The 72,089-nt window shown below is 37.3% G+C and overlaps 1 protein-coding gene across 1 annotated transcript; it reads left to right on the top strand.

Moving 5' to 3' along the window:
* The first annotated feature begins 20,933 nt into the window (after nucleotides 1-20,933).
* On the top strand, nucleotides 20,934-55,083 carry RAB11FIP2 (RAB11 family interacting protein 2). The gene is made up of 5 exons (XM_074907819.1): nucleotides 20,934-21,502; nucleotides 32,774-33,216; nucleotides 33,919-34,381; nucleotides 46,788-46,833; nucleotides 50,383-55,083. The coding sequence occupies exons 1-5, from the start codon at nucleotides 21,150-21,152 to the stop codon at nucleotides 50,608-50,610; spliced, it is 1,533 nt and encodes a 510-aa protein (XP_074763920.1). The 5' UTR covers nucleotides 20,934-21,149; the 3' UTR covers nucleotides 50,611-55,083.
* Nucleotides 55,084-72,089: the final 17,006 nt, after the last annotated feature.

The following is a 72,089-nucleotide window of genomic DNA, read 5'->3' as shown; positions in this document are numbered from 1 at the left end:
ATATGAAGCAGGGGGAGAGTGGAAGGATATTGGGGGAAAGGGTTGGCAAAAAGGATAAGGAAAACAGACAAAGCAGAAAACGAGGAGAAAATAAGGAAGGGGAAGAGAGATGTTTTGAAAAGCAGAAATGAGCAAATAAGATTGAGAGATAGAGATGTGGCCAAAGCATCGGTGGACAACCAACCCTCTTCCCTGAGTGTTGAGTGGATATACCAGTTTATAGTATGAATCCTCCCTGTCCTGTCCTGACAAACAAGCCCTAATTAACAAACGAGTGATGAAGTCAGTAGAAAACTGGTGAATAACTTGTGTATGCTTTGAAAGAATCAGTTGCTTTGCTTTCATTTGAATGCTAAGGACATGGTGATTGCGTGAGGGTAAGTTGTTTTTTTGGTTTTCTCAAGTACAAAAAATTCTGTGCAATCTTAATTATTTTACTGTGAATGAGCTCACTTAAAACAGCAGGATTTAATGTACATTTGTAGAAGATTTCCACCTCTTTTTCTGACTTTAATATACCAATGTGCTTACTGTACTGTTCTGGCCTTTCACCATGACTTCGGTCATATAATTTAACAATGTATAAGAAAATCCTGTATATGAAACACATATCAAGCTGAACTGATGGAGACAGCACTAAGATGGAAATTTGTTTCAAAATTAAAATGACCTTCCATGTGCAATCAAACTGATTTGCAGAAAAAGAAATAAAACAGAGTTTTTTAATGAGACAACCAAACAATTTTTTTTACAAACCAACTTCTTTCTAAAGAAGCTGGCTGGGTGTATGCACATGCATTACTGCTAAAACCAATTAGTTTGCTACATATGCTAATAATACATATGTATTATTAGCAAATACTTATGCTAATAACTCAGCCAGGCAAAAATATTAAAGGAAAAAAAAGAATTCTGTAGAAGGCTGGTTTGATATATCCCAGCAGGTTTTGAATTTATACACTGCAAGAGAGAAAAAGAACATTTTTTCTCATGTGAAACAACAGCAGGTAATTTAAAAGCAACAAATATAAACAGTATCAAACCCCAAACAATTATTTTGAGACAAAGTAAATGAAATGCCCAAATTATTTCTGTTCATATATCTGACCCAGCACCATTGGGATTTTAAAATTGACTTCATGAGAGCAAGATCAAGCTCTGTAGTAGCAATGATATTACAGACTCTATTTTGATCTGGCATTACAAAGTCTGAAAACTTTTGTTTTCACTCTGCTGAGCTCTCCTGTATGACGAACACTTACAATCCTTTCAGTGGCTCCAGGTTACAAATGACAAACCCAATCTGAAGAGAAACATTTATATGTTTGATGTTAACTGTAATAACAGCTTTATTCAGTTAGAACTCTTACACCTTTGAATAAAGAAGATACTTGGCACATAGTTTTAATTTTGTTTTTATAATAGATGTATCCTCCAAAATTTTTAAGTGATAAATTTGAAAATTAGAGTAACATTTCTCAGTATTTGCCATACAGTTTGTACGTATTAGTATTGCATAATAGATAGATGTTTAAAATATTTGTTCATAGAGGTCTTTCCTTGAACTTAAGCATAAGTTATCTAAACAGTTGAAAAAAGATTTATAGTTATGAAGAGGCCTATATGTCAAGCAAAGTTTTATGATATGTTCCATAATAAATTAGCAATAAATGGATACAGGTGACTGTGGAATTTATGGCCTTTAATGTTCTAATGCTTCACTAAAGAAAAACCTATTATTAAGGTCCTAGAGGGTAATACAGGAATACCATCTACAAATTGTCAAATTAAATAGTTGTTGCCAGGTATTTGAATGGTGGAACATTTTGTCTTGACCAGCATCAGGGGTAGGCAGCAAATAAGGCAATAGAAAACTAGATCATTTCAGAAGTACAAATGAAGATTTCACCCTGCAAACCCTACTCGAAGCGTGTCATCTCTGCTCCAATCATACTGAAAATGACAGGCCTGATCCTTAACCATCTCACATTTGAAAAATCTGTAATTATCCAGGTAATCTAAGTCTACTCATAGGGCTCTGAATTACCTATACAGGTAAAAGCTGCGGGATTCATCCCAGTTTAATTGATGACTAAAAGCTGGTGAGTGAAGCACTTGGCTGAGACCTTTTCAAATGTTTCAATCCACATGAAAACTGTTGCTTGAATCCAGGAAATAACACACAGTGGGAAAGAGGTGGATTTCACTGTCCTAACCCTGTGACCTCAGGTAGCACTGGAAATTGCTCTGAACCAGGTTTAGACAAATGCTGAAACAAGACAATGCTTGCAAACCCCTTCTGCTAACATCTCCTCAGTGGTTAAACCCCATTAAAAGACAAAAATAGGGATAAAACTGATGAGAATCTGGCCAGAAGAGAAACCAAACCTTTTGGATCGAAACAGGTGTGGTATTTGGTGGGGTAGAGAGATTTATCTTTGAATGGAAAACAGACCTGGCAGGAAGGAGTTAAGATCCCAAAGCCACTGGGCAGCACCTGCCTGCTCGTGGGAAGCACCTCCCCGGAGATGTAACACAGACCCAGCCCAGCACTCAAGAAAAGACTGGATCAGAATTACTTTTTAAGATCAGGCATATCCAAGCCATTAGCACAATGTCTGCACATTAACACATCAGCACAATGATAGGGCAAGAGGGAGGGGGAAAGAGTTATGCAAAAGTGCTCCGGGACTGCCACTGGGGCAGTTCATCTCTAAAAGGAAACACATGTTATCCAACCCTACGCCTAATAGGGTTGGACAGTAATTAAAAAATATCTTTTATTTGGAGAGCTGGGTCTTGAAACTACCAACTCGCACCATTAATCTTTTTGATCTACTGCAAAGATCTGCAGCAAGGGTCAGTGAGCAGGATCTCTGCCATTTGTAGAGGGACGAGCACACTGACAGGACAGTGAACTGTAAAACAGATATAGTCACTACATACAGATACAGATTAACAGTGTTTGGGACAGGGACTGTACAGTAACCATCACCCGATCACCATCTGCCCTCATATCACTCGGCTGACATTGGTAAAACACCTTGAAAGCAACACACAGCTCCTCAGAAATAAAAGATAGGTGAGGCAATTGTATGGAGAAACTATCTGGATTGAAAGGGAAGCAGGAAGAGGGGTCAGGGAAAGGTATCATTGCCCTCAGGCTGCCTTGTTCTGCTCGTCAGAGATGGCAGAGCAAAACCTACTGTTAGGCTGGAAATTTTGGTATTTGCTCATTTACACTCCCACATGTGCGTGTGTAAAAAGGGTTGTCTGAAACGTCAAGCTATTTCATGTTTTATCTGTGCCATAACAAAATAGTGAACCCAACTCATCTGCCCCGTGCTACACACTTTCCTCCCAGCATTAACACAGCTCTGTTTTACCAAATAGTTACACCAGTCCAGATTGCTCCAGCTGGGAAACTCTTCTGGACTAAAACACCTTGACATCCTCTATCAGTAAAACTAAATCTACAAGGTGCTACTATTGGTATAACCAGGCAGAGTTTGTGATCAGCGGAAAATCTATCCATAACCACAACAGTCACCAAACAACAGTTTCCTAGCAGAGCCTGGAGGGCAGTGTTTTAGCCAGCCTCTAATGCTATCTATCTCGGAAGATGTGTCAGTTTAAACCCTGTTGTCATTCAATTAATCTCCAGCATGGCTTCAGTAAAGAGAGAAGCTTTCCACTCCAGATAGCCGGGATAATCGTTAATTAACCCATTAGTCTTGCTCACTTCACAGTTCCTTTCCTTTCTGTGCTCTACTGTCATGAGCCACTAGATGTTTTTCCTTATTTTGACATAGCTAAGAAACTCTCTGTGTTTCTATTTTTTTATTTTATTTTTTTTTTTTAGATTTTGGGGTGCTTTCAGAAAGAATTTGATGAACACCTGTGATTTCATCTGGAAGTTGTTTTTATCCTCATGCCGCGAAGAGCTAACTTCCAGATCCCCCTCCCGTCCATATGTCTATCAGGTGTGTGTGTGTTGTGCTGGGCTGGGCAGGGTGGGGTTTTTGTCACTATGAACTATGAGCTTATCTGACCCTTAGCAGTGCCTGCTGCAGGTGAGTTGTAAAGCTATCTGCTGTTCAGGTAAAACTCGGATGCTGTGCTACAGGTACGACCTCTGTTCCCAAGAGCCTTCTGCTGTGCTCTGTCCAGGGGGTCACGACTTACTGCTCCCCAGAGAAGGCTCCTTTGCTCCGAGGGAGCCTTACTGGCTACAACAGAGTCAAATATTATGGAAATTCTAAATAATTGCTATGTTTCCTTGTGCTTTTATTTGTTATTCATCACTTGCCCTATGAATTCTGTATCACGGTAAAAGATAGATTATTGAATAAAGATCCCATGATTATTTCTTTAAATTCTATCTCCCTCAGGACAGAACAAACTGAGATGATTGTGTGAGCAAAGGATTAGTTTAGCTTGTGCAAGTGTCCCCAGATCTGGCTCTAGGGTGTAATATCACCTTACTGTTGTCTCTGAAGTACTTCCACTCAGGAAATATGGGGGGAAAGACATCCTCAGATACTTTTTTTTTTTTTTTCCTCCTTAGACAACAGAAGTTAGCAGATTTAGATCTAATCATGATCCCTCTTACGTTAATAGTGGTTTTATAACTGGCTTTAGTAGCCATGATGAAGAGCCGCCATACAGAAATACTCCGGAAGGTCAGTTCATAAGAACACTCAATTTCTGGGACAGAGCAAGTAAAACAACCCTTGTGCAAAGACAGTTGAAATCTTCTAAACAAAAAGTTACAAAAAATTAGGACAGATGTGCTGGTACAGCGAATATTTATTTAATTTACATATTTAGCTAGCATACTTATGCAAACGAGATAAAAAAACGCACTACTGCTTTATTGCAGGTAAGGTTCTTCATTATCACTACAAGCTTCTAAAATATGGTTTTAGGGCTATTTTGCCTCTATCTACTATTACACTATGATAAAACTTTAAACATCTTATATAGCTATGTTTCTTGAGATTATCAATGTAGGGATATTTTAATGGCATCTACAGAAGTGTTTAAATGAGTGTAAAGAAATAAAATATGAATTTCAGATGCTGCTGAGTTTAAAAGCAGACTGAAAAATATGGAAGTGAGGAAGTGATGAGGTATAATGAACTCCAATTGCTTTGCATTTGGGATTTTCAAAGATGTTTAAACCATTGGAATCTCTTCTTGCATTCAGACATATTTCAAGGAGCTTTAAGGATTCTTTCTTCATATAAACGCTGTGATTTGGGAATGGGTGTGAATCAAAGCCCTCCTCTGGAAGCTCCTGTGCCAGTCTGTGGCTCTGCATCACAACCTGAATTTTGCAGCTGAGGTCCTTCCCTGTGAAGTCCAGGACTGCCAATTCTTGTAACAGTTTGTGTAAGACATCTTTTCGAGTATTAAAGTTTTATCAGTGACCTCCGAGGGCTGCAGCTGGGAAGAAGGGATGCTGAACTTCAGCTGCAGCCACCAGACTGTTGCTTAGAGGCTGCAGAGGATAGATGGTGTTTCCAGTGTCTACCTGTGGAAACTGCAGTATGGCTTGTTATGTCGTGCACAGTGCGATTGCCTGAGCAGTGTGTGCTGAGCTCAAAACCAGTACACGCTGAGGTGCGTAAAGTTACAGGAGGCGTGTGGCTTTCACACCCAGGCTGATGGAACAACTATCAGAGAGTAACTGGGACAGGAGGGAAAGGGGAACAAAGTCTGCTTCTAGACACAAAGTGAGCTGGATGCAAGCAGGAGGTCTTCTCCTGTCAGGAGAAGGAATGGAGCAAGTGATTGAAGGAATACAAAATAGAACCATGTACAAGTAAAGATGAAGACATAAAGATGGGGATTTTTCTTTCAGGAACAAGACAGGACTACACACAATCAGAAATAGTGAGAAGAGGTTAAGACTACCAGAAGGAAGGAGTTGCTGTTTGCAACGTGAGAAGGAAGATGCTGAGATACAGCAGTATTTGAAAGAGTTGCTGTACACTTACCATACTGATGAAATAGAAACAAAATAAAAAACAGGTATGTCAGTTCATAGGATTTTAAACATTTCAGGAGTTACTGTAGAGTCTGCACAGAAAAAAAAAAAAAAAAAAAAGGCCAATGATGTTGAAAAAAGGAAAAATAAAACAGGACAGAGAAGTGAATGAGTCAGCCTCGAGATCTGTGATGCTGATGATACTTTCCACATGCTCAGTAGGATCTTCCTAAAAAGCAGTGTCTTCTGATGCTGAAAGAGAAACAGGTAAGAAAAGCACCAGCAGCTATGACTGTATCTCCATAAAACTTCACGGTACACTTCCACATACAGCTTCCCTGGGAAGCAACGGTCTAAAAGGTGTGGGTTACTGTCTGAGTTCCTGGGTTAATTTATTTATAGACTATTTTTTGAAGCTAAATATTGTTGGTGATAATGGAGTATGATATTTTTTTCTTCTTCGTTTCTCCTGAAGGTATGCAGCAAGCTGAGTTTTGTATCCAAATATATGTCTCATTTGATATTGGCTTAATGGCTACTTTCCCAAATACAATAATGCTTAGCCTCAACAGCATTTCTGCTGTGATTTATATAACAGCCAAGTTCAGGGACATTTCTTTTTTTGCTTTGCTGACAATATCTCCTTCCCTTTTTTTTTTTTTTTTTTCGTTGTTTATTTCAACTCAAGAGGGACTAGGGGGAAAAAAAAGTTGAAGTTATGCTAATTAAATTCTGTGTTTCCCTTTTAAAGATACAAGCATAATCTTTTGCTAACATGCTCACTGCAAATTCAAGCATGCAGGATCAGAATTATTCTCACTCTCAAACAGATCTGTAAAAATCTTGAGAACACAAATTTAAATCACAGCAGAGAATACCACACCTTGAAATCAATAGTCAAGTTCAAATACAAAACTGAAATTCCACCACTAAAGATGCTGCGTGGTGAATCTAGCCCAAGATTTTTTCTGTACACGCACTTTAACAAACATCCCCACCTGGGACTGAGAGAATACAGCAAGAGGCAGAGAGTCACCTCACCAGGAACTAAACCGACTGCAACTTGTCTGGAGTTGGATGTCTGTTCTGGTTTTATTTCTACAAGGCTGAAGTTAAACTATATATTCTTGCCCTCTGTCATTTGACAGAAGAATGTACTCAGCCCCCTAACATTTGCACTGCCTGTCTTGCTGCCATCGTTAAGAGAACCTACTGCCTTGTAAAAATGTAACTACATGTGTTTCATAAAAATCGATATAAAAATAACAACACTAGGGTACTTACATCTTTCTGGAACAATTGAATACTGAAACAAGCATCTCTGGTTCTTCCTTCTGCAAATGGATCAAATTACATTTCACTAGGTAATAAAGTGTGGTACAATGGCTTGCCCAATCTGTTTTCATCTTGTCTTGTACAAAGTCTCAGATATACTTACTCATTACTCAACCTAATGGGCCTGCACTTGGCATATATTGAATGTTAGCGCTCTCCTTGGAAGTTGCAGAGGTTAACTGCTCCTAACAGTCTCTTTCCTTCCTCTCTGGGCATGTTTTCACCATGAATAATAGAAACAACAGAACTGAATGTCATAATACCCTAGAATGAAGGTGCTGGTACAAACCACAACGATGAAGTAATGGTAGCAATTTTTTTATCCTAATCCCTGATCATCCCAATGGAACCTAGTCCATACCTGGAAGTAGTTTGAAATGTATCAGGGAAGGAATCTGCTCCTGCCAAAAAGCTTGCAGAATTGAAGGTCCACATTATTAAGCATTATTATCATTCTTTATTCACTTTATTGGTAGTGTTTGCATGATTGTGGCTATGCATGAGGGAAAAAAAAAAATGCGGTCAGAAGCTGAACTGGAGATGTTACACCCTTCATTCGATAATCATTTCAGAGAAGGAGAAAATATTTCTAAATACAAATGACCTAATTTAATGTTAACTATGAGCAAAATCATGGTCATTGTACTCTTGTAAATGGCCTTGCTGCAGCAGGTTAAAAACAGAATTACTTTTAAAAAATAAAGCTTGAAAAATATTTGTGTATAATTCCTAGGCTCTATAGCAAGGATTTACAAAAATTGCTAATCACGCACAAAAATGAACAAGCTGTTGATACAGTTGAAATGTTTTCTTTGCTCTCATTTTGTCCTATAATATTTTTCTAGTCCCTGCACTCAAAGTAGATACATCGCATTTTGATGTAGTTAGGCTCTTTTCAAGGTGTGAAATTGGTAAGTACCAACACCAAAGGAAAAAATTCTTTTAATACTGCACTGTGCCACTTGAAGCAGTATTACCCGTTGGCTTCAAGCCAGCAAACTCCAGTGAGAACTATTTTATAGCAGATGACTATAATAAAAGATATTTAAACATGGCCTAACAATGGATTAAACTAGTAAGACATAGTTTGTGTTAGATCCCAAGGATGAATATCAAAAATAGAGGCAATAGTTTTGAAACAACAGCCAGCAGTGAAAAGTTTACTTCTAATTTAAACCAGACAGTCCCCAAAATAATTTGTGGTTTATTTAATTCTTACCGTTCATCTTGTGTTCTTTTGAGTAAGCTAAAGTAAGACACCCGCCTAAAAACACCAGCTGGTTTAGATTTTGATTCTGGATCTCTAGTGAGCTGAAAAACTGTAATCTGCATCTGCAAGGGTGGGGAGTCATTTCTGTAAACAGGAAAAATAAGGATTTCCCCGGGGGGAAAAAGAGCAGCTTATGAGAAGGTGCATCTTGGGAGAAGGCAGAAAAAACAACCTTGCTAATATATTATAATAAATTACTGTTTTGTCATTATCTGGTTATATTTGCACAAACATCAATTGCATGTGAGCTCTGAAAAAGAATGTCTCATTGCCTTTAATATGCACTGCAGTGTGCACCCATACAAAATCATTACTGTAACAAAACCAGCTGCGTGTAATAGAAAGCAAATGATTTACAGTGTTACTATAAGAAACTACTTTATTTCATATTATCATAAAAAGAACAGCACTGAAAATTTGCATGACAAACACAAGAATCCAGGAAATTCCAAATCTAATTCATTTTTAGGTTTTAATAGGTATTAACTTATGGAGGTGAATTGTTAAGAACATTTCTTGAAGAATATTTCCGGACAGTTTAGCTGCAATATTGGAACTCATATTTAGTGAAATCTGAACTAGACCAGTAGATGAAGAAAATGCATAAGCCTTCAATAGTCGATTCACTGCTGGACCTGAAAAATAATATTTATTATCATCATACTATGGTTGAAGGTTTGGGTCTATCAAGGATCTCTCTTAAATCACTGGGACTTCACTCGTCTGAAGAAAGACTGCTGGATTGATGCTGTTCTTAAAATTTCAGTTCTGTTATCAGCCTACACAGTTACAGTTTTCAACTATTGTGAAATTATAACAAATAAACATGAGGAGTTTCAAACCCATGTTCTGCCCGCTCATATGGAGTAGTTGGGTTACTCAGCCGATTTAGCAGATTACGAAGGATCAACTACCAACTCTATCATCTCACACAAGTCATGAAACAAGTTTCTGTTGCATCATGCAAGGTAAGCCTATTTTATGTAACTATCAAAAGAGATAACAGCTGTTACCAAAAAAGGTGGCAGGCATGTGAAACAAAAACTAAAGTCTTGAACAAATGAAGCTTTATAAGACCCAGGCAGGACTCAAACAAATGTTCAATGAAAGTCACTTTTATGGCTTTACTTTGGTTTATCGCAAGGCAGTAATAAATGTGTCTCATTAAAAGCCAGTAAAAGAACACCACCTACACCACCAATTGCTGTAACTGCAGATATAGCAGATCTGGAATAGTTACCTAAAGACCCTCATTTCCTAGCATTTAATGCGTCCCTGTCCATATAAACTAGCCTTCTATGGATTTAAAGACTGTTGGATGCTAAAAGCAGCAGCTGTTGCTGGGAAAACAACACTTTCAAAGTCCTGTTTCTTTCTCAAGGTGAAGTCAGAGGGAGGTTGAATGAACATGGAGCTCTCCTTGGCTAAAAAAAATTGCCAGAGGAGAACATGCCAACAGAAAGACAAGCAATTCCCCCGTTCTGGCTAAAGCATAAGTGTTTTGCCTCAGCTTTATTGCTCAGCGGGTCAAATTCATTCCTGGTGAAATGGCAGTTCCCATGGTGAAGCCGCAAGAAAATTCTGAAACCTTCTGGCACCTGTCAAGAAATGGGGATGTGAAAGTGGGGGGAGGAACTGGCATGTAGAAGCTGGGATTAAGGGTGGGAGCCACCACATAAAAGGTTATTCTTGTTCTAGTTGTTAGAACTTTTTTATTGCATAGAATTTACATACATGCTTATTAAGTGGTTTAAAAAAGAAGCCTGACAGATATTAAACAGCATGCCACACTCTTTATGCTGCTGCCATACAGATGTGTCCAAAGCATAAACAGACTTACAGTTACCACTCGGTTACTCTATGGGAGAGTATCTCTGTAGTAAATTTCTCCAAACTTTTCAGGACTTGAGAATTGGAAACTTTTCTTCTCCCCAGATTTGATCCCTTGCTTGATCTCTCACTGCTTTCCAATTATGCAAGGAAAATATATAGCAAGTGTTTTAATACCCTGGATTGAATTTCCTAAACCTAAGCTAGCAGCAGAATTACTGGGCCAGGGATTCTGGCACAAGAAGTACAGCTGCGTGTGAGCTGGTGGGAAAACTACTGGAATATCATGACTACTCTTGGTGTTCACACTTCAAAGAAGCCATGGAAAACTGAAAATAGATCAGAAAGGAATGATTTCAAGATCTGGAATATCTGCCTTGTAGAGATAGATGTATGCAGCCTAATCTGTTTACTTTATCAAAAGAAAGGTTAAGAGACTTCATCATGATGTATTAATACCTACACGTGGTGAAGGTTTGTAATGGCTCTCTAATTTAGCATCATAATGAATCACGACCTAGAAACTGAAAATGGTCAAATTCTGATTATGGATAAAGCACACAGGGTTAACAGTGAGGTTAAGTAGTCATCAGGAAATATTCTACTAAAGGATTGTGGGTTCTTCACCACAGAAGCTTTTCAGTCAAGACTGGATGGCTCTTTGACGTAAGAAGACCTGTGAACTGGTCTGGGTGCAGAGTTCCCTGGCCAGGGAAAATCCCTATGACCAAAGATGTGCTGGGGCAGGTCAGTGGTATTCAGTTGACAAAATCAACATCAACATATGAACCACAGTAAAACCTGAACATCCCAAATGAACCTCTCTTCACAGCAATGCTGATGCTCTCGGAAGCCCTGTCACATGTGTTTGACTTGGTGCACAGCTCCCTCTTTCCTTCCCAATATCCTCCATGTCTGGATTTTTCTGTAGAAAATATATAAATGGAGCCAGGTAATCTGCTTTGTCCAATCCCACTGGTGCCATGCACAACCCAACTGCTCCAATCTTTCTTTTACCTCTCAACCTCTTTTCTCCCACAGACTCCTAAATTTCAGGCTTGATATAAAATCTGGAAAAATTTCTTTGGAAACATATGCTGGATACTTAAATGTTGAAGTGAATTTCTGTTTCTGTGATTTAAGTAATTTCATGGATAAGCCTTAAAATTGGTATCTTGGCTGGGATGTTATTTAAGTTAGTACTTACAACTGCCTGTGAGTTTTGCTGAGTAAAGGTTATTTGCACAGTAGTCGGCACTCTCTAGGCATAATCATGTTGCTCAAACCCATCAATGGTGCACTTATTAATGCCTTACCTAAAAATTTCCATCACCTCTTCATAGGGTCACAGGGGATGGAAGGATCCACATATTGGCAGAACACTGTACAAAAGATCCTGAGACTAATCACCATGAACACCTGATTGTCAAAGTGAAGCACTTAATTATGTAGCCTTTTCTATCACTGTAAATGAAGGTGGACATGCTGTTGCAGTAGTATGGGGAAGAGAAAAAAATGAGATTGAGCAGCAGCAAAGAAACAAAGGAGAAGCTGAGGGAAAACAAAATATGGAGATGATTTAAAATCACTTATGAGACCTGTGCCTGCTAATGCATTTTTTCAAATGATTATGACTTACATAAAATACATTCAGACATCTTCTTCTCATTAGAAATACTGAGTTGAAAAAGATATAACCAGTATCCCAGTGTGTTCCTCTTACATGAGCTTTTGAACCACAGCTACGAACTTGCATCCAACATTGGTATGCCTTAAAATCATATGTTGCTGGATGATGAGACATCTGTGTTCTTATATGGACAATCACATCTACTCCAGCATCAGTGAGAGTGTTTCTAGAGAACAATTGCTGATGTGTTAGCATGGTTTCTATTTTTCTATTGAGACTGGTATACTCCATCTTTGATTTCATATTTTTCTAGCAGATGGGAGTTTCAAAAGAGCTGCTATAGAGAGCTTTCACTGTTATTCACTGCTTTTTCACAGTTAGATAGACAATGCTGTCAAACATCAATGGAAAGAGAGGGAGCGCCACTGGCTTTAGCCATGAAGATGCAGTGAAAATGAAAACCCAGAAGTAATGACCAAAGTAAGAAAACAAAGCAGTTTTTCTAATGCAAGGTCCATTCAAAGTGCTGGGTGAAGAAGCTCAGAGGATGAAGTCTATGTCCTGACACTGCTAATGTTGACTTTTTTAGTGAGGCTCAACCAGAGATAGCTCTGGTGGCAAACTTCCACAGCAATTCCTCTTTTAGAAGCAAAAACAAAGGAGCATGAAGAGCAAAGTTATATATCCAACAAAAGATCGTGACACCAGGTAACTGTTTTAATTTTTATTTACTCATACTCTAAAAAACTAAATCTGACTGCATCGTTTTGCTTTCATGAGCAGGTACATTTTCTGAGCACAATTCTGAAGTGATAGTGGACAAAGTGACAGAGAGCCTCAGTAGATTTCTAGTGTAGGGGAAAGGGCTTCAGGGCTGCAAATAATAATCAGAGGCTAAATTCTGCTCTCCATCACACTGGAGAAAATTCAAAGTAATTACCCCACTGACTTCAGTGGAGTGATCCTAGATTTATATTACTGTAAGTGACAGCAAAAATTGGACCCAATATAGAAATAATTTATCTAAGGCCCTAAGTATAGTTGCACAATTCAATCTGTAAATAATGCCACTAATGCACATATGGCTAATTTACATCCAGACTATGAGAACATATCCAGTGCTGATTTCCAGGATGCGTGAAGCACTAGGCAGTGCCAAAATAAATTTGCAGTATTCCCATAGCCCTCAAAATCCTTCCAACTTTTGGTGTTGGGAAGAAGATGCACTACAGATATTTTGGAAAAGTGAAATTTTATCTGTTATATGACTAGGTATTGGATAATTCTTAGAAAAAAAGCATAGAAAGCTGTCAAGCAGCACTCCACATCCACTTGCATGAGGTCTGTAAGCTCTCTCCTCGCAGTAAGTTGTTTTTATCTAATTTGTCTCTTACTGGGAGCAGAATTTTAGAAGCAGCTTGAGTTTTCTAAGAATAAACCATGCTTCAAAGAAAGGAGGGTTGTAAGTAACGCTGGAGAAGAGTGCTTGGAGTACATACATTTAATGCACATAAAACTTAACTACAGCAATTTAATTTAGATTCCTTCTCTAATCACATATTTATATTAAGACCTTGCTGAAGCCAAATTGAAATTTATATTGCTAGGAGGCAAAGATGATATAAAATCTGAATTATTCATCAACACAGCAAGAGCAAAAAATTCTTCCAAAATACCAAATATTGTCCTGGGCTTTATATCAGCTCTGCAATGTGGGGTGAAGAGCTAGAAAATCCATGTCTTGGTTTACCAGGGCTTGAAAGGAGACATGTTAAGTCTAAGCGTAACAAATACATGAATACTTGTTCCTTCCTTCCTTAAGTATTTTATGTTATTTTATTTTGCTCTTTTGTTTTGGGGTTATTTTTTATCATCAGGGAAGAAGGGTTCTCCTGTTACCAACACGCAGGAGGTGTTGAGACCCTGCAGTTAACTGCAGATTAATCACGGCTGACTCAGTGCTGCAGGTGGATTCCATTAGACCCTTCAACAACAGAAGAGACATGGGGTAGGGCTTTGGTAGAAGAAAATCTCTGGGAAGAAATTTTGGGGGCAGCTAAGCCTGGGAAAAAGTCTTGGGAATGAGCAGGAAGTTATTAAATGTGTTGTTTTAGTTAAGACCAAACTTCAAGAAGGACTTTTCACTCTTTTCAAGGAGCACATTATGTTTTAAGGTGGGTAGGTATTTCATCTGCTTGCTGCAACTGCTAACTTAGTACACAAAGGAGTGATATAACAATTTAATATTCTTACAAATAATTCCCTTTTGTCTGCCCTTATACAGCAGCCTACTGATGTTGAATGTGTAGATCCTGTAAAGCACTTTTGAGGTCCTAGAGAGGGAAAAGTAGAGAAGTTCAAAACTTCCATTACTAACTGCTTTTTTTTAGGACATAATTTTCTGGTATTTGCTGAGAATCTCCTTAAGAGAGTTGATAACTTTGTATAATTTCTGAGGTAATGGTCTCTGAGATCCTTGGAGACCTATAAAGAGAGAATAAATGCATAAGTTATTTAAGCCCAGGAAAAATACCTCCGAAGAAGCCTCATACTAAGACAGTGATAAAAATTTCTTTCTTTTTTTTTCCTCCTGGTTCATTAGGAAACCAGAAAAGAAGGTCATAATTTTGAAGTTGTTTGCTTCTACTGCTAACGTTTCTTAGGTTCTGTCAAACACAAAAAAATTATTCTCTGCAGAGATGGCAAAATTATCTTTGACTCTCCTTACATTATGTCAGTTTCCAATGCATAAAAGTTGTTTGTGATCTTCAAGCATCAAACATATCTTAAAAAAAAAATGTGCACGTTTAAGTCTGAAAATGCATGTCACATAGCCAATTTCTATTTCTCATGTAACTCTTCAATTTGAGCCCCGGTTTGTATTTCTATGATTTTTGAATGGGTACTTCTCTAAGGGTCAACTTGGAGGTTTCCATGAAGTTTTAGGAGATCCAACAGCAAATCTGAATGTAGCCCTTAGCAGTTAGTTTTAGAAGAGCTGTATGTAACGAGCCCTGTTCCTCATGGAGGTACTGCTGAAGACAGTTTGAATGCTACCAGGTCTAGGGCAGGGCAATGGCCTTTCAGTGTGCCTGAGGAATCCCATGGTATTTCAGGTTAGAAGCGCTCAAGGAGTTTGCATAACGGGGATACTTTGATAGAAGAGCCTGCTTATGATTTGTGCAAAAGCTGCTGAGAACTAGATGTTTTCATGTTTTTCAAAGACTGAATTGAAATCTAACCTAGACAGCTGACTAACATCTTGAGACACAGGCAGTTTGAGTCAAATCTGGATGACTGGCAAGTTTAATTATAGCATTTGATGACTGTTTTGGAGCATTTAAGCCTCTTTGAACTTCACAATGGATGACCATGTTGAAAGGCTGTGCAACAAGTTCAACTAAAAATGAACAAAAAAGATGATGCTTCCAACACTCCTAGAGGTACTTGCCATTTATTTGAAGTCTGATATTGCACACAGTTCTACTGTGTCTGTGACTCCAGGTTTCTGGTTGAAAACTACTGGATTTCTATCAGAACAATGGACAATTCTATGGACATTTGCCTGACTTCAGGCCCCCACTCCTCTCTTCAAAGACACATTTCCTTTGCCGTTTTTTGTTTGACCCTGTTCATTGCAGTAATGCAAGAAAGACAGTGAAGAATGAGGCAGGGGAGACACAAATTGCATAGGACAAACCCATAGTTGGCTAGAGAGAACAATGGCACAGAAGTAATGACAGCGACAGTACCTGAGAGGTCAGTACCAACGAGGTGTGTGTAGGGCTGTCAAGAGCTATCAGAGAAGATTCAGCTCTAGTGTTGAGGCCAAATGCTGCCTCCTTCTGAGGAGATGTTCTGTAAGAGTGAACCTGAACGGTAAAAGAGAGCATGCAGGAGAGTGCCTAACACACCCAGCCTCAGAAAACCTTGAACATTTTGGGATGCAGACTTTGGGTTCAGGACAGAAATGTGATGAATATTCATCTAGCATTTAATATTTACATCAAAATACTGCCAGCTTAATGAATTCTTCTCAAACTAAGAGAGCAGGCAAAACCAGTAGCTTGAGAAAAACCTTCCAATTCACAGCAGTGGGTTTGAGCCCAACTATTTGATTTCTGCAATCAATTAATTCTAGTGAATTCCTGAAGAAGTCACTAATTGAAAAAATAACAACAACTAAGATAAAGTTAACAGACAACAATGTTCAGTCTCAAAATCTGCATAGTCTCCCCAGAAAATGTGCAATCTGGACAGTTACAACAGCTACTGAAAGTTAGAGTCAGCTAAACAGAAAGCAGAAGCTTGTTAACATCTCTAGACAAAACCAGCCTGTGCCTCACAACTACATAATGTTCAAAACGCATCACCCGAGATATGACAACAAAGAATTATTCAGCAAATAATTTCAAAGAAGGGATAGAATTTTCATAAAAAATAACAAAATGCTTCCTACTTCATAAAGAGAATCAGGGAGAAATTAAATCACCAAATTATCTGCTACAGTTTACAACTGGAAGCACAACTGCTCCGATCCTCTTTAGTGAATACACAACTGGAAATGAAAAGCAGAGGATGGAACTGTCTCAGCAGCACAGGCAAAAAGATTTTCTTGCATTTTCTTTTGCAAGGGCAGCCAGAATATCAAGCCTGATGTTTAACCAGACATACTGTTGGCTCAGGAGGGAGAATTGAGAGGGTATTTCAAATTAATGAAATTGGAAAAAAATCCACCATAATTCTTGGAATTCCCTCTTTAAAAAACAATGTAGATCTCCTGGGCCAGAAACGCCTGGAAGAATGTGTATTAGATATAGATGGCACACATGAGGATTAAGGTTCCATATTAAATACACCATAGATATCCACTGCTGTTCTGTGATAAACAATCATTTTTAAAACTCACTCTCATCACGATGTCACGTTTTCTCTCCAAGTCCGCTCATTCTAAGGGTGTTCTATCACAAACTTTCCAGTCCTTGGGTTTTTTTTGTTTTAAAGGGTTTTGAGCTCAAAATGTTGTTTGGAGTTTGCTGTCAAAAGCAGCTCCCTTGTGTGCTATATTGTGGTAAAAAGGATTTCTCTCCGAGGATGGTTGGTAGCTCCTGTATCGTTCTTTGCCTTGTTCCTTTTCCCTGTTCTCCCACCACCTGTGTAGGACGGGAGAAAGAGTTGAGAAAAGCAAGCCCAGGAGTCTTGCTGCTGAAGAAAAAGCCCTCAAAGCTGGAACATCTGGCCTCAAAAAACTGTTTCTATATTTCTGGTTTGCACTGTCTGTTCTGTGTTCCTGGTGGCTGCTCCAATGCCCCCTCTCGTTGTAGATAATGTCCCCCTCTTCTCTGACGTTGTTAGTCCACTTAGCTATCCCTTCCTAAATAAACAACTGTAAATAAACTTGTGGGATTAAGGAGCATTTTGATGATGTGAGCTAACTAGAAGGACTATGGTGACCTTGATACATAAAAAGCCGTAACTCCTTTTCACAGAGAAAGCATGAATTACAGATCTTGCCAAAACCCAATCTAAGCAAAATTCCTCCCTTTACCCAAGAGACATACGAGTTTTAATTATCTCTTTCAGAGTCCCTAGACTTTTCTTCTCTTGTATCTATTTTTGCATGCATATTCTAATCAGTGAAGAGACAGTGAAAACACAATTTGTCCATTGCTTCTGTCAGCTTCACAGTATCCTTCCCCACGTGAACTGTTGTTTGGTTAGTGCCCACTTCAAATTCAGGCAGAAAAAATGGTTTCTCAAAGATTAGTCATTCTCATTAGCATTCCCACCGTACTGCTAAGGCAAAGTATTTAATATTAATGACCACTGATATTCCTGCACTGTTTGTCCTGCATCCACAATGCTTGATCTCAACATGGGGAGGAAAAGCAAAAGGGAAGGAATGGTATGGTCTCATAACCAAAATGGTCCTTAGAAAACAAAAAGGATTTTCTAATGTAATATTCACTAAATCATGGACAGTGATGAGCAAAACCTACAGTGCATGCAGCCACTGAGACGTGGTGGCGGTTTAGTAAACGGGAATCTGAGTCGTTTCTGGATTAATGCTCCCAACATAGTGCCAGGGGACACTGTGTGGCTGGAGATATCATTATTTCTCTGAAATGTTTTGTCATTTATATCGCACATTACATTCAAGAAGACGACAATGTCCCTGTTCCAAAGAGGATGAAATCAAAAGGCCTGATTGCAACTTGACCCTAGAGGGGTTATAAAAGGGAATAAAATATATCTGGTGGACCTTCGAGCAGAATTCACTTCAAACACAGGGGTGGGGGAGTTGAGAGGGCATCTCCCCAACACCTGCTCCACCAGCTGAGGAGAGACATGAGAAAGGGAGAAAGGCTTCACTCTCCTCACATGCCAGAATGTGCATAAGGAGTAAGGGACTAATAATCTGATTATTTTAGAAAACAGGAAAGGCAGAGCAGGTATTGTATTGATATATTGTATTCAGAGGTATAAAAGTTCTTCTATCTTCCCCTGTTTAACTGTGTATTCCAGTCAGCCCCTGTTTAGAAAGAGACAATAATAAGAAATTATAGAATAATACCAATAAAAGACAAGGAAAAAGCACAAATCCTGCCTGTTATAAGAGCTCATAAAACTTTTCTTAAGACACAGCATGCAAGACATGATGTTTGACTTAAATTTCCGATTAAATAAATACATTCTGCCTACCCAAAATTAATTTCTTGTTTTGATTTGACAAGTGCATCGTGCTTGGTTTTGATTTAGTGCAATAAGGAATATTCTATTAAAATAGAATTCCTATGTGGTAAAATCCATTTAAGAAATAATGTGATATACACATCCCCCTGTTCTCCAACACGAGCCCCGTGGCCTTAGTCTCCTGCAAAACGCTGTGACCATAATCCTTCCTGGCTCTTCCAGCCTGAAGTACTGCTACTCTTTCCTCAAACACAGCAGTTCGCCCGGAGAGCTTTGTTGACAACTCACTGCGAAACATTTGGGAGAGACCTGAGGATATGGGACACGGGCAGCTGGAGAGGAGGGGAAGCAATTTTCAGGTGAGGGGGATGGCGATTTATCCCCAAGAGTTGATGTGCAGCCTTAATTTGACCATTAGTATCTCACCAATACAAACCAAGGCTGATAACCATAGCATTTATAACTCTAGATAATCCATTTATATGCTTTTGTCTAAATATGATCCCAAGACATGTTCTGAAGTTATCATTTCCAACTGGACCATCTATTTTCTAGTATCCACAAAAATCAGATACAATGTGGAAGAGAAAAGAAGTGCCAGCACTGTGTTAATTATCACAGCACACAGACGAGTATCATTCCCAGTCAAAACTTAAGGGGTATTTAAGTAGTTACTTAAATTGTGTACAGAGATAACATGAGCTGAGACTCAGACTAATGACTACGTGTAGAACTGGTGATCCTCAACCTTTTCTGACCCCGGACATTAACTCCCTCAGCATTAAGGGGTTTGGGCAGCATCATACTTTACTCTCCCTAATGGCCTTCAGCTTTAACTTTTTTAATTTCCTGTAGGTCTCAGCAGTATGAGAAGGTCTCCCAAGTTTTTTGTTGCTCACTAACCCGTGAGCTGTGGAGTGGGGACTCATGAGTGAGGGGTGGTGGATGAAGTAATAATATCTGACTTGGTTGCTGATTTCCCTGGCTGTTACGGTTAGCAGGGGTGGGATGTACAGCCTTGCACCCCCAATTCAGTGTGGGCTGCTGCTGCTTTTTTTTTTTTTTTTTTTTTTTTTTTTTTTTTTTTAGAAACAAAGTTAATACCTGTGACTCCGCTTACCGGTACGTACCTACACACACACATACGTGTGAAGCCTCTGGGCGTACCATCAACAACATTATGTGCTCGCAGAACATCTGACAATTGTTGTCACTTTCTCATTTAAATCCAACAGAAGTGCCAGGCCGGGCGGATGGGTGGAAAGTAAAGAAGTTCCCGAGATGGGTGGCAGCAGGACGAGCTGACCAAGAGCTCTACAGCTGCCCCCGAGCCCCTGATATAGACTATTAGATAATAACAATGATAATAATAACAACAACAACGGATGTCTGTGTAAGTTCCCTCCTCCCCAGAGCTCCAGTAGAGATCTCTCTCCCCTCCACAAATGCAAACAGCGATGCATTAATTAACGAGGCAGGGATCTCGGGCAGAAGGGCACCCCGCGGGCCCAGCAATCCGTTACCCCCGGGTTGGGGGGGACCCCGGCCTCTCCCCGCCCTGCCCTCGGGCAGCACCGCGGGGCGGAGAGGGGGACCGTCCGCGGCGGTGCCCGGTGCCCTCGGCGGTGCCCGGTGTCCTCGGCGGCGCCCGCCCCGAGTGCCCGGCCGCGGCACGGCGGGGAAGGGGAGGGAGGGGAGGGGGCGAACCCTGCCCTCTGCCCTCTGACCGCCGCGGAGGCCGCCGCCGCCGGCAGCATGGGGAAGGCGGAAGCGGCGGAGCCGGCCCGTCAGGCCGGGCGGCGGCGGCGGGGGGGGAGCGCGGCGAGAGGCTGAGGCGGGCGGGCAGCGCCGTGACGGCCGCGGCAGCCCGGGCCGACACCCCCGCGAGGAGCGGGGCGGCGGCGGAACACCCGCCCCCCCCTCCGCCGCCACCGGCGCTGCCCGCCGCCCTGAGGCGCCGGAGCTCTGAGGGGCAGGGGGAGGCCGCCGGCGGCCTGCGGGGCCCGCGCCGGGCCGGGCCGCGCTGAGGGGGCCGCGGCCCGCCGGGCCGGTCGGCGCAGGGGCCCTGCCCGGGGGATGCCCTGGGGGCGGCGGGGAGCCCGGCCGGCGGCAGCGGCGGCGGGAGGGGAGCGGGGCCGGCGGGCGGGGGGAGGCCGGGGCCGGGAGGGGAGCGGGGCCGGGGCCGCGCGGGGCCCCCGCAGCCCCCAGCCATGGAGTCGCGGGTCGGGCTGCGTGGGGAGGGGGGAAGCTGAGGACTGGTGAGTGCCCCCCGCGGCGAGGAGCGCCGGAGGAAGGACCGCGCCGAGCCCCTGACAGGTGTCTCCGCCGTAAGTGCCCTTACGCAGTAACTGCGAGACTGACAGACGTCGCGATCGTTCTTGCTGCGGCGATCTTCAGCGATGATGTTGGCAGAGCAAGCCCAGAAGTGGTTCCCAACTCACGTGCAAGTGACGGTCCTTCAAGCCAAAGGTCTGAAGCCAAAAGGTAAAAATGGCAGCAACGATGCCTACACCATCATACAGCTGGGCAAGGAGAAGTACTCCACCTCGGTGGCTGAGAAGACCCTGGATCCCGTCTGGAAAGAGGAGGCCTCCTTCGAGCTCCCTGGATTACTCATGCAGGAGAATCCAGAAAAATACATCCTGTGCCTGATTGTCATGCACAGGTCGCTGGTGGGGCTGGACAAGTTTTTGGGACAGGTGGCGATAAGTCTGAATGACATATTTGAAGACAAGCAAAGACGGAAAACAGAGTAAGTGATGGTTGGTTTTTTTCGTTCTGTTTGTATTCCTTCTACACTTGCATTTGGGGAGGGTGGGAAATAGCCTTACTATCAACGTACTTGGAAATGAAATTAGAATGTTTCTCTCAACGGTGTGTTCAAAGCCCCTAATATATTCAGTTACGTCATTGTATCCTGACCTCTTCCAGAGAGAAGTTTACTGTAATCACAGTGGTCGCCCTGCACAGCGAAGGACTGTCAGTAACATTATCATGTTTTGCAAATTCTTGTGTGCAACACTAACTCATTACAGTACGTTTTTCTAAAGATTTTTCTTCGTCCTGCTCAGGCCATATCCCCATTCAACTCCCACCTCAGTTTGAACCATATGTGAAACTCAGATTCCCTCAAAGCCTGGTGTTGTTCTCTTTAAAAATGTTCTCCTTCAATTGCTGCAACCAAGCGTCTTTAAATATTTTATATTTATGTTTTAGTGGTCAATGAACTGTGACTTAATGAAGGTTTACCACAGCTGCACAGTGCTTTTTTGATCCTGATTAGTCTGAGGCCACGATCCCTGCAGGCTGCTCTGTACAGCAGGCCTCAACAGAGAAGACTGAAGAGAAATTTCTGTTGTGGTAGTAGCCTCCATCATTACCTGCATAAGCCTTTGTCAAATAAAATTGCTGTGTGCCAGCAAATTCTAGCACTGGAATGCAAAAAAAAAAAAAAAAAGGCATCACAGCAGTTTATCAGGCTGAACTGTGTATGTATCTAACTCTGACTTTTTCAACTAAATTAGTAAAATTGTTTGAATTTCTAGAGAGGATGTGGTTGCACGAAGCTGTCTGGTACCAGTGTGATTTATCCTCCAAAGTGTATGGGAATAAACTGTAGGTGTAGGCACACTGCAGGCATGCCTGTAGACTACATGATTTGTGTCTGAGCTGTGCTTGTCCCACAGAAGTAGTCAGAGAACAGCATGGAGACCTCCAAGGTAGCTTATATGCAGGCTGTGATGTATGAGTGCTGACAAATCTTGCTGCAGTGGTTAAAAAGTTCCTGCCCCAGGTGCCATTCCTCCTCAAGTGCCTCTTCAGTAGAGTAGAAAGGCTCCTGTGCCCAAATCTCAGCTGTTAAATTTGGGTATTTCTTCTGTTGGTGGGTCTATACTGAGATGCTGGACTTTGCATCAAAGTGACTAAGAGGCTGGCATCGGTTGTCTTCGCTGACAGTGCTGGGGAGGTGTGAACCTCCAGCAGCAGAGTTGAGCTGGCAGGTGGAGGCGGAAATCATCACAGCAACACCAGCCAGGTCTTGTGGATCAGGCGAATGCTTCTTCAGAAACCCTCTCAAAACCTGGTCCTGTTTATGTACGGTGGTTGAGGTTGAAGGAACGCCAAAGACAAGTCAAGGCTGTCTTTGCCCTGGTGTGGGGTTTTTTTTGCAAACTACATATTTGGCAAAACAGTATGTTCACTGATTATGTAACAGGAAAGAATGTGTCCGTGCAGAATCTCTTGTGGGTTCGTGGTCTGAAGTATTATACTTCTTAATTGCTTATCTTTTTAAGTCAAACCAGTTATCTTGATGCAATACATGGTAATGCCTGTAGCCTTAGGGTCTTAATTTCTATTTACACTTGATTCAAGAAGTTTCAGTGCTCTTTAGACATGCATCTTAAAACATTCTTTAATCATCAGTTGTAATTATCTTGCAAGTCAGTAGGCAGCTGCCTTAGTTTAAACACCTTGGTGCTCTACAGGAGAATGTATGAAGTAGAAACACTACTAACTGTAAAAACTTTGTAAATCCAGGTAGAAATGTGTCTTCAGAAACTGGAGGAAAATACGTGAGTTATTCCTGTGTTACTGTGAGTTACAAAACCTCTTGTCCCTTTGAGGAACCCTAGGCTTTCGCACCAATTTTAGTAAAAGTAGTATTGGAGTCTCACAGAATTATTGCAAAAATCTGTAAGTGGCATAATTAGCATAGTTCTTGAGATAGTTAAATAAACATTCACATCTCCTCAGGGTTTTTATATGAAGTTTTGCTTAGCAGGGCTTCATAGGTGTTCTTTTATTTTTTCATTTCTTTCCCTGAAGTGTGAGAGGGGAGCTCACACTATGTAAACGTGTGACAGTGCTTCCCCAAATCACCGCCGAAGTTAGCAGGGCTCCCCGAGAAAGCTGTGCTTTGCCTGCGAGCTGTACTGCAGAACATGGGGGCCTGTGGGGAAATTTTTACAAACAGCCTAAGTCCTGTTTTCGGAAGTTACTCGAGCATTTAAGATTGCAAATCTTATTAAAAGTTGATGGGTGTTAGGCTTCTGGAGCTCAACAGCCGTACTTGTAAAAGTCTTACATAAGTGTAAAAGTGCAGATAGGCGGTTAGTGGGATTTTTGGCAGCACATATTCACTTAATGCCGATTTAAATTCTTATGCGATAGGAGCCACTGGAAGTCCGGTTTTCCCGTCGATGTCTTTAGGTGCTTAGAAACCTCGAAAATGTCCTTTTTGAAACTCACTGTTGAAAAAATAATTCAGAGTCCTTAAGTGTTTAGATGTTTTTGAAAAGTTATTGTGGTTCTCTACTTGTATGCCTTTGTGGAATGAGGGTGTGTTGTTGCTGTCTCCTTTAAGCGTTAGTTGGAGATGTGGATGCAATATTTGTACATGTATGTGGGAGGAGGGCAAACTTTCAAGAGTGTATTTGCAAATGCAATCTCAAACAAAAAGCTTTTTCTTTTCTTTTTTTTTTTCCTTTTATTAAATCCTTTTTGATACAAAATATTCCTAGTCCTGTGTTGGCAGTAAACTAAGGGTAATATATTTGGACCCGAAGACCTTCTAGCCGTGACTCTGGTGTGGGAACTGAGACACCCAGTGCCTTTCAAGACCAAGTCCAATGTCTTTATTACCAAAGCATTCTGATGGTTGAAAGCTATATTCATTGTTTCAGAAACACTAATCTGTTTTATTAAGCAATGTTTTTACTTTCAAATATGTTCAACAGGCTTGTGGTGTTATTAAATCCAGAGTTATTTTCTTATGTTGATGTAACCTTAACATTTCTTGCTTTGTTTGGGGATGAATGAGATCCAGTTATTTGATGAAGTGTCTATTGGTAATATTTCTACTTTTTAATATATTTAATAGCTTCCTCTTTCCAACACAGCTGTACATATGGTGCTGTAAGAGACAGACTCAAGAGTCACCAGGGTATTGCAAAAAAGATATTTAATATTCTGCACAATGCTGAACCCTGTCAGCAATTCCCTAGTGCTTTTTTAGTAAGGAGGTATGAGAAGTGAAGGCTACCAGCTGATTTTGAATTCTTAGGAAGATTGTGGGGTGTGTGACATTCGACTTTTTGGTTTTGTTTTTTTTTTTTAATTTATTCTTTTATAATTTGGAAGAAATAAATTTAAAAATTCACTGTAGCTTCAGAAACATTATGTTAGGGAAAAGTAATCCTTTCTTTCTGCATCACTTTTTTTGTTACTTGTCACATCTTAAGAAAAATACTCTCTACAGTAAAGTTTTCAGGCAGAGGCCTCATGATAGGATTTGCGCGTCTTGTGTTCTAAGAAACGCTCTGGCAAAAGACTTAATGAAACAAAGCAAGTATGTTTACTATAATTTGATAGTGAAAATTTTGTACGCGCCATCACGTAATGTCCTTTCTCTTTCTTTCTGAAACTGATGATTTTTCAAATTCTTAAAAGTGAAAATTCCTGGAACGGTTAGATCCAGATGTGGCTCAGATGGTCCCTTACTAGGTCTTTTCCAGAGACTTCAGCCAAAGCATCTGCAGGATCCTAGTTCATTTCTTTCTGTGTTGGTGCAAAAATGCCCATCACACTGTGCTAGCTTTGTAACTTTGTGTCTCTGGCATCTCTGCTGTAGTTGGAAAGGGACAGGCTGGTTTTACTTCTGCTCTTTTCTCCAGACGCTGAGAGATTTTACTGTGGTATTTTTAACAGTTCGAAAAGCTTGGGAGATACTGCTTTAATGGAAGTATATTTAGCATAAGTTTCAGATCTTAGTTTTTTGACGTGTTTTTTATTTTTTTGCAGTAAAATCTTGTGGGGTTTTTTAATTAATCCTGAGAAATATATGACAACTTTTTTTGGTCTGCTGTTGCAAAATAAATATACCCCTTTTGCTCTTGCAGTTTAAATGTAAATGATGATCAGTGAATATATTGTTGTAAAGCATATATACATTTTTGTAATAATTTCAATTCGATTATAATTCATAGTTGCCTTAATACTGCTGATGATCTGACAATGTGTAACATCAAAACAAATTTTTGAATTATCACAGAATAAAAAAATGCTACTGACATGTCTTAATTTACTGAAGTATTTTTCAGTAGTTTTTCTTAAAGATTGTGCATAGTTGTTTGGTTTTTTTCCCTGTGTGCTAAAGGAACACAGTAATAGAAGAACAAATTTCAGTTCTTACACCATGATGTTACTTAACCAGCTTCGTTCTTGTTCTCCAGTTCCACTCTATTTTTTGTCCATTTCTTTATTAGATTTCCTGGAGAGCTAATTTTACTGTACGTTCAGCTGATTTAAGATGCACCACTTGTCTGGAATGTTACAAATTTGGAGAGGGCAGGTAATGGCAGAGTTATTATATCTTACAGAAATTTTGTTGGAGGAGACATCTATTATTTGTGACTTAATTCCCCTTCTCCCTGTCTTCTGTAATACCTCACCACCCCTTCCACCTCACCCCTAATCACAGCAGTGTTGTAAAAAAAGCTTATTTGAGCATAATACAGTGAAGGAATCTTGGCCATATCTAAGATGCATCTCCTCTGCTTACATCAATCATATAAAAGAGTCAAAACCAGCTTCTCGGCAAACAAACAAACAAACAGAATTAATGATTGACTACAATCAATATCCCTGTGCTGTAAGCACTTTGGTGCTACTGAGCTTTCTGAAAGATATAAAAATTGTGTGACTTCCTCCAAATTAATGTGAATTCCTTCTTGGCAGCCTCCTTCTTGGATATGGACAGGATATGTGAGCAAGAGGCAGGCGCCAGAGTAGGTGGCTTCAAATACAACTTGAATTATGAACAAGCAAGCAACTAGTAAATAGATAGTATACCATGGGTCAGTGCTTGTTAATGAATAAAAATCATTCTACAAAACATAACACTTTATAAATATTATTTACTAATTTTGAGCCTTAAATTTAGTTTAAACCAGGAAAATGCATTTTAGATGATTTTAGGTGATAAAACTAAATAGTAGGGGAAATGGCAGGCTTTAACATAAATTAACAAAATGTTGTGGTTTAAAGTAGGAGGAAAAACTCGTTCCACTCTAGTCAAAAGTGGGAAGAGTAGTAACTGAGAAATTTGTTAAAGATACAGAAATAATGAACAGCCTAGAGGATCCATATGGATTTGTGCTGTTGCTTTCATGGTACCACTCATTAAATGTAAAAAAAAAATAAAAATGAAAGGAGTTAATAGTGAGGAGCAGAAGAGAAAGATGGGGGAAACAAGAAGTTGTGCCCAGTTGTAGCTTTATGGGATTATAGCAAGATTTTCAGATTATCTAGTAATATTCCCAGCATTTACATTTTGACAACAAATGCAAGCATATCCTCTGAATAAGTCATAATTCTGAGTCAGTCTGAGTGTCATCTGGACTGAAATGTTTCATTTTCTGCGTGCGCATACACGTGCTTGCACACACACTCAACTGAAATAATTGGCCTTAATTCTCATACCTTCAGTTATTTTGTTTCTAAAATAAATGTTTTCACACATAGTCTTAGCCAAAATAATAAGTAAACTAAGACCACTCTAATTACTGTGATTCCAGCTGATGTTAGCTAACCCCTTAGTAAGGGTGTTGTGATATGTGTCAGTTCCCATATGTTTTGTGGTGTTACGATGTCATTCTGTACTATTTATTTTTAAACTCTGCTTTGTATATCTCATTTCAGTTGGCTTCCAGAAAGTAATAATATTCATACTTGTGAATGTCATCACTTATTTTAATAAATAATCTCTTTTCTTTTTCATTTCCCCTTATACACGATGTAGTCTGTGCTCAACCTCTTGCCTTAATTTTGCTACTCACTGACTTTTGGAGCAGTCCTTCAGTATGGTATCTGAGTGATTTATCACAAAACATACTTCTGCATTTTTTGTGTATATTTGCTGCTGTATGTTTCATGTGTATTTGCTGCTAATGAAAATGTTAAATGGGCTTTGGATGTTGGGTTTTATCCATTAGCTGTGGACATCTATGTTAGGATTTTGTGAAGCAAGTTTCTTCAGCTTAAACATAGTAATCTAAAATGAAGAAGCACTTCTTTCATGTGTCAGCTGATGGGCATGTTCTCTCACTGGGATTTTGATGGTCTTTTTAGGGGTAATTTTTGAAGTACCTACTGGTGTAGAAAATTTTCCTCATCACTGTGTAGCAGATTAAAGTTGGTTAGCAGATCAGGATGCTGCTTTTACTGTAAAATCAAGGTTAGAAGCCTTGTGGATGCTGTGATGAGTGTGTGGCTTTTTGCAGAATTCCCTCAGTAATTTGTGAATTAAAATCAAGATTTTGCAAAAAACTTTGGGTGCAATGTAATGATTTCAGCAAAGCAAAATCAGATCAGCTCTATAGTTATTTACTGGTAGAGTGAAGGCAGAGTGGTATATTTGAGAAGCAGGGAAATGCGTGGGAAACTTCCTTTAGTGCTTTCTGTCTTTGGCACTGGTAAGAAGACAGAGTCAGAAGGTCGTATATCATGCGCAGGTTGAATGTGTTGGCTAGAAGGCTTCTCAGCCCTCTTGAAACTGGGAGACAGGTATCCCGGTGGTTTTGGAGGCTGTTAAAGTTTTAAGTATATAATTAAAATAAAATTATGTAGTGTTTTTTCTTACCCATACTGTTACTATTTTTCTTAGCCATACTGTCAACCTATCCTGCTCACTGTTACATGGTGAACAGAATAGGCTGAGTGATGCTTCGTCAAAGAGAGAGGTTTAAGACTTGGAACTGTTAAATTCTGTGGCAGATTTGAAGGTTAAGACATGACGACATCAGGTTCCTGCTGTTAGAAGAGAAACAAGATCCTGCTTTCAAAATATGTGTTGGATGCAGGATGAAGGGTGCAATGAGACTAGTGTAGATAAGCAAAAGTAAGTTGGAAAACCAAGTTCATGGGAAGAAAATGAAATCAGAAAAGGGAGAGGAAAAGAACAGTTGAAGAAACTATGTTGAAAAGATATGTGTTTTAGTAGTTCACTAGCTATTTAGATGCAATAGGGAAGCCAGAATTTTATAACTTGCTCATTTATAGTAACTTCAGTTTTCTACTTCACTCTTCCTGTCTGCCTTTTCTAAGCTAAAGGGTTCAGTACCGCTAATGCTACACAATTTACTTTAATAGTATGCAGAAGATGGTTACTGTTTTTATTAGAAATAAGGGAGTTTGCTTTTTTGCACCCCTAATTGTAGGTATGGCCAAAATTGAGTAATTTTGTCATGGTTAGAAAATAGCCACGTTTCTTCAGATAGGGGTTTAGTTTTTCAAGGCTGACTGGGCAGCAGGATTTTTCCTGTTCAGGCTTGAATCTTGATCTTCTCTTTTTGTGTTCAAAAAAATTGACAGCGTACAGAGTGGCAATTTATATAATACTTACAAAATAAAAATGATCAGAAACCTGTGCAAGACAGGCGAAGACCATTAGTGCACTCAAAAACAGATGAGAAAAAGAAGCAAGGGTTGTTCTGATGGAAACCATAGGGAGAAAGTCAAAATTAGAGGGTGTATGGAGGACGTTGTCCTACAGAACATTTGAAGGTGAGAGCAAGAAGTATGAATGTGATTCAGAAGGCAATAGGGCTTCCTTTGAAGTTGGGAAAATTTGCCAGACTTTGTACAAGGTCTGTTTAAATAAAGACTGTCTGCAAGACTGGATGTAATATTTGGTTATTAAATAAAAGGGCATCTGCTCTCATAAAAGCCACCCTGTTTTGTTCGTGTATGTTATTGGCTATTTTCCTACTTTGTACAGGCTTCTATAGAATAAGCTTATGGCAGCCTGACAAATGGAGCATTTATTGTGGCTAAAAGTACTGTAAACAAAACCAAAATAGCAAGTTTTATTGGCTTTTATAATACATTACAATTTCTTAAATTGGCAGTGGTATAGTGGAATTTAGTATTTTAGGACCCAAATGTTGTTATCTGAAAACAGTGGACTTCATTTTCCAGTTCTTTTTTGTATTCTATACAGTGCTGTTTTTTCTATTTGTTGCTCACGCCCATGTGTTGTAGAAACAGATTCTAATAAGAAACATTTACAGACTCAGTTGCTCATTCACGTGCAGTTCCACACAAATGCATTGCCTGCATTTGTTCTCATCTGTTTAAAAAAGTAATTATTCGCCTTTGAATTTGAAGAAAATCATGATTTGAGTCTGCTTCGCATATTGTCTTGTTATGAGCTGAAGCATATGGAACCTTCATTATAACTAAAACAAGATAAACTCTCCAAGGTAACAAAGAAACCTTCTTGAAATGCCTATGAAAATTAAATATCTGTGTTTTATACCAAGATTTGATCCAGCAATCATTATTCAAATAAGAATTCCACTGAAGTCCAGAGGAATTTTGCTGGAGTAAAGAGTTTATGATTAAATTCTGTTGGAATCAGTGGTAGTATTGAACCTGGTCCCAGCAGGTATGAGGTCCAGTCCCTTATGCCGTTGTGTTCTCTTCTTAGGGTAAGGAGAGTTCCTTTGTTTTCCCAGCTGAACTTATTTTTACTGTTAAGTTCTTCAAAGTCTACTTTCAAATAAATGTGCAGGCTGCAAAGGCAATGTATTAGCTGTGGGCTGGAATTCTGTCCTTGAGACCTGGTGAATGTCAAAATAGTATGTGGAGGTATGCTGTTAGCAGGTGAGAGCTGGTAGTGACACCGAGGGGTTGTTGATTCATGATAACAATGTCAATAATGGAGTTAAATCAAGTTTTAAAGGAAAAGGCTTTCTTCCACACAGCAAAAGCTTAACAATTTATGTCTTGATACTGTTCTAAAACAAGTTAGCAAGTGTCATACATCTGTTTAAAGTTCTGCTAATTCCTAAGTAGGAACACTTGAAAATTCAGCAAACTTATCAGAGATACAGTATTAATGTTTGAGACCCGTGAGATGAGGGGAATTGGGAGAAGGGGAATATGTTTTCTTACAGGGTAGGCTGAGCCATTAAATTTGAATGTCGAAAAGCAGGGTCCTCTCTGCCTATTAAGCGTCTTAAAACACTCATCAGCCTTATTTATATGTATGTTTATGTTTAGTGTGTCTGAGGAATCACGGTGAGGACTTTCTCAGTTTCAGGGTGGTTTTTGCTTTGTTGTTTTTTTTTTTTTCTGCACAGCAAGATCTGTCTCACGGAGATTTGTAAGCAAGAGCTTGATCATTATGGCTGTGTATTTTTTTTTTTTTTTAAGAGAGTATTTGAGCATATTTTCTAATAAAGAGGAGTTTCAGATAAAGTAGGCTATCTTGTCTTCCAGTTTTTGCGATATTATATATCACAGAAAAGATATACTCTTGGTTCTGTTGTGTGTTTTTTGTAATAAATCTATAGATGAATTCAAGAGTTTCTGGAATCAGTTACCAAGAAGTGAAACATTATTAACTAAAAAGAAAAATGATGCACTTTCTTCAGACATGTAACTTATTGCAGATTTTGCATTTCATTTAAAATACATAAATGAAGTTACCTCACAACAGAAGAAAAAATTTCTTCCTAAAGGTTTAGTTGTCCTCCTACTGGATCTACTGGTCTGGATTCATCTTATCCAGTGCTGGGACAGAGAAGGTCTGAGATTTCTCAATTATTTTGGTTTTGTATGGGATATAAAACCTTTTGGGCATCACAAAGCAACTTATCCTTTTGTTATTTCTTTGGCGGGTCACTTTTAGAAGTATTTTTCTGAACTCAAAAAATAGTATCTCTACCTGAAAATTTTATTTCAGCTGTCACCTTTAAAAATATTTATGAAATCTGAGAGGAAATTGAAGGTTATTTTTCTCCTTTCCTGACCTTGTTTTCTATATTTGGCAGTATTGAATAATGTATGTATAATTGCATAATCAATTTTGCATCTGTGCTGATAGGCAATTTCATTTCTTAGTCTCCAGTTCAAAAGTTACTTCATCATGATAATTCACTGTTGCGTTAGTATGTGTGCGTGCATTTCACCTGACAGTGAATTTAGAGCCCTTCTTTGGAGCTGATGGATCTGAAATATGCCCTTACACCCTTTTTGAAACAGGAAAAGGCTATTGATAATGGGTGTGGAGAAGGGGTTGTCTGTTGGTCATTCATTTAGGTGAAGCTGTGGAAGGAAGATTGAGCCATAATTCTGCAGATGCTTCCATGGGACAATGGAGCACAACAGGGAATGAGTAAGAAACTTGGATAATAATAAAGCCTTTGTTGGACCTGGCAAAGAAGCACACTTCATTTTTTGAAACAGATGATCACGCCTTTGGTCTGTTTTCAAGGAGTGGGGTTTATGTCATGGTTCCAAAGCCTGTGGAAGTATTTCTGAAGTAAAATCTACTGGTGACCTGCAGGAGAAGAGATGGCTCTTAGGTACCTCTGCGTACACACTGTTCTGCCGCCGGTGCTCATGGAGTTACTGTCAACATCAGTAGGGGTTGCCATTGCAGAACTGAAATGAGAGTTGACTATTCAGGCCCCTCAGATATTTCTTTGCTAGTGCAGCGATTAGAAGGAAAGGACAGAGGGGAAAAACGTTTGCCAGCGTATAAACCTGAGCAAAATCAAAGGAGTAAAGGTTACTGGATGAAATATTTGCCACATAGTATACATTCAGGTTGTATGCGTCACAGCTAAATAAAGGGTACTTGAGAATTATCAAGTGTCTTCATAAATAGCAAAATAAAATATATTTGTATTTATAATTAACATTAGATACAAATTCTCCTTTGTAAGCATGTGTGAGCCCATTAGCTTTGATGAAGTTTAGTAAGCTTCCATGGAGTTGACTTTGGTTCTCAAAACAGGTGAACATGGCAAAGAATTTCTTACTTGCTTAGTTACTAAGTTTCCTCTTCAAAAACTAATATAGACCAGAAAAAATTTCAGTTACAGGAATGTTTTAATTTTTGGTATGGAATTTTGTTTTCGTATTTTAAGTTACACGAACCAGATAACCAACTAAGCAGAGTTTAATGATTAGCCTCCAGAAAACACAACTTAACTGGCTCTTTTTCTCCTTTAAGGTGGTTTCATCTGGAGTCCAGACAAGGGAAGAGAACTAAAGACAGAGGAGAAATAAAGGTCAATATTCAGTTTATGAGGAATAACATGACAGCAAGTATGTTTGATTTGTCAATGAAGGACAAAACCAAATCTCCTTTTGCTAAACTAAAAGACAAAATGAAAGGTCGAAAAAATGATGGGACGTTTTCAGATACCTCCTCTGCAATCATCCCAAGTACTCACATACCTGATGCGAACATAGAGGTATGTAGTGGTGAAGTACAAATGAAATCAAAACCAAAAAAACCTTTCCTTTTGGGACCTCAGCGGCTATCCTCAGCTCATTCGATGTCAGATTTAACAGGATCACATGTCTCCTCAGAAAAAATGAAATCCAGCACAGTTGGATACTCTCATCTTTTCAGGCGTCAGCTAGACTCTTTTGGTTCAGTTGATGAAGGTGGTAAGTAAAACTCATGACCATTCTAATTACAGTTCACTGCTATTAGAGCATTCAAAAGTCTGTTTAGTTTATGAAACAATTACAAGGCCAAAAAGTTAAGAACTATTGCTGGCCTTTTTTTTTTTTTTTTTTTTTTTTTCTATTAGGTGGTAGCTCAGAACTGCTGTTTCTGAGCATAAGCAATAACTTACATTGGTCATAATTTACAGTAATTTAGCATTTTTCTTATGTCCTAATTTGAGAGTATGTTGTAGCGAAGCATTGTGTTCTAGAGGGAACTGTAGGCAAAATGATGTAAAAAATAAAAATCTGTTTAAAAAGTTGAAAACTATCATCAAAGTTTTAAACCTGATTTATACAAAGAACAGAAAATAGTTTGCATTGTTTAAAGTTATTATGCAGCGGTAGACTACTGTCGCTTTCTGGAATGATGCACTAGTCACAGCTGTCTTCTCTGTAAAACTTAGCAAACTTTTGATTTCTATGTGATAACTATAGTGTCTATCCATAAACATTTCTGAGTCACAAAGTCAAGATGACAGCTGTTCTTTTTTTAAAAAAATACCTTAGTTACTCAGCAGTGTTTTTGAACTGAGGCTCAATTGCAAAGTTTCTAGACCTAAGCTAAAATGGGTTCTATGCATGTCATAAACTATGATATAGTGTCCTGTTGATAATATACTAATGACAGATTGTTTGCAGGGAGTCTAAAATCTCCACATAGAAGGACATTAAGTGTTGATACTTCTAAAATGAACCAGCTTGACAGCACAGTTGATGAAACTGCACTTGAAGCACAGAATGATCCATTTACCAATGTGAGTGCTTCATTACCCCAAAAATTTGCTACGCTGCCAAGACAGAAGAATCCGTTTGAGGAAAGCCCAGCAACATGGGATCAAAACATAAGTCTGTTTTCCAAACCTGTCGAAATCAGAAAAGAAATTAAAAGAGAAAAAAAAGAGAAAGTTAGTCTTTTTGAAAGAGTGACTGGAAAAAAAGATAGCAAGAGGTTAGATAAACTTAGCAATGGGGGATCAGACAGTTCTACTGACTTGAAATCACCTAGTGCGTTTGGTGAAACTCGTCGGGAGAGTTTTGATTATGATTCGACTAATCCGTTTATGACAAACTTCAAGCCTACAAGCATGTTGCCATCTTCAAGGTAGGTTTTTGCTGTATTTCGATCTGATATCTTGAACATGTTATATAAATGAAAATGTGAAGTGTTGAGCAACACAATCTTTGTGCTTTATATACCTTTATATCATTGCTTATCTGCTTCTAGGTAAAAGTTACGAACTTTTTATATAGTTTGATCTTTTCTTAATTAATTTTGTAGTTACATTTATATTACTAATATGTACTGTGAATGTTCTTGGGTACTTGCATTTGTGGAAAACTTTGTGCTTCAGAATGGGTTCTTCCTGAAAGCCTTCTGCTTTCACTGAACACTCATTGCTGATTATTTCACTGCCCTAAGTCGAGGTTTAGAGGGAAAGGCTTCGAATCTAAGAGAAAGAGGAAACGGGATAAATAAAAGGGTAAAGAAAATGTGGGTAATGAAAACAAGTCCTGTGGATGTCACCATTTGGGAAAAAAAAATGGATTTAAATTCTATACATTAAAGCACAAGAATTGAAGACCATTCTGTTTCTAAATGGGAGCACCCACATGGACACTTACCGTGCTTGAATTTGCTTGGCTCACCGTAGCTTTGCTGAGTTCCTGTGTATTCAAGTCATTTCATGAGGCAGCAGTTTGTGTTCTAAGCAGAGTGAATTAAGTTACAGGGGCTGATAAGAAACTTTGATTTAAATAATCCATTTTAATCTTTGTTTGTCTATCAACAGTTAACTTGTTTTCTTTAAAAACCAAACCAAAAAAACCCAAACCAAACCAAAAAATGTGTATCCCACAGTGTTTCCTTTCTGGCTTTTGTTTGCTAGTGAGGAAAATATACTCTCTTTTCTTTTATATATATATATATATATATATATATTTACACACACACAAACACACACACACCCCACACACCCCCCTTATGTACTGTTCTCAACAGGTAAATGTTTAAGCAGTTAATAATTAAACTTTTATTCATTTGCATTCTTATTTTTTTCCTTATATTAATGCTAGACATTAACAGTGCTTTTTTTTGCAACATGATTCATTTCTGTTTAAGGACTTAAATTTGGTAGAAATTGAATTTAAAATTACACTGCTTCAAACCGGAATTTTAAGGTTGTAAAATAATCAGCATTTTAAATGGAAAACATGGTTCTAACAAATTTGCCTTTGCCCTGTTATTAATTCCTTAATTAATGACACAGTAGTATTTTCCTTTTTTTTAAAAAAAGGAAAATACTACTGTGTCATTAAATTTTAAATTTTTTGTTTTAAAAAATTTAAATTTAATTTTTGTTTGTCGTTATCTTGTTCTTTAAGAATTTGGAACAGACTGATCTTATTGTATCCCAGCTCAGTTTTATTCATAGGTTAGAATACATGCACTCCTGATTTAAAGTTATAATCGTTTTCTCAATAAAGCTAATCATGGATGTGAATTAGATAAATGAACTGAAATTGAAGTGCTACAGAAAAGATTCGATTGCTAGAAGCTCATACAGACTTCAGTGAATTATCTTCTTAACGTCTTCTACAAGTCAAGTCAGTTCCTAGTGTCTTAAATATCATGTTTATAGACAGAGTCGTAGAATATTATTTATTTAATAAAGGATTTCTCTAGATTAGAGTAAGGTTAGAATGTATCTTGGTTTGTCAGAAATTAAACTTCCATTTAAATAAGCTCCTTTAAAGAGAAGTAATTTAAATAACAATTAAAATTACATAGCATTTAATTTTTTTAAAATGAAAAAATCCATTCAGGCAGATGCTAGATACAAGTAGTGAAATCTTTTGAAGTTCTTGAATGCAGCGGATCTTGATAAATATATATCTTTAATGGTAATCATGATGGACTTTTTTTTTCTTTATTTTGTAATTAAAAAGCTCATCACAGTGCCCATTCAGAAGGACTGTAGTCATTTGTTTCCCCTCTTTATATGAGTCTCTTTGACTAGTTCTTGACTTTTATGTAAACATAAACATATGATAAGACAAGTAGATATTCTGCTATTTTCAAAAAGCCAAAAATAGTAAATATTTTCTTTCTTTTCTGTAAGACAGCTATTATGGAATATCTAGTGTGCAATAATTTAAGTTAGAAACTCTCTGTTTTTATATGCTCCAGTATTATGTTCTGTGAGAACCTTTTAGAATAAGTTCACTTTCTTTCAAATGTAACTTGTACAGTGATTTTCTTTTGAAGTAGAAACTAATACAAAATGTGCATATTTAATAAGTTTACAGTTTAAGTTTACCTTTTATCTGTGGAGGATTTGTTGAATAGAATCCATTTTTAATTTTTTGGACTAGTACTGTGAAGAAAGAGTTGTATAAATCTGTGGGCACAAAATAAATGAAGTTGAGTAAGAAATTCAGTATGCAGAAAGCACGCACAGGGAATTTAAAATTTGAGTTATTTTTTATTTACTCAGCATGCTATTAAGCTCTTTTGGATGGATACCATTTCTGCAAGTAAACCAGGCAGTATCTTTTTATTAAGGTGTGTCCAAAATCCATGTTCTGCTGTGGATGAGGAGTTTGCTTAACAGGTGGATCTCCCATTTAACTGTGCTTAGCTAAGCCATGGTTTGAGTGATGAAATGATCCTGGAGTATGTGAACTACATTCCTGTCAGGTGAAACTCAAGTGGAGGATGTATTCCAGGAGCACAGTGTAGCCACAGAAGGGCATTCGGTCTCTGGGGCCAGGCTGGAGATACTACAAAGTGGAAGAAAAAACCCCACAGCAATTCTCTTCCCCACCCTCAGAAAAACGGACCAAACCCAACTCCTTCATGTGTGTAATGTGAAGGTCAGGTTCTTGGCAGCAATGAACCCATGTCTGTAAAGTTAGCAGGAGTCTTTTCAGTGACTTTGGGGAGCTTTTGGTCAGGCTCAAGTTCATCCTAGTTCGTTGTGTTTGGCAATGCTGACTAAGCAGTAATGATGTGGAGGACAGCAGCTCATAACAACATCACTCAGTGATGGCTGGGTGAGTTGCAGAACGGTTGCTGAATAACCTTTCATCTGACCACCCGTTAAGACCTAACTGGCTCTGTGAATATTCTGTCACTAATCACTCTTATTTACTAATTAAAATAATGAAGATAAATACATCTTCCATGTGTTTCTCAGCTGCTGATAACATAAAATGTAGAGGTGGTTCAGTGATAGTTACAGGATTATTTTTCCTAAAAGCAACTAGTATCCCAGGATTATTTGAAAAGTATTATTTATTTTTATTACTATTATTTATTACTGTTATTTCAAGAAGGTTTAAGAAGCATTTTGGAAAAGCAAAACAAAACCTGCCTGGTTTGTGTATAATACTAGTTGTCAGGAAATCACAAAATACGAACCTCTCATTTCTATTAATCTCTGCTCTGGCAAAGGCTTGTTCTGTGGCTTTGGCTAAATCACTTAGTCTCCCTGATCCTGATCTGTAAAATGGGGATGATATTTTGATACCTCTTACAAATGCTGAGTGGATAAATTAGTATTTTTTTAAGGGTTTTATAGATACAGTATTACAGTATTACATAAGTGTTAAGATTGGGGTTTTTTTTATTGTCTGGTGTAGGTGTAATATAGATATTTATGAGCTGATTTCTTGACAATTTAAAAACGCTGCAGTCTCACAGTGAAACAAGAAACGTTGTTTTTCCAAATATTACAAAATCTGTTAGCTCCAGAGGATTTATATCATACAGCCAATGAAGAATTTTTAAGCACACAATGTGTCTACTATTTTTAGCTAGCATTTACCAATAATAGTTTTGCCTTCGTACTTCTTAATCCACTGTTTTAAAACTTTTACCTAATATAATCTTAAATTGCTGTCACTCTTACCATTAGTGCTATTGTCATGGCTCTCAAGAGGTTAATTTGCAGTCAGGAGCCACGTGGATTTAGTATTGAACACAGTTAAAGAAATTAAGGGTACTCCTGGTAAACAAAGATTGTTTTGTGCCATGACCAAACCTTGTGCATCATTTCTCTGAAATTGTTTGTGTTTAGGAAAATACACTACAGTAGGCTAATCAACTGATGTGAAAATTTCTCAATTTACACCACTTGACAAGTGCTAAAAGAAAAGCATCTTTAATTTTAATGTGTTATTAGGACCTTTTTAGAGAGATTGTACAAGTTATTAACAAGGTCCTCTGAGACAGGAGACGGGTAATTAACAAGACCTACAGAAAGAGAGTTTAGGTAATTAACAAGATCTTAGGCACTGGACACAGGGAAACAAATAGTCCAATATTTAAAGCTGACAGGTTGTTACTAGTCTGATCAAATTCTAGATCTGGGAAACTGAATTGATAGGTGCTTGAGAGCTTTCTAAGAAACATTTTTTATATATATATATATATAAAATAATATATATATAATATATACATACACAGAAACAACATAAGTATATGTCTCTGTATACATATGTATACACATATATAGAGGGATGGATTAAAAAACCCCTTTAAAGTAGCACTTCCATGACCTAAGTATTGTTAAACTTAGAGGAAAGAAGATAAAGCTCGTGCCTACATACTGGTTATATGTCTCAAGTTCTGGCAATAAATGTGTTCCACTCTAAGCAATGTAGAAGGCAGAACAGTGGGGGATGTCTCTTACTAGGTTTCACTGTAACAACTATGAATAATGCTCATATTTATGACATTAGTCATTGGTCAATTGGAGCATAAAATACAAAAATATTTTTTTTTCTGTGTTCTTTTACTGTTTCAGCCTTTTAAAAATTGCAACTGAAAAAGAGCAAACAACACAAGCCTTAAACTCATCTCTTTTGCATCTTTCTGCTTTGTCTGTCATTTCTGAATGTGGTTATTTTCTTCAGCCTCTCTCCCCCATACTGTCATCACATGCAGCCGTTAGAGCTGCCTGCCTCTCCAGTGGTGCCTGTTCCAAACAAATCTGTGTCTCTGTAGTTTCATTTTTCCCAATGGGTGCAATGTTTGAAGTAAGCAACGTCTCTGCATTTTGATATGTTCATTACTAGATTTTGAAAAAAAAACCAAAAAACTGAGGTGCCATGAAAACATGAGGCTCTTGATAACCACGGTGTTTTCAGATCACATCACATTGTTAAGTTTCAAGAACAAGCTGTCTGTTACATTTCAGCAAATACTAAAATTTTGTACGTGTGAAGGTCAGCTAGTTAGAAAAGCTTTTGCAAAATCATGGTGTTACTCTGGCTTTCGAGGTTGCTGCTTGTCACTTGAGCTGTTAGTAGACCAGGTGCCTGGCTCTAGTCAACTGTGGTTGTAAAGTAAAATCTGTTAGTTTAAACCACAGTGAAGCTAAGTTATTAGTGCAGTAACTTGAACATCATCAAAGATAAATGGCTGTTAAATGGTTTCATTCTTACCTGTTACCTATGATGTGCTGGAGGCATATAGTTACTGGCCACAGCTCCATTGGAATGAACCTCAGAAGTTGCCTCATCAGAGCAAAAGGTTGTAATGGCTGTGTATTTCTTTACCAAGTAGGTCAGCCTTTCCCAGTGTGCAATACAACTCACTGCTTGTAATTTTTGTATACCCAGTTCAGAGATGTTGATCTCTAACAAGTTTATTACTGTGCTTGCTAGAGTAACAAAGTCTGTTCCAGAATTTTACTGTATATTTCTCTGTTAGTCAAAAAATGACATCAGGTGAACTATGCCATTTTCAGAATTTTGTTACCTCTGTCAGTGTTAGCACGTCTTATTTTAAGAACAGAATACTTCTGCATTGCTTTTCTTGAAGTGAAAGGGTTTTTTTCAGTTCTCTACTGAAATTTGACTAGATACTTCTATATCTATATTTCTGTGATTATAGTCTAGGTAGAATATTAATAAACTATAACAGTGCATCAGTTATACTGTAGACCGTTAATATTTGTTAATTCGGTGTGGTAAAGCTGTCAGTAGAACATTATTTCAGTAAAACAAAGACAGTACAGGTTATGTGAGAGGTAACAGCAAAGTACGAAACTAGAAGTCATGCAAGGATTCCTAGTGTCTTGGTCTGTCCTGCCAAGACTCATCCAATTCAGAAAGATCCCTACATGTGATGAGAGAATAATACTGAAATCTTGCCTAAAGCTACTACAAAGCAATAGTCACAGTATTTGGGATATTACTAGGGTGTATCGAAGCCATCAATTCCTAGAGAGATACTGTAGAAATACTTAGTATTTATCTTGACTTTTGCAAACTCTTCACTGGCAATCACTCCTAATTAGTTGTGTTTTGGGAAAGTGTCAAAACTGTCTGTTTTGAAAGTTCATCCTGCTGGCTGCATGACAAGATTTTTTCCAAGCTTTCATTGTCTGTTGATACATGTTAGGGCACGTGAAATCTTTTTGAGTGGATGCAGAAGGCATGTTATCTATCCCAAGGGGAAATGCACTGCCTGTTATATTTTCTTTTTAAAAAATAAATAAATAGTTGTATCCAGTTTCTTTATTAATAAATGCAGAAGTTGTGTAAAACTGATAAACTTTTTTTTTTTTTTCTGTTTCACTATAAGTATTAGTGCTGTTATTTTAAGCATTTAAAAATGGTTCTGGAAGTTTCAATGTAAAATTTTACTTTAGGGTTGTTTGATTTTTTGGTTGACTTACAGATCTCTAATAGTAGGGTCTTCTAGTGGAGGTGCTGGAACAACTTTTCGTATAACAGTTCTTTAGTGGCCTCTTGAGAATAAAACTTCATTAGTTGTTTAGCCATAGTGCAACTGCCTAGTAAAAGTAGGAATATTTTTTTATGTTAAACTGTTGTTGTTTGTTTCCAGAAACTTGAACTAAAATTCACTGTACACAGTGTTGAGTACACTGAGTGAGATGATTTTTGATTTTAGAATGTTTTGTAAGTCCCTAATAATAAGTGAGTTTGCACAAGTAGTGTGTCCAGTGGTGTGCAAGTTTTTAAAGTAGTTACATTTTTGGAAGGAGAAGTCTAGCGTTCTGACGGAGCTCGTGAACGCAGCTCTGTACACCTCCACTTTCCCTTGTTGTGTCTCCAGCAGTATCAGACACCTCAGAATGGGTCATCAGCCTATTGTGGATGCAAAGCCCTGTCTGTTTTCAAAACAAAGGTTTTTATTCACAAAGCTAAAATTTTGTTAAATTCTTCAAGTTGTTCTAAGTGAAAGTTTCTGTGTTTCTGTATAGTTCGCTGTGGTATTTCTGCTGCGCTAAAATTGAAATATACGTGAGCCACAAGAGAAAAGGCTGTTTCCTTGAAGTGCATACTGTTCAGGACCATTACTGAGCACTGTATTCTGAGACTGTGACTTCTTTATCTCAGGGAACCTTCTGCCATCTTTAAAGTGCTCCACAGAGTGCAGCAGCATCCTCACAAACAGACCATTTCCAAAGGAGTCTATGTAAAGAATATGTAGCTTGAGAACGAATGATTTGCAGAGAAAGTGTGTCTTACATTCAGAGGTTTTGGTCCAGTTTCTTAACTCTTGGCATGAGACTTTATAGTAATATTAAGAAAATGGAGTGATAGCAACAGAACCCGATACTCTTTTTGTGTCCTCCTGGGGTTCCACAAACTCCAGAAAGCCATGAAACATGGCTTGACAGCAGGACAATTTATATAGTGAAGTGTCTTAAGTGATGTTCCCCAGAATCTGATTGGGAAGTAAATGGTAATATGCTTACTCCATACTTGCTTCGCTGCCAGACATGACAGTCATTCCTTCTCAGAGTATAAAGTGATGTCTGCGTTGCCAGGCACAGCAGGCTAATAATATTCTATGGAAAGCAAAGTTTCTGAATTTCATTAACTGTTTCTGATTTTATTCATTTCTTTTGTTTTTCTAGTATATAACTTAAATTGCGTCCTGATATTTCAAAATTTTGATATGTGTTGTGAGAATCCAAAGAAAAATGCGTAAGCACTGTAATAAGAATCAGTCCAAAGACCAAGAAGTAGGAATAATATTTCTGATCTAATGGAAAATGAATATGGTAGAGCTTTGTTAATTACCTGTACACAGATGTTCCATGTTAAATGAAAAAACCTGAAAGCTCGCAGTGAGCTTATTGGTATAGTGGATATTTTACAAGATGTCAAGTTAACATAGAAGATTTCAGTATTTTGAATAGTAGGGATTAATGTAAATATCCTAGTTTTAATTTCTAATAGTATACAGTACAACGATCATGTAACTAATACGAATAACAAAAGATAAGTAAAAAGCTTTTGCTCCTTAGGAAAATGTGCTTTCCATACAGCATAATTTTGGAGTCTGAATCCCATTCATTATGTTGTCAGAGTAAATGGTTCAGGCACTAAAATGTTTAAATCAGTTATAGGAGAGATTTTTTTTTTTTTTTTAAACATTGTTTTAATCTCTAGGCATTTAGAAGCTAAATATTTAAGCAGCCACTAGACCTAATGTTTGATTTTTTTAACTACCATTAAACTTCAGAAGACAGAATTAGAAGCTCCTGCCATAAACTTGAGCTTGTGATATGTCCTAAACTCAGCTCCGCTGTGTTGAAGTTTCTATAGAAATAATCAGCATGTGATGTAAGTATTTAACTACCTCATAAAAATCAGGTGTTATGAAAAAAAAGTTTCATGTAGTTCTAATGAAATGTATTTAAATAGTGAAAATAAAGTATAAAATAATACGCTTGCTCTGGTTATGAAATACTAATCTAAAACACTCTACAGATTTAGCATTGTAATACATCTGTCTCCATTATTACCTTATACTGGTTTTATTTCTCATCACTTTTCTCCCCCCAGTAACACATTGTGATAGGACAGGGTTCTCATCTCAGATGAGCTGAAGTTGAAATCCAAGCTAATAAAACCCCAGAAATTCAAGCAAACTTTGCTATTCACTAAAAATGTACGTATAAAGAAAAAATTATTTCCCAAGCAATAAAATTATTTAATCTGGTACCAATATCTGATATAAAGTAACTATTAAGGAAACTAATTGAATTCCCAGATGAGTGAAATGGGGGACATGACTAATTGCTGTGCTAGATTAAAGAAGTCTATTTGACCTATAGTGGGGTAGAGGCAATGTAGAAGTTGAGTGGCTTGTTTGGTCAGCATCACCTGCATGATACTACTGCAGCTGACTTTGAATCTGTGCTGGTGTGATTTACCTCCCTTTTACTAGTTTCTAACTTTCTTGAAGGTTATTGGAGTGAATGAAAGCTTATTAGTTGTATAAGACAAATGTTAAAAATTGTTATGGGACCTGGGACGTCACCTTGAGCCACATGAGACTCCACAGTGGTGGAGAGGGGGCTTCTTGCCCTGTCTGGATAAGCAAAAGAGGTAGAAAATTACTTGATTCCTTGAGATGATGGAGGACACAGGAGCAAGAAAGTAGATGATCTCTTTTCAGTGAGCAGAAAGAGGAATAGTGAAGGCAGTTTGTGTAAGTTAGAAGGTATGTCCAGCGAGGAGGCGTTAGACTCAGATATGACAACATCTAGGAGTTACACAGTGTTAATAACGATGAGCCAGAGAAACCCAGTTTGACTGTAGTTCTCAGGGTGACTTGGTAGAAAGTCCATTTGTTAGAAAAGAAACATCTTTTTGCTAGTAAACTGACCAAATTTAGTTTGAGCATAATTGAGAAACAATAATTAAGGAATCCCACAATGCCATTTTTGTTTTACAATCACTGTTCACAGGAAACTGCACTCAAAAAAAAAAAAAAAAAAAAAAAGCTAAAAGAAATTCTTTTCCCAAGCTGTGAACATAGTTTCCCTGCTTCCATTGCAAAGGTTCCATGCCAGTTTATCAAACCCTGGGGAAAAAACAGAGCTGGGACTATAACCAGCGTTATCACTATGAACTGTGATTGCAATACAGCAAAAAAAAAAAAATTTTTTTGTAATTGCTCAGATCAATGATTTCAGAAGACTGTTAGGAAGTTGAGAAAATGGCTGCTCGAAGGAGGCTTATGATGGTTGTACAGCGTGTGGGCTGGAGACCTAGAGGCATGTTTTCTCTAAGCTATTACCAGTAATCAAGTGAGGTGGTAACTTTAGGAGTTTATTATTGTGATGAAATTTAAATTAAAAAATAAACGCTTTCATGAATTTCAGTACACCAAACAGGCAACTCCCCCAACTGTACACGTTCATAATTTTACAGTATTTTCTTTTGAGGTATTTCTTGGTCCTCAGACAGTGAATTACGGGTAGGGCGGTGAGAGCCTGTATCTGCTCACGCTCACCTCAGGCTGGAAGCGCTGGCAGGAATCCCTACGGGGCTCAGCGAGGCCGTGGAGCTCCCACCTTACTTAGCAGACAATCTGATTTTAAAAATGTTATATGCAATCTCAGCACCTGTTTCTTCCTTGAGAAGCAGTATATTTTCCACATATCTCTTTAAAATATGAGTAAGAGTATTCATGGGGTTTGGGTTTTTATGGGGGAATATTTTGTTTAATAGTTTTTCATTCTTTGCAAGTATATTCAAATTGCTTCATGTAAAATACGCAGATGTGCTCTTTTGTAATTGCACTTACAATCTCCACAATGTTACAGAAATGGTTGCAGGTTTTTTGGCTAAAAAAAAAAAATAAAATAGTCCATATTGCCAGTGATTTATATTTCTAATTTTCAAACTTAACTGCTGCTTTTCTTTTAAGCTGCTGCTGTGAAAAAGTCCTAGAACTTATTTCACAGAAAGTATAAAGTCATTCAAGGCAATGAAAGATCTTGCTTTTTTAACCTTTCAGAAAGTCACTCAGTTGAGCAGTCAGGCCGTATTATTCTATATCTTGTCTGACATGAGGAAACAGTCCCAAAAGAAAGATATCCCAAATTAACGCCACACTTCGTTAAATAGAGACATTCTTGGTTTTCACCAAGCTAATTCGATCCAGTTCAGTTAACTCATTTTTTTTTGTACTCGGATCACAAAAGGCAGTCATGAATGAAGCAAGTTCATCATGTGTTTGACACATCAGTGTGAAACTAAAAGGCGGGTTGTGAGGGAGGGTTCCTGCCTTTAGCTTTTTAGACAATAACCCGATGAAAGAGGCCCCTCATTCAAAACTGGTCTCCAGCAAACTAGGCAGACTGCTGCGGATCACTGTTACAAACAGGTACAATGGGAATTAGCCAGAACTTGATTCGTCAGACACCTCTTGATTTCTAGTTGTGACTGTTTGTGTAATCCAATCTATCTAATATCCTCAGTCCAGCAGATGGTTCATGGGAATTCCGTATGAGCAAAAGTCTGCCTACTTTGGATATGAAAAATAATGTACAGAATACAAAATTTTATTGTAGAAAAAATTGTATTTAATTTTTTTCAGAAGAAAACAGAATTTTGCATTTTACATAATTAACTTTTGTAAATTATGTCCCTCCCACTTTTACACTATTAAATATATGGCCTATAAATTCAGCTAACAGAGTAATGAACATTCTCAAAATACATTTCTTACTTTAAGCTACCTTTAAAATAAAATGTTAAGAAGTGTTAACATATTTTTGTAACTTTTTGCATTATTCTCAGTCAACAAACATCACCTTTGACAGCCAGTACATGCAGACTAACTAGTGTGGATTCTGTGATGTGAAAGAATGATGCCTGCTATGATGCTGCCAAATAAATAGTATTTGTGAGTCATATCCAAAATCTGAACACATTTTCAGAGAGTTATTTTCACTCCAAACTTGCTGTAGCAAGTACATAAGAGCATAGCAGCACTGATTTTTGAAGATATTTGCTAATAATTACATCAACCTGAGACACCAGTGGACCATTTCTTACGGCTGACACTTAGACAATGGCCGTTTTTATCAATATCAACTGTGCTTTTGCAATTGAGAAAGAAAAAAACAATCTCAACAACATCATGCAATAGTGTTGTTTTTTGAATATGTAAGATAATCACTAGATTTATAAAAAAAAAAAGTAGATTATTCACTCAATCTAAAATACAAAACAAATATTGCTGACAGAAGATGGCTTTTCAGCTCTGACTTAAGCTGGAATTTCTAAAGGACCTTTCTCCTCTAGCAGCTGCCATGAAAGCTGGGAATACATGTTAGTCTGCAGGTTTTTGTTGGTTTCGAACAGTGTCATCCCTGGGATGGGTTTCCGGAATATTTAATTTAAAGTATCCTAATTTGCTTAGAAGCTCAAGGTAAGTCTAGAGATAAGAGCTAGGGAAGCCCAATCCGTAATATCCTTTCTTGCATTTCTTTATTACTTATTCAAATTATATAAAAAAAAGAATATGAAAAATTTGTGAGTGAAGAACATACGAAGATTTCCATTAACTTTAAATATTTTCCTACTTTTCCTAAGTTCAACAAATTGCGAAAAGAAATAATATTAAATATTCTGTAGCTATATACCTAATTCTCTGGTGACTTTTAGTAGATGTTTTGGTCAGATAAGTGTGCACTACTAATATTTGGGGGGTTATTTTTTTCCCACAGTTTTAATATGAATCCTTCTGGCATCGAGGACCTCAGGAAAACAACGGTGAGTTATGAAGCGTTATGGAAAGCCATCAGTAAATGCCATCTAATTGGTGCTTGAGACAATATAAGCCAGTATTCTTGTTTAACCTCTTATAAGGAAACGTTGGGGGGTGTTTGGGGTATTTTAACATACACAGAAAAGTCTAATTAGAAAATTACAGGCTTAATGTAAATTTGGAAATAAGATTTTTACGCTCAATATGCAGTGTACTTCTGGTATGATTTAGAGAATAAGGGAAAAATTAGATCTTTGCACAGAAAGAAAAAAAAAAAACCTGTTTCTTTGGGGTATTTCGGATGACTAGAGAAGTAATAGTCAGGTGAGAAACTCTGCATTACTCAGTGATGTATTAATTGACCTAACAGGAGCTTCCTATCACTATAGTTGGAGACTTGAGGGAGAGTCTTTAGATGACAAATCAAAATGGAAGTAATGAACTGATATGATAGGATTAATAATACAAATAATAAATGAACAGCCTCGCAGAAAACACTAAAAATAGAAATACGAGGAGTTATTATTCAAAATACTCTTTTGATGTCTCTAAAAGTACCTAGAATAAATTGTGTCCTAAGAAAAAAACAAAAAAATCCACCTATTTCCTATGCAGTGTCTTTGAAGGAAAATGTGGTCTTGCTAGAATTTGTTCTGTGAATAGATGAAATCTTTAAAAGTGGGTTTGTTTTCAGTCTTTAAAATATATAGAAAACAAGTTTCACAGGCAAATATGACTTTGTACTGTTTATTTTTTGCTAGTTTATGTAAATGATTTGAAATAACATTTGATGTTATTGTAAATGCCCAAGTTTTTTTAATGTAAGTAACTGGTGGGAGACGTCAGAGTATATGAACGCTGCCTTTGATCAGATAGTAAACTGAATTCTACCAAGCAGTTACTTAATCTCTGACAAAAAGCAACATCAAAAAAATTGATTTAACTTAGCTGCTATTGTCTGTAAAGTAACCATAATTACAGTTTCTATGTGCTTGCAAGTGTACTACCGCAAATCATGTAATTTATTGCTGGTAAAAGCATCAGTTTAATTCTTTTAAGAAATAAGATGTGAATTGTTTTATTTAAAGGATTTAAAGGCGATAAAAGAATTCCTTGATGATTTTTCTTTTGGAATACGAGCTATCCTAAATGTCAGTTGTAGGATTATGAGGTGGTGCTTATTTAATACAAAATACAAATTAGGAGAAGAAACTATATCTCAACCATAGTTTTGAATGAAATAATTTGATTTTTTTTTTTTTTTTTAATGTTCAAGATTGCTTTCTAAGGTGTTTGAAGTAATTTATTATTAGGTTTTGCAATAATAGCCCTCACCAAGTTATTATATTTCTTCCTTCTGCATCACATTTAGTAATTATGTTTGTATGTCTTCTGCTCTGGTGCCAACACCTGTCTCTGAAAGCAGTGTTTAAATGGGAGCAGTAGCCAGTTGAAAGGGCAGTGTGAGCTCTTTAAGGCCTAATTAAGAACTGAAAGGAAGATGAAGTAAGTAGGACAAAAGATGTGAAAGTAGTTTAGATGATATTCCCAGAGCAGAATTCCTCATTAGAACAATAAAGAGATGATCAGAGATTGCCAGGCCTTCCATTTTATCTAATTCTATTTCTTCTAGCTGTCAGTGTGTACCCCAGTGGTATTTTGTTGCAGAGATAATTTTTCTTTGCATAGCTTGTTATTTAGAATTTTTTTCTTAATAATTCATTATAAGATTAATGTTTTGTATTGAAATTGTAGTATCTGTTTTTGTAAAGATATAGTTGTTCCTTAAACATTTAAGTATCAATTATTTGCTCAAACTGAACGTTTAAAATCTTAACTTTAACAATATTTATTTCTAAGTACTAACATCCTTTAATTAGAATTTTCTTACATAATTAATGTGATAGGTTATTCCCCTCAAAGATCTATAGGGAGCATGTGTATGACAAAACATCTTTAAAGCATATGTATTACACACAATTTTCCACTCAACTTTATAAAATAATTAAAGACATCATTGCATCTTAATTCCTGTTTCTTTGCCAAATCAGAAAATTAGGCAAACTCTGTATTTCAGATATGGAAGTGTTAATGATGTCTTTTCCAATGTGTACAAAAATTTAGTATTATAAAGAGAAAATTTTACTTCTTGCTTGTAGAAGAAAATGTGCTAAAGTGTAATGACCACAAAGTGAAGGTATTTTCTCTTCTGCACTTGTTGGAAATAAATTACTAGCCAATTTATAAATTTCATCAAGTTAGCCATTTTAATGAGGTGGGAGTTACCGATCACTTACAATCTTGTAACTTGGTAAGTTTAAAATACTGAATACACGTATATAAACGTGATATTAAGTATCTCAGATGTAGGGAGAAACCCTTAAAAGCACATCTTTTCAAGAGCTACTATTAGAATATAATTGATGGAGAGAGGCTGATTGATCTGTCGTACTTCAGCCTATTTGCAGTGCACCATCACTTTTAATTAGGTTTATTTGAAAACTTTGCCCACCTGCGTATTTTAATGATTCCACATATGCCAGTGTGCAAATATGGAGCTGTGTGGAAAGAGAAGGAATGGAGCATGGAAGAGGAATGAATATTACTTTATTATGTCATATGCTTCCTAGCTGTGCAAGCTTTGTCATTTTAAATGACAAGTTTCTACTGTAAACAAAAGCTATCTGACATTCTTCTTCTACCCTGTTAGAGGTACAGGATTTGAGAGGTTAGATTATTTTACTTAATTAGAGGTTCCATATCTTTTAAATGTCCCCACTTCTGAATCAGATAAAACTTACTGCTTAGCATGTCTAACAGTGCTAATACTTTCATAAACCACCTCTCAATCTTTTTCTCCGTTACATATTTCCAAATTTTTCATAAGGTAGCTACTTAAGGTCACAGCTAATTCTTCTTGACACAGGATAAGACATTCAATTTTACAAGTTTTGGATCACGTGTTGCCCTTTGTTAAGGGGACTAATTTGTCCATCTCTGCTAATACCTTCACTTACTGAGTCATCAGAAATAATTACAGAAACAATTCAGTTTTTCCCTCCTTCTTAATTCTGGGCCCCTCCTGCTTTAAAGCAAGCAAATAGGCAAGCAAGATCTTTTAGTAGTTCACATTTCTGTCTTACATGCTCTAGTGCAAATAAGATGCAGCCTTTTAGATTCACCTGAAATTTGAAATGGAAAGTTTTATATGATTCAGAGGCCAAGGTCTGTAGAACCCCTGATGACTAAAAATAGAACGCGAAAGACAGATGACGACTGATGTAATTTTGAGTTAAGTAAATGTTTTGCTATGATAAGCTCAAAAGACAGAAACTCAGAAAAGTTACAGTAGGACTTGAATTTTCAGGGCTCTTTCTCTTGTTCTATAATTAAGGAGGAAAAAAGCTCTAGAGCAAATGGAGGTGTGTTGTCTAGGAGAAGTTGCTTCTGTCAAGAGTTGCACATGAGAAACATATGAAAAGCAGTGACATCAGTTTGTTCAGAAGACTGAACTATTTAATAAATTCTGGTGTTTTTCTTGAACTTATCTGTAGGATGGAAATCCATTTGATGCCACTGCAGGATACCGTAACCTTACTTATGAAGAGGTTTTGCAGGAGCTGGTGAAACATAAAGAGCAACTTAAGAAGAAGGACACCCATATTCGTGAACTTGAGGATTACATCGATAATCTTCTCGTACGAGTAATGGAAGAAACACCTAGTATTCTCAGAGTGCCATATGAACCTTCTCGAAAAGCTGGCAAATTTTCCAAAAGCTAAGATAGCGATACTTAATGGTACTTTCTGCTGAATACATTAGTGGAAGGAAATCACACTTCAACATTTTGACTTCTCTTCATTCCTTTTCTCCTAAGAAATTCCAGGAATCAGGGGAGGATGGGACTATGGCATGGGGGTTTTTTGTTTTTTTTTTACTCCGAACACTAGCAGGGACTGCCAAAAATAATATTCTGTTAGATTATCTAAATAACTTTTTTTTTTTTTCTCTTTGAAAACACCTTTAGGTACAGAATACTTAGAGTAGGGTTAATAATACACATTAAATATGTCCGTGCAGTTTATATAATAGCTTAGTATTCACCATGTGGCAGTTTCAACTGGGAAGCCTTTGCTGTTATGAATGTTTTCTTGAATGATTATTGGTGTTATGCAAATCTATCAATAATGATATTACAGCATGCCATCAAGACCACTGTTTTCAAGCCAGTGTAGTATCCTTTACTAACCTGAGTGTGTTTTGTTGCAATGGAATGTAGTTTGTTCTACACATATTAGAGGAAAACAGTGGTGCACAATCTTTGCGGAGTAAATGCTGTATTCTATACAATGTGCTTTTTGTATAAAAATGTAAAAAATACCATGCCATTTCAGTAATGGCACATGCTGGAATCAGTTATTTTACACTTAAATGCTAAATTTTATGTATAATGATTGAACTTTGGTAGTGAGCTCATGACACAAGGTTGTTTTGAAGATCTTTTTGTATGAAGTTATCGCATGCCTTTTTATGTGTTAAAGTTCTTTGAACAGTGTTACTAGAGTCGGAGGTAGGACTGGAGAAAAGTATGGAATAAAGATATGAATACTTTGTTCAGTCAAAGTCTGCTACAGTGAAAATGTAGGAGAAATTAACAGACTGAATTAAATAGACATGATAACTCATAGAACTGACTCAATTTAAGGTTGAGTTTTACATGATATATATCTGTCTTAGGTTTTCTAAATCTTATGACAACAAAGGATATGCCTTTAGAAATAGGCTATGTTGCTGAAACACATATAGAGTACTTAGAAAGGCTCTTCATTAATAAAAAAATATGTATTCCTTGTAAGTACTTCTAAAAGTCAATTTTCAGTGAGGCAAATGAAAGAAGAATGTAGTAAATGTCTTCCTGATCCTTTAATAATTGTTTGTAAAATGACATATGAAAAAGGTATCTGCTGTTCAATAAATTGGCAAAATATAGTGATGAACATAAATGGGAAAATACTGTAGGAGAAGAATCCTCACAGATTAACATAAATAGATTTTAATTTTAATTTCCTCCATAAGAGTCTCAGTTGGATTGTCTGTTGCTGTGAAACAGTAAGATGATATTAAAAAAAAGTACAGAAAATAGTTCAAATTTGGATTTAAGAAAACTGACTGTCTTCTCCTCCTTCTCTTCTTTTTCTGTACGTGATCTTTTTTTTTTTTTTTCGTACAGCACCATGTAATGGCTGTTGCTGAGGAGGCAAAAAAGCTTGAAATTAAATTCCAATATTTTTGTTGTTCTTGTAAAAGATCTAAATATGTTTTCATTTGTAAAACTGCAAAAATCAGTAATAACTTGAATAATGACGTGGAAAAGTTGAAAAAGTCCTACTATCTGAATGCTTCTGACAATGTTACTATTGTATGACAGCACAGAATTATTCTTGTTAGAAAAAAATACTTTCACAATTGTTCTCGGATTTCATTTAGTTATTTTTTGGCTTTTTCTTCTTCTTTCTTTCTTCCTTTCTTCGTGTTTGGGTTTTTTTTGTTTTTTTTTTTTGTTTTTTTTTTTTAGCAACTACCTCCCATCTCCCTAGCGCTATGTCCCTAAAATGTATGCAGTTTGAGTGTTCCCAACCCATCATTGGGATCCGTTACCTAGATCATTGTGCCTGGATGGAGCCTGAGTGATTCAAGCCCTACCTAATAGTAGTGCTCTGCATTTAGACGTTTGTAGCACAGAAGCGGGCCCACTTCATCAGGTAGTCTCTCTTTTGACAACCTAAGGATTTATCAAGTTTGGTACCTCATAAACCACATGAATGTTCTTTTGACCCACTTAAGATCTAAATGACTGTAAATTTGTTGTAATATATTCAAAGTGCCAAAGGTTATGTACTAAGTTATGGTACGTTTACTGTTGGAAGTTAGGTTTTGCACTCAATTAGGTTTTAATTTCCTAATTACACCAAGATGTATTTCAGTTACTCAGTATTTCCATAAAAGTTCTTAAACATTCTCAAATGTTTGGCCGAAGCAAGCGGTTTTCTCATATTGTTAATGGGGAAGTGTTGTGCAATTGTTTTGAATTCCACAGTCATTTTCAAACTAACTGGTATGAGACCATCTGTAGTATCTACAAGGATGAAATCATACACACCAATGGGGTTTAACGAGTAAACTAACCAGAGAATATGCTCCAATGCCTTTTCACTTGCAAGCCAACTTATAATTATTAAAATGAAACTCTACTATATTTAGCACCTCTGAAATAACTTCTTTTAGAATGTAAATGTAGAATATCAAACTGCATAATTGACTAAAAGCAGATCATTTGACATATTTGCATACCAAGAACGATAAGCAGATTAAAGGTAGCGAAAAGATCAATTTTTGTGCATTAGTGAAGAAATTTAGTGAAGCTTTGAATGTGCTATCTAGTCTTTATCTGATCTGTAAGTGAATAAAAGCACCTTTTGTTTCTATGAGTTTGTTAAGAAGAGGGGAGAGTGCATTTTAGGAAAAGGTAAAGTTACTACGAGAGGCAGAATGGGACACTTACAACTATGAAAATATTTTTACAGAGTTCCAATAGCTAAAGATGTAGGCTGCTTTTGGAGCAATTCTGGGAAGATTACATGCACATCACTTTCTGCTTGGAAAGAAACATTTTTCTATATTTTGAGATTATTTTTGAAAAGCATCTTCACCCCATGTGTATTTTTTGAACCACACAGTTTTCAAATGAAAACACTTCATATGGAGTAATTTATATATTGAAAACAAAGACAGTTCTGTTTCTCCCATCGGATAAAACTGTAAACTTTCTTGCAAATAATTTTTAAAACATAATAACTTGCTACTTATGGTCAGTCTTTCTTGCCCTTTAAAAAGTAGGGATGAAAATTTTTGACATGTCTACATTATTTTGATTTTTTTCCTCTCAAAAATTAGCGTAAGAGTTCATCCATGCACACACTATACTTTGAAACTATCCTCTGAAACAGCTCTGCTCATAGCCATGTACTTTACTTACTATAAAGAACAAATATGAAGGCCATGCTTTAATGTTGTAAGTAACAAATTTAAACTTTCTGCCATTCAAGAAGGATGTTTAATATTTATATATGTTACCTCTTGCTGCTGTATTTTACGTTTAGCTCGGTTTTCCACCTACTAATGAATGTAGCATTCTCCCTAGATTATACATAACTACATTTATTGCTGTTGGCTCTGTATCAAGAACTATTTGTAATTTTCCAGCTGTGAAAATGTTGCCTTGCATTTAGAAAGGTTTCATGATTTGGGGACCTGATGAAACTCGTGCTCATTGGGTACTAGTCTGCATTTCTGTACAGGATGCCCTTTCTTAGATGCATCTTAAAACAAACAGAACTGCTGTTTTAATATGTTTACTGCTGCACTGGAGGTTTATTTACACTTCCAGCTTTAAAGAAAAATTATTGTCCTACATGAAGTATGTAAAGTAAGTTCATGCTTTTTTGCTCTTTATGTATCCATTACTGTTGTAGATATGATAGAGGCGTTAGCTGTGGGCTTTTAAAATGTTGATATTTAAAGCATGTTGACTAACTTCCTCTCTTTGAAGTACGTGGTGAAGGATTATAGCGCTGCTGTGTTGCTGATGCTAGATTTAAAGGTCTGTCAGCGCTTTCAGTATGAAACCCTATTTTCAGGGATTTACAACTTCTAAATGCAGATACAGTCACTGGAAGTATTTAATATGCAGTAGGTAGCACTTTACTCTGTTTATGAAGGGTTTTGAGATTTGTTTCTGTTGAAAAAGTCATTGTCTCCTAAAGCATGGCGGGCATTTGCTTTATCTTTCATAATTTGTACATTGAAGAAGCCACTGTATGTTACAAATAGTAGAGCCATTCCTATTCATCTTAGAAGCTTCCAGATGTCTTGTATTACAATGTACTATAAAAAGCTGAAGATCCAGGTTATATAGGAAGTCTGTAAAAGATATGAACATTACTTATAACTTAAGGGTTGATTTCGTCTCGTGCAATCAATGGTAGTTTGTCTACATTTAATAATGGTACGGAATCACAACTATATGCACATGTGAGAACTAAACTTAGAATGCATGAAAAACTTTATTTTTGTTTCATTATTGCAACTTCAATTCCTTAATTTGATTAAAATGTTATCTTAATATTTTAATTTCTGTTCATTAAATAAATATTGCATGTCTAACACTAATAAAGCACCACAATGCACTACCACAATATTTCTTGAATTGTGATATTAATCTGTGTTATGCAAAGCATGTAACTCCTAAGCTCCGCTTAAGTATGTGTTTGTGAGAAACGTGCTGGTAAGACTCTCAGACCAGAGAGGTGTGTTTCCTTAAGGACAACTCCAAATTAATATCCCAGCTGTTTGCAGGGTAACCTCTTCAGTAGGGTCCAAAGAGAAGGGAAGTCTCTTCAGTAGTGTCCAAAACTTATAATTAGGGAAAAAAATGGCATGTTTTTAAATGTGCTAATGTGTATGTCTTTTTTTTTTTTTTTATATGACAGCTGCAGTCCCTTTAAATGTACCATTCCTCTGATTCTGTGGTTCTGTAAATATTACTGGGAGTATTTGACGCTGTAAGCCAGAACTGCATTTAGCATGAGGACAAACACTGCAAATTTTGATACGGCAAACACGATACATCTTTCTCTTCATGCTTAACAGAATAAAACTCAGCCACAATGACAGAAAATGGGAGCATTCTCCCCACGTCCCTGCCCCATAGGTGGGGTTTTTTAAATGCTCCCACAAGTTTTTCAACATGCTTTTCTCAGAAAAAAAATGCTTTTGCCTTGTCTTTTCCTTGGAGCATCATGACCGCAAAGTCTGTGCCCTGACAATAGTAGATTTTTCTGGATGCTAAGGGGATATGAAGAGTGGTCCTGGCTCAGGACAACAACATTGTGAGTAGTTCACCCCGTTACTTGGAGTCTTGAATTTCACTGGGATGTGTTTCCTTTCCTTGCAGTTAACTTGCTCCATGACTAGGTCCTTCATCATTCAACTATGGATTTAGGAAGTTTGGAAAGTGTTCCTCTCCTTGAGGTATCCCTGAAATGTGGTGGTTAGAGGAAATCGTAGTCAATTTTGGAGAAGTGCATGTGCTTAAACACGGTTTATTATACAGATTTCCTTCAGCTGTTTCACCCCATGTCTCACTGACTTTGCAACTGTTCTGATGGGTGAGTAGATGAGGAATGAGGACAGAGGAGAAAGGCAGGTTTCTGAAAGCTGCATATTAAATACCAGTTTCCATCTGTAATTCACATCTGGTAACTAATCTCAGTTCCTATGCCCATTTGAAAATGGAGCCAGTGCAATTTCCCTACCTCAGAGGCATAATGTTTGTTAGTTGATACCAACCGTAATTCTATTGTCAGTGTAAGAGCCCAGCTTGGTTAAATAGCTTCCAGTTTCCCCAGCATGGAGGGGTTTTCTGAGTTTTCATTATTTAACACCTCAACCCCCTAATAAAGGGTTTCAAGGATATTTTAAATATAGTTTAGCAGTTAGAGCTATTGAAATATTTAGAAGTAAACTAGAAGGATCATTAAGGACAATTCTCTCTCCAGTCAGATTTATTAAAGTTAATTCTTTATGGGATCATAGAGAGTAAAAAGCAAGATTTCATTTCCATATTTAATTTGTTTTTATGGGAGTGTTGTGCAAACTCTGCAGCTCACTTGGCATATGTTGCCCTTTTGTGTAACACTGGGCACATTAGTAAAGTTATAAATAATGATGCTGAAAACCAAATCCCATCTTTTATTCTGTATTAATAAATGTTGGATTTTTTTCTTGGATTATTTTGTAATAGTGCCATTTTATGAGAGATACAAATAAGACTATCTGCTAAAGGAAGCTGTTTTTTCTTGTCTGTACTACTTACTGAGTAATGATAGAAGGCTACTATACTAAGTACAGCCCATTTTGAAAACCGTGTGGCATTGGCCGTGTAATGTTTTTATAAATATGAGCATATTCAATGCTGGAAGCCAGTGGCTATTACATGGAGGTTATTGCAATGTATTTTTGTGTTTTTACAGCGTTTAGCAATGTAGATCAGTCTTTGATAAATGGATGATGATTTAGGATAGAAAAATACCCTCCATGGCTAACGGACATGTTTATACTTTAAAAGCAAGCAGTTTAAAAAGGTTTTAGGGACACACAACTTTTAAATGAAACCGTATATTAAAAAGGGGGAAAACTTCATGGGATGGCCTTTTGTTTCAGCCTTAACAATATCTGCTGTGTGACACAGAGGGAATGAGTAGAAGCAAGATTGAGGAGATTCCACTATTGGGATGCAAAAAATCTGACAACAAAAAGTTAGTAGGACTAAGACTTGGATTTTAAAGGATCTGTTTGCCTAGCATGTGCCAGGTTCTTTTTGTAACAGGAATTGTTAACACAGCATCCTTCCACTCGTAAGATCGGTGTCAGGGTGAACCCCCTCCCCCCAAAAGTGGGACGTAGTTCCCAAGGTGTTGGGTGCAAGGCAAGTCTCAGGCAGAAGCCAGCTATCACCTCTGCTTTTTTAGTCCTTCTGACACTGGCATGAACTTTAGGGATTAAACAAACCACTTTCCTAGGGAAGTTAGGAAATGTCTGAGGAAATTTGGCATATGCAGCACGTGGCTGGCCAGATTGCCTCTGTTGTTAGTCAAAGTAGGTGTCTGACTTAGGGTCTTGTGGAGTCTAACAAATGAACCAGCAAAATGTGTCATATCACCTCCTTCTCTAAATGATTCATTTGAGGCCTTCTTAGGTGATGAATGTCTCCTTCTCCGATAACTTGCTGCTTACATTATGAATTCCTTGAAAATTGACTCCCTGGGACATCTTTACAGGAGACATCAAGGATCTCCATTTAAATTTAATGAATATTATGTAATTTGCCAAGGACTTCTACAATGCATAAAGGAGGTATGCCTCTTTGAGGCCAGAGCTCTTCAAAATGATGGCAGCTTACTGGCATCCTTTAAAAGCAGCTGCTGACTCTCCAGCTAATATTTCCTAGTAAAATGTTTTTCCCATTAAAGCTGCTAATTTAATTAGGTTATAATTAATATCTTAAATGTGCTTATATTTTGCTAGCTGTAGATAAGGAACACTGAGGTGCAAAATGCAAAACGTCAGGTTTTCTTAAAAGTCATGCATAGCAATTGCATTTGGATAAGCATTTTTCAGTACACTTTTTAAGGAGTTTTTATGTGCTATTTTAAACTATATCAATAAATGTGTATAACAAGAAACAATTTAAAGTGTTCATGCTATTTATAGTTTTAATTCCTTTACAGATATGTACTCCAATATTTTATAGTTATGATTCAAAAGCTACCACAGTTCCATATTTTAAATTGTAAGGTAATATTGTGAGTTTCCAAATTATTCTTTTCCAAAGCATACAGAGCCAAAGTATCTGATGTATTCTTTTGTGTATTGTAGAAGTTAAAAACGAGTTCTGGGAGAATTAAGGTTTTCATAAAAATTGTACAAACTTTTGTGTTGAACTGCAGTGCAGCTATACTTGGGCATGTAGCCCCAGGCACTCCTTTATCCAACAGGCTAGCATCAAATTTGCTTTATTTCTTTAGAAACTGGAGGACAAGAGAATAGGAATCAGTTTACAACAGGTGCTAGGTACTGCTCTTATGGACCAAGGAAAAAATTGTTGATGCTTTGTGGGATGTCTTTGTTTTTTCAGTGTGTGTGCAGTATATTGAGTGTGAGTACCAGGTTTATGTGTTTCCAGGATCAGATATAGAAGACTTACTATTTTCTTATATTTTCACATTTAAAAATTTGTATAAGTAACTATTTCTATATTGTGGATGGCCAGATTATTGTTGGCTGTAATACATGTAATAGTCACTTGATTAACATTACTGCCATTCTGAGACCCTCTTGTAATTGGCCTCCTCATAATCCACACACACAATATTGTGAAATAGTGTGAATTTTAAGTTTAGAGACTAAATGAAAGGAGCATCCAACAGTAGTGGGAGAAATAAAATAATTGTAATTAAAAGCAGAAGAATTGTGTGATCTGAAGAGTATTTTTTCTGGTAATTATTTTTATTATAATGGTCCAGTGTAATTGCTTTGGAAAAAAATTCATCCTTCATGTTTGACAGTATAAACTTTACTAGCTCTTCATAAACGAAATACTAAGTTAAGGACTTGTGCTTAACCTTTGTTTCATCAGACATTTCAGAGAGTTGAAGCAGCATCTTATTGCTGGAGTTGATCACGACAGTTATATTTACTAATGGGGTCTTAGCTATTCTTTGATCTGTTTCAGGATATTCTGTGTAGTTTTGAGTTCTGAACATTTCACCACAGTCTATTTAGAGCATTATTTAAAACTTGTTCCAGTTCTCTTCATTCTTACGCATGCCGATGTGCTAAACTACTCCAGAAACCAGCTTAGCTCTCACCATATTTGGAGGCTGTTCCTCTTCTTTGCTCTTGGACTGTTTTGGATGGGGACTTATGTCTAAAGTAACAAATGAAATATGTAACAAGAGCTGACTGCCAAAACTGGGATCAAAGCAAGTTTCTGAAGGGCTCATTGGAAAACTATCTTGAACTTTGGAAGGATGACTCAAAGCCACGGTCTAAATAGAGCAAAACAGTGAAATAAATGTCAAGGTGAGAACAGATTTCTTGAATACATGTGGGGGGGGTGTCCTCCTAAGACTAGACAGTCACTTTAGTCTTAGGGAAAAGGAAGCAAATTAGCAGATGAATTTCCAAATTATATCAATCAGGATGGGTTGGTCAGCGTGTTCTTCGTCTCTTTGGGCTTACTACACAGAAGTGTGTTAGCCAAAGAGCATTCAAAATAAAAGGTAACATTTGTTGATAATGTCATGTGGAACATCATTAACTTGTTTGAAATGTTGCCCAGTTTGGAGATGTGTTCTGTTAAATACCTTCAGTGTCTTCCTCCTCTAACTTAAAAAGATGAAGACATTCAGCTTCTATTTTTTAGTTTCAGCCAGTTCACCTGAACGACCACATTTTCCCTGTGTCTAAGAAATATGCAGACTTGCAGAAGACAACTGCTGTAACTGCATGGATAGCTGTGCTTTGCGTTTGAGTGTGTGTGTGTGTGTTAAAAAAGGCTGGCATTGGAGAAAAGAGGATTCTTCTGTGAAAAAGCTAAGCCTCTTTCACAATCGCAGTATCGCTCAAAGTACCAAGATTTTAAGGTGTTCAGAAACAGCAGAAGAAAACCATTCAGCAATGATGGTCTTTAGCAATGGGCAGTTGTGCATTTAGTTATAAAAGGGAAATGTTAATTTTAGAAGGAGAGGAAGTATGATGATTTTTAGATAGTTCTTGTATTGAAGACTGATCAAATGCTAATATATAAGGTAGCTGTAGAAGGGAACAGCATCTCTCTCAGAATATAAAAGGTGAAGAATGAGCTTGTTGAGTTTTCCTGTGGTAGGCATGAGAAGCAATAACTGCTTCCTTACAGGAGGCAGTAACTGACTAGCTACAGTAGGCATCGCACTTCAGGAGTGCATTAGATGCTGTGAACACAAATAGTAACAGATTTCTCAGATTTTCGTAGTGCCTGGAATACATAAATTTTCCCCCAAAGTAAATTGCTTGAATTACAAGGCCCTGAATTATGTATTTATTTATTACCCAAGGGACAATTAGCAGATACAAAAAATATCAAATCTTTTACTGCTTTATTTGATTCTTCCTGTGATTTGCCATTGAAAGAAAAATTATGGATTTTAGTCTGACTAAAGGCTAATGGAGTCAATGCTTTGTTCAAAGATTGACACATAAACAAAGAGTGATGCAGTTATAACAGGGACATATCAGGCTAGTAGAGTTCTTTTTACAGTTAAAACCTTTCTGTGAAATGGTGGTCTTCGGGCTTTTTGCAATGTTCTGGGAAACATCCTTCCTTCAATAAATCCCTGTACGAAGTAGCTGTCATTCCAGTTTGGGAAGAGTTACTGACATTAATACTGGCCAGTTGAAATAACCTCTAACAGCAATCCCAAATACAAAGTAATGCTTTTTCTGAAGTATTTTAGAAGGCAATGCTTTCTCATTAGAGCACTTTAAAAGATGCTGAGGGGTTAGATCATCACAATATAAAATTTCCAGGATTTCATCTTTTTCCGAACCTAGGACTGGTAGTTGGACAGCTGAGTCAGTGTCTGAAAACCTTTGAGCGAGCTGGTTGTAGCCCTTGCAGTTTGCACAATAGCAGATCTCAGCATGACATTTGGATTATTGTTATCCTTTTGCTACAGTACCCAATGGCACCACTGTATATTATATCAGCTTGTACCTCTCAACTGCTGGATATTAATTATTTAGACCATTGGAAAACTGAACCTTGCTGCTTCCCACAGGTATAAAATGTGTTTATTTTAGATAGAGCCTTGGAGTTTACATTGTCTGTTGCTGCCTGTGAGAAAAGCTGGCAGCATATCTGCTAAAAAACATGAATCTCTTGTTCTCAGACCACTTCTCATGAGCAGCAAAACTCAGGAGGCTCACTCCTGTTTAAAACTTTTTTCCTTTTTTTTTTTTTTGTCTAGACTCTCACTAAGTAGAAAGTTGTTGAATTCTTAATAAGTGCAATTATTTTTTTCAAACTTTGACATCCATGCCAAATTTTGGCATTATACTAGGTCAAAATGATCTTAAAATGCCACTAAATTCCAGTATTAACAGCTATTCCCACTTTGTATGGGTTTTAATGACTATCTTAGATCCAAGGCAGCGGACCCTTCCCACATCTGTTTTCAAAGTAGCAATTAGCTTTGACGACACAGAGGAAAATTTAGGGCTGAGTATAAATCGTGGTCTCTAGGTACAAAATATTTTGACTTGTCTGATGGTAAAGTCACACGGGATTTTTGTGAGATGGCAGTAGCATCAGTCTGTTCCTGTCTGAGGCTTTTTCTTCCTCTGGCACACAGCTAAGCAGCTGAAGGCATTGATTTGCACAGCTTTAGTTCTGAATATAAGCTTTTTTCTTCAGCTATTGAAATACTTTCTCACATGTTGGTGCACCTGTACATTCAATTTGGCTTCAAATCAGTATAGAGCGTGCACTTTGGCAAGTTGTAAAAATTAGTTGAAGAATAATAATAATAAATAAAATGGCATAGTGCCTGAGCACGTTGCATTTTCTTTACTAATATAATTGCTCATTGAACATATTTCCAGATACAGTTCTGTATATTTAAGTATGTATCTGAATAACTGCACTTTTAAATTCAAGAGTCAAGTAGCTACTTTGTATGCCGCGCTTATCTTAAATAGAGTTTGATTTAAAACATTTATCTTCCCCGGTATCATCTCCCATGTCAAAGCACATTTAAATCATGCTCTGTTCCTAATATCGCTTGTGTTTAAAATGGTATCCGAGTACAAAAAAAGTTTGATGAGTGCTCTTTTATTTGCCCACTTTGTAGTTATTAGCTGCTTTGTCATTGTTTTGAATATCACTGAAGTTGAGAAGGAGAAGCTTCAGCAAAGTAAACTTTTAAAAATTAAAGCCAAGGTCAGACTCCAGGGTTAGCAACACTAGAAGACTGCAATTTAAGATGCGTCCAATTATGCAAAATCATGTGTTGAGTTACAGCCTCAAGTCTCCTTTGGGATCTGTGAGGTGGCGTAGGTAAAAATGTCAGAGGAATTTCAAGAGGGGCTTTCCTTTGTTTCTCCCTTAATCTTGACAGAGAATGATGCAATTCTGGCAGCACTTGTCATTTTTAGGTCAGCAACTCAAAAGGGAAACTGTTATTCCAGGAACACGTAGCAGGCACATCACTTTGGTGAAGGCAGCAGACCCAGCACAAGACTTCAGAGGCATTTAGCACCTTGTTGCATTTTGTTGGTTTGCACAGGTAGAACATTCAGGCAACACCTCTGAATCTAGAAATAAATTGATCAAGGGACAGTAAGTAACCCACTAAGGCAGAACAGATTTTACTGAATATATTCTTAACGTTCAAACCAAACACCCTTACAGCTGTTTTGTTTTTTTTTCCAAGATCTTTTTTCCTCAACCTTACTTTATCTTTTCCTTCAGATAATTGGAAAGTGCAAACATGCAGTGGTGCCAAATGGTGGCTCCCAGAAAGTTTGGAATGGAGAGGTCAGACTCGGTTTACTTGGATGATTTGTGTGGAAATTAGGATAATTAATTTGCCAAAACCCCTCTATTTTACTTCTCTTTTCTGGGTGAAAGAACAACACTGTGTGCTATACTTTAAAAGTACTTAATCTCTCCAAGCCAAAACACTGTACAGATATTCTGTAGTCTTCCTACTTCAGAAAACATCAGAACTTACCACCATGACATTTTCTCAACTTCTGTGTGAATCTGAGGCATAAGGTTTCATAATTTTCATCATTTGTATGAAAGCATTCTTAATAAGAGGAACAGACAGATTATGTTCACTAAAAACAGAAACACAGTTCTGAATATGTTTAAACAAGTTTTTGCATTGATAAACAAAATTACTGGGTATTTTTTTCAATCATGCAGACACAAAAAAGTCATCAGTACTTACTAAAGAATTTGTACAGTGCTCAGGGCAAGTTACAGCTGGATCCTCTTAAAAACCTCAATCTTTTACAATAAATGACTCATAAAACTATTGTAGCTATGAAGCTTTTCGTATATAATTAAAAGGGATTTTCACCATTTGAACAAATGTTAAGTTATTGTAAATATCTTCTTTAAATATGAGGAAAAAAACATATCTTGCTTTTTGAAAGCATTTCTCTTTTAAACAGCCAGATATTGACTTTCATAACTGACAAATTTACTACAGCAATTGTTCATATGTTTTTGAGAGTGACGCTTCCTACTAGGCAGGGCTAAGGCACCTGGAAGGAGAGACTTGTGCATCTCTGTGTAATTAGCCCAGGACGTGGGAATTTGTCCAACTAACTCTGTAACAGTTCTACTGAGCCAAACAGCTTTTTCTTTTCTTATGGGAGGAAAGTGTATGTATTTGTAAATATTACTCAAATTTCATTGAGTCATTGACAAAGGAAGTAAAAATTCTAAACCCTAACTCTTTCTGTCACCCTCTGGGGTCTGCTCTCAACTTTTGATGTTGTTTAGCCCCCAAGACATCTCTTTTGCCTTCCACAGCTTGCAGGTGAAATCCTGTTTTAAGCTCTTCCTCCCATCAATAGCTTTCCTTCCCCTCGAGGATCTGCCATGTCAAAAGCACTTACCTCTACTACCTGTGTATCCGTGTGGAGTCAGGAAACCATCTGGTGAGGCATTAGGAAAAGCTGCTACTGAGAAAATAGTGATACAGCCTTAGAGAGGAGAAAAAGTTGAATTTAAACATCAGTCTTTTCCATGTCCACTGTAGAAGAAATAGCCTGTGCAACAAGGCTGTTAGCAAGTCTAATCAAGAAGGCTGAATGATTTCTTCACAATGACAGCACTAGCAGGAAAGAAATTCCAAATCAATTTTTAAAATATCAGCTCACTGGGATGGGACATCTGTTTTCACCAAGTGCTATAGGGACATTTTTATCACAGAATAACTCAGGTTGGTAGGGACATCAGATTGGATTGTCTTGTCCAGCTCCCCGTATCTTCAGGCAACATCACCTTTCCCAGAAATCTGTGGTAATTAAACAGTTTCTTCACAATAATGTAACCAGCTCTCATGTTTTGTGTATCAAAATGCAGAACTGAACTGGATAACATCATCTAAGATATAAAAACAAAAAAACCCTTGCAATCAATTATTCTTCTGTGTTGTCCTATTTATGTTAACAGGTCTACATTTGTGAGTAACAGGCATGGGATTAGGTGATCTTCTAGTCAGCTGAATGGTCTGATAGCAATGAATTCAAACTGGCATTGCAGAACTCTCCAGGGATGTGTAACAGTAAGTATTGTCTCTATGCTGACATTAAAAGTGAATACTACTCCTAGGAATCCAAGAACAACCTTTTATAAAAACTAGTATGGACTATAATAACAGGTAATATTAAAACTTATGTTTTTATGCTGATAAAAAATATTCAAACTACATTAGCAAAATTATTACTGAAGCAATAAGAAAAACCACAAGCTTTATAAAAATTATTATAATGCTGTATGATTATGTATTCTCCAAGGGTCATGTTAGAAAGCGCCAGCTCGTAAAAAGGCTAAAACTGTATCTAAATATACTGCCAAATAAAGTTCCCACTGACAATGAGGAAGGAAAAATTAAAAATCACTTAGGGCCTATAAACAGATTTAGATGTAGGATAAAACCTGGAATATTCAGTCTATTGATTTATCTACTGATATTAGAGAGATAAAAATTAAATAATCTAGAGCTCTGCAAAGATTTTAAAATGTTGTGAGGTTACCATTAAATGGGTATTTACCCAAAAGTCAGAGGAGTAAAGGGAATTGGGCTGACAGAACTGAGATAACATCTATTTGAACATAAGTGAATAAGTAAATTCAGGAACCGAGTTGGATACTCTGGTATCCTGTAAAGCTCTGCATATAATGTAAGTTGAGAAATGCATTCCTTAAAGTGGGAAAAATCATAGTCATATAAAATTTATATTAAAAGAGTATTACTGAACTTGTATGAACCAAACCCTGAATTTGGTGTACCACATACTCAATAACAAAGCCTGTACAGCATAGTTAAGGTCGGATAGCTAATGAGGTTAAGGAGGTAAAAATGGCAATTATTGCAACAGGAGCAGAAGCAAAATCAAGAGCTTGGCACACTGAGAGAATTCCCTAGCCCAGTCTACGAATGGAGACATGCTATGAGAGGCTTGCAATAAAGCCTAGAAAGACCAAAGACAGTTCAAAGATAATGTATCTGTTCTTATTCTCTGCAGCTTTCAATTCAGTCTTAGAAGAAAGCACCCTTTTCTATACATGGTCACCACTTCAGAAAACTTCTGCTTTCTCAAGGCATCATACTAAGAGACTTCCAAAAATGAGCAGCTCCAAATCAAATTCAAGCTTGCCATAAAACGATACAGACAGAGGTGCAGTCTGGATAAATAAATGGATCTATTCAATGAGTACAGAGGTTGAAAACACGTGGTAGTTTGCATTTTTTTTCATGGAGTGAAGAGATCCAAGGAAAGGTAAACCAAACAAATGTTCTGGTTGTGCTCATCAAGCTCATCCAAGATAACCCAATACTTGTTTTTTCTAAAAAGGAAAATTTTATGAAATTAAACATTTTTACCTAAAGATTAGACCAAAGCTTCAAGTCACAGGAAAAAAAAAATGTTTCTGCGAGCCAAATTGAGCTGATTTAAACCAAAATACTAAAGAAGTAATTTGAATAATATTAATAAGCAAGCAGAACATCTTTAAGGCTGCTATAACTTTGTCTTAAGTTTGCTTATATGTAGGGCACACTATACCTTGTATCTATTATTTAGACACTTGTATGGATTTTTTTACATTTGCATTTATTATTGGTTGGATAATGATTGTATCCTCATTTGTGTAGAAATTATAATTCCAATGGATAAAAGATCTGGGAATTAATCTTGTTGATGCTACTGAAATAAATTACCCTAAGTAGGCTAGATATATAAGAAAACAATATAAATTCATCTAAATTCAATTATTAAACAAAGGGAATATTGTATTTAATTAGAAAATTGAATCACTTACATGCATCCTTATCCTTCGTAATTTTAGAGATGATAGATCTCTTCCTCTTACACTGTATTGTTATATACAGACAGAAAGAAGAGAATAATCTCTTCCATTTTTCAATTCCTGTTTGATTTTTTTTTCAGCTCTGGATGAACTAATTACTAATTGGAACTAGTGAAATAAACTGAGACAAAAAAAAAAAGTATTCTTATACAATGGAAAAGGATAGTAGTGTCAAAACCTGCTTTAAGACTTCAACAAACTGATAGAGATATTTCGCCAGGACTTCAACTAGACTTTCCTCAAAATTTAGAGAAAACTTGTGTGAATATTTCTTGATTTTAAATAGTTGAATAAGTTATAGCTATAAGTTAGAACTAGCAGAACTTATTGTGAATTTATTGAAATGCAATTAGTTTTGAAATACTTTTTTTTAAATCTAACTTTCTTTAATTGTTTCTGTTAGTCACCCCAATTTATAGGGGATAAGTAGAAAAAAAAAGAATATGAAGCTTTAGATACCTAATCTAGCTGTTGGAGACTTCCTTAATTGTTAGAGTCCAGTGCACAGCCTGCTCAAGCTGAAACCAGAAGATTGAATGCAATAAAAATTAAATGGGGAGAGATATAAACCAAGCATGAGGAGGACATGAACTCTGCTCTGCTTTCCGTATAAGCAAAATCATGGTTTTCTTAATAATGAATGAAAATAAGTAAAAAGCATTTATCTTGCTTTAAAAGAGTGGAATTCGGCCATAGTACTGATGCTCATAAAACAGAAATTATTTATAATCCTCATATTTTATCATGCATTTATCATTATTTAACCCCTCCAAACTCCCCTAAAGTAAGCTGATACAGGCTTAGGCTGTAACTTGTAATTTATGTTTGAAATCCCAAGTCACCAGACTCAAGCAGAACTGGTGGTTCAGAAAAGAACAATATTTTCACACAAAGAAAGCAAAACAAAAAGAAAAGAACAAATCTCCTTTTGAAATAGACTTTATTATTTGGGTTTGCTGGACTGAAGTTTTTTTCTAAAGGAGACTTAGGGTTCTTAATGTACAATAATTAAAAAATTGAGGATTTATTATGATACTTCGAGATACCATAAAGGCTTATGGAAACCAGAGTTCGAATTGCAATTGGTCTAGTTCTTTGGAGCTGTTTAAGCTAGAAAGAACTCATAAGTTTTACAGTTCAGATTTCTATGGAGCGTATTATCCCAAATGGGTCAATCTGAAAATCACCGTAGTAAGAGCTTGTTATATTTGGCTGGGATCTGCAATTGTTAGGAGTCAGTCCAAAATTTAGTGAAGTCATGGATTTTCATCAAGTCACTATAGATTAATACGGACTAGATCTGTCACACTTCAGCTAACAATAACCTTTCTTTACATGTATGTGCATTCCCTTTCTGAATTCGATTACCAAGATACCTATTTCTTAAGCCCTACAAAGTACTTCTCTTGGGAAAAATACCTTGCCTGTCAATTTTTCAACCAGTGATTATAAGTAGTCATGGTAAATCCTGCAAACTACAGTGAGACTAATCCTGGGAGAGAAAGACCTGTGCAAGTATAAGAGCACAGGTATCCAATTTTTCTGAAGAAATGCAAGTATATTTAAGTATTTAAATCATACATTAATATTGAAAAAGATGCACCAGTAAGTTTAGGGGGTTTCTTTGAATTACTTTTCCTGAGAAACTATTGGGCTAATTTTCACCTGTATTTCTCATCACATGCAGAATTGCTGCAGTTAAGAAAATTGCTGTTTGATGAATAAAGGGGTGAATTGTTCTTCTGAAAGCAAGATATTATAGGGTTTGGCAGTTGTTATATTTGGATTTATGAACTGTGAATGTTCTACAATGTTCTCCTGTACCTAGTGGGCTTGAACTGTTGATGCATCTCTGAATGAATCTTGTAAACAGTGGTCCCATGGGTGCACTCCAATTTTGGAACCTTTGTTACAGCAAATGGTGTAAAGGGTTTCATAATCAAGTAACATATATGCTCACTGTAGCATATAGATTACACCACTTCTGTTTCTCTAGATTTACTTTAAAAATATTTTATTGAAACCACACATTTTGTATGTGGTTATAGAGTTTTCTTACATTCACTGGCCCATGTGGAAAAGTTTTTTCCAATACACTGAAGATTATTCATTGATGCAAGTGAATGTAAGGACAGTATTGAGGTATTTAAGTTGGCACTTGATTGACTGGGCCAAAATAATGTGTAGACTCCCCTGACCTTGTTCCATGCCTACGTAGTTCCTTTTAAAAATGGAAGTGATACTGGGCTTTTTTAAATTTTACTTTTATGAAGGGAGAGATGTGAGCAAGATAAAAGAGCACATTAGTGATTAGAGGACTTGGCCAAGCTGTAAGAAATTCAGTTTCTCTGTCCTCTTCTGAATGAAAGTATAAGGGTCCAAACCATCTGCTTTCTAGAAAGATGCTTTTGTCACTGGCTGTCACAGTCCTGGGCACAAGGACATTCCCCTTCTGTAGCTAAATCTTTGTCAGCATTGCAGAAAGCATACAAAGTATGGGGCTGGGAAAGGAAGGAGGCAGAATCACAGTTCTCTAGCTGAATACTGATAGTATTTGGTGCCTTAAAGCGACAGGAGCTGTTGATGAATGTTCACTGTTAAAGGCAATGCCAGTCATACTTAGGTATAATATTAGAGCTAGGCACTGAACTCTCAGAGGATGGTGATGGTGCTGGGCTATAAATGTTGAGGAAGTTTTACTGTGGATATTGTAGGTACATATGTGACCTGAGGAGCCGTACTTCTGTACACGAGTGCCTAAATTTTATTCTTGTCTTCCTTTATGTGCTTGTGTCCTTCGACAGGTTATGGCTTTGGACATTTGCCACAAATCATGCAGAAATCTGTAATAGAGAAGGAAACTGAACCAAAACCACCCATCTTTCAGACTAGTGATATAATCAGCAAATCATCCTCTGGCCCTGCTGTTCTGTTCTGGGTGATCCCTATGAAGAGGATCAGATTTGATTGTGAAATTCCCTCTCCGTGGCAGATCCTGGGGGCTCCACAGTGGAGAAGTCTAAAAGGCAACCTGCTGGTGTGACCAAGCAGCTATGTACAAATGGGTGTAGTAAAATCCTGCAAGTCCAATGGGGCAGAGAAGCCTGCAGGGACACTGACAACTGTCTTGGAGTGGACTGGCAGAAGTAAAAAAAAAAAAATTCTCAATGGAGACATGCTCCATGATCTAAAAGTCACCTGCCTCAAGAGTCATACTCTCACAGTACAATAGAGCTTTCAATTACATGTCACATGCTTTTCCTTTTCTTGCAAAATCTCTGCTTCGTTCATCCATCAGTCAGAACCGACTGTGGGCTCCGTGCTTCCACATCAGCTGCTGTGGCATTAAAGCCAATTCATCTCGCTTGGATGTTGTAAAATAATTAGTTAACAAGTATGAAACGTATCAGCTGCAAGACAGTTGAGGGCCTATAAAAGTCTCTGAGAAATGAGTCTTTAAAACTCGTCTCTTCTTGTTAATTGAGGGGGAGGCAGGGAGAGAGCAAGAGGTATAATTTCAGCTCTTAACATGAGCACAGTACATCCTGTGGAAAAAATTAATGTGAATAATAAGGCAATGCTAATTCTGTTATTTCTCAGCTTTGGAGCATTTGGCTTTATAAACTTACATTCGTAACATTTCTTAATCTATAATTTGATATCATTTTAGCATGAAGCTATTTTCTACTGGCACTGGGAGAAGTTACGAACTCACTGTAATGTAGGTGAATAAGCTTACACCTTTGGAGAGTCACCCAAGAGTAAGCAACCTTATTAACGAATTTAAGAGTAATGATGCTGTTCATTGGTGTTCCAACAGGCATCGAGGTGTCAGCAAGGTTGGGAATTTCATGATGTATGCTCTGGAACAGCCTGTTCTTACAGTTTTAAGAGGCATGAGCTGGCACGCATATCGTTGCCCCTGAGGCTTTCTGCTGGAGCGCGTGTGCTTTGTCGGGCTCTCCTCAGACCTGCGGGTGCTGCTTCTGGGAGACTCTTCCCTGCATGGGGGGAAGGTGCAGCACCCAGTCATGCTCTGCTGCATTCCAGGAGTGCTGCTCGAGCCCAAAATAGAAACTCCTAACAACCAAAGGTGAGAACTTTGTTTTGTAAATCAAAGTGTTAGTTACTAAGCTGGGGGAGGCCATGGAAAAAGTTATTTAGCAGTAGGTCTATCCTGGAGGATAAAAAAAAATACACACACAGTTCATACAGTGGGGATTATAAATCTGCATGTTTTAGATCAAATTCTGTTCTTAACATCAAGAAATTCAGTGCAAGCCCAAGCAACACTGACAAAAGCAGTATTGCTCTGTAGTTCCTCCGATTGAAGGGGTCATAATTTGCCCTCAATTACCTTTAGCTACGCATGGATCTAAACTAGATCCTTGGAGCTGACCCTCCTCAGATTTGCAAAAAGTTCAGATGAGCTCTGGCTTTAAATGTGGCACACAGGTCCCATCTCGCACTTTAACTGCAGTAAACGTACCTTTTGGGTTTACCTGTGCATTTGCAGTTGGAGAACTTCAGAAGATAAAAAGTTAATATGATATAAATTTAGGGCCGACATGCTTGCACTGTGAAGGCAGGTTAATCAGCCTCTTAACATCCTGTATTTCCCCTGGCAAGTAATGACATTATGCTTCAATCACATCAACCTTTTTTTAACACTGCCCTCAAGAAAGATTTGGAAAAGATAAACATTTCCTGAAACATTTTTTTCCCCCATGACTTGCATCAGCTATATATGATTTATCTTTTAATGTGTTAAGGCCAGCTCAGTACTCCCTGCCCAAGATAATCTCTCATTGACTCCACCAGGAGATTTTCTCATGGCAAGAATATTAAACAGAACACCGATTTGATTTCATTTTTAATGTGCTTCTGACAAATTTTTTAATTTTGTATCTCTTTTTTAATTTGCATTTCTGTCTCAGTGATACAGTAGAGATAATTTATTGGGATATAGTTTCTACATTATTGTTTCAGCACAACTTTAATACCTGCTGTGGATGATAAAGAGATAGCCTGGCTACTCGTGTAAATGATGGAAGTGCAAGTATTGCATTAGTCTTTCCAAAACACTGTCAGCCACAAATTACTTAATGGTACCCAAAGTTAACAGGACATTAACAGCATTATTGTGACTGGTAAGGAAATTGAATGTGTGGCAGGTATTTGCATCACAGGTGTGTAATATGCCATGTACTAATATATCATGAGATATGATTCTTCTTCCTATGCTTTGCTTCTAACTTTATTTATTATAGTGGTCTTTGTGCATAGGCACTGAGCTGAGTAATTTTTGGATGCCAGGATTGCTGTAATCAGTCATTTTTTTTCTTCATTCACACTGACATTTACAGTATTTTCAACTAACTTCAAATATTCATCCTTTTTTGCGACAAAGGCACTTTGATAGTGACTTCGTTTAAGAAATTGAAAGCCTACATAAACCTCTCCTTAATAGGACCATGGAAAGTAAAAAGTTTT

This window comes from Athene noctua, chromosome 5, assembly GCF_965140245.1.
Source record: "Athene noctua chromosome 5, bAthNoc1.hap1.1, whole genome shotgun sequence".
Lineage (NCBI taxonomy): Eukaryota > Metazoa > Chordata > Aves > Strigiformes > Strigidae > Athene > Athene noctua.
Note: the sequence above shows the minus strand (reverse complement) of the source record. Positions and strands in the feature narration are given on the sequence as shown.

What these genes read in the sequence shown, in the direction of transcription:
- RAB11FIP2 (XM_074907819.1), top strand. Translation starts at nt 21,150, where the DNA reads ATGATGTTGGCAGAGCAAGCCCAGAAGTGGTTCCCAACTCACGTGCAA. An exon ending in AAGCAAAGACGGAAAACAGA is followed by an intron (nt 21,503 to 32,773) that starts GTAAGTGATGGT and finishes TTCTCCTTTAAG; the next exon opens with GTGGTTTCATCTGGAGTCCA. An exon ending in AGCATGTTGCCATCTTCAAG is followed by an intron (nt 34,382 to 46,787) that starts GTAGGTTTTTGC and finishes TTTTTCCCACAG; the next exon opens with TTTTAATATGAATCCTTCTG.